At 41.6% G+C, this 72,089-nt stretch overlaps 2 protein-coding genes across 2 annotated transcripts; both read left to right on the top strand.

Annotated features, from left to right (window-relative positions):
• Positions 1-37,805: 37,805 nt before the first annotated feature.
• On the top strand, positions 37,806-38,750 carry OLIG2 (oligodendrocyte transcription factor 2; the record flags this gene model as incomplete). The annotated part of the gene is made up of 1 exon (XM_081328065.1): positions 37,806-38,750. One exon carries the CDS (start codon positions 37,806-37,808, stop codon positions 38,748-38,750), a length of 945 nt encoding a protein of 314 aa, XP_081184191.1.
• Positions 38,751-62,380: 23,630 nt separating this feature from the next.
• OLIG1 (oligodendrocyte transcription factor 1) lies at positions 62,381-63,948 on the top strand (the record flags this gene model as incomplete). The annotated part of the gene is made up of 1 exon (XM_081327765.1): positions 62,381-63,948. The coding sequence occupies exon 1, from the start codon at positions 63,244-63,246 to the stop codon at positions 63,946-63,948; it is 705 nt and encodes a 234-aa protein (XP_081183891.1). The 5' UTR covers positions 62,381-63,243.
• Between the last annotated feature and the right edge of the window lie 8,141 nt (positions 63,949-72,089).

Genomic DNA, 72,089 nt, shown 5'->3' on the forward strand with positions numbered 1-72,089 from the left:
TCCTCCGCAAGCTGCATTGGCTTCCGGTTGCCCTCCAGGTGAGATTCAAGGTGCTGGTGATGACCTATAAAGCCCTAAATGGCATGGGTCCGGGTTATTTTAGGGAGCACCTGCTGCCAGCATCAATCTCCCATCGTCCTGTGCGCTCCCACAGGGAGGCCCTCCTTAGGGTGCCGCCGGTCAGTGAGTGCCGGTGGGTTATCCCTAGGGGGAGGACGTTCTCTGTGGGCGCGCCTGCCCTGTGGAACGACCTGCCTGTGGAACTCCGGACCGCCCCCGACTTTTGTTCATTTCGCCGGGACCTAAAAACCTGGTTGTTTGATTTAGCTGGCCTGGACTGAGGGGTTTTAAATTTTTAAATTTTAAATTAAATTTTAAATTTGGGCTAACGTTATTTAATCCTATTTTAATTTTAACTGTATTTTAACTTTTGTACTGTTTTAACTGTTTTTAACTTTGCCCTGTAAACCGCCCTGAGTCCTTCGGGAATAGGGCGGTATAGAAATCTAATTAATAAATAAATAATAAATAAATAAATTATAAATGAGCATTAACTGTATGCAAGTACAGCTCACCCCAATTAAGTTCTGGTTTCCACCAGCACATTATTCCTGAATACCAGGTACAGCCGTCCTTTGCTCTAGCCAAGAACTTATACAACTCTCTGCCTTTTGATGGTCTTTATTTAGATACTGGTGTCCTCAAGACTGGGTGGAGGTAGAGTTCAGAGAACTGAGCTTCAAAAACCCACCAAATCATTAGATGGCAACGGTGCCATCTGTGTTGCCATTTGCATTCTGTGAATTTTTGCCCCCCAGAGGCAAGTAAAGTAGCCACAACAAGTTTAGATGCTTTGAGGAGGAAATTGTTCTCAACTCCCAGCAGCTCTCTCTCCTCCTGATAATTTACGGCAGGCTTCTAAAATATTTTGAAAGATAGTAACATTCTGGGATAATTAAAAAGCGTAAATCAGCCTGGAGAATTTAATTCAAATGATGAAGTATAACATGAACAGGGAACCTCTGAGGAATGTGCTAGGTTTGAATGAATTATGTGACAGTTTTAATATTTAGGACTTTAACTCAGCCAAAGTTTATCACGACTAAGTCTCATCCAAATCAGGGTGCATGGATTGCATGCAAAGAATCTCAGAATCTCAAACTCTGCCGTTTCCAGGTAGTTCTAGAAAATTCATTGTCTGATAATTTATTTACATATTGGACATGTTACATTGTCCACTGTAACACTGAAGTTACATTGATAATGATAACTTTATTGTCACTTTGAATGTACACCAATCGGCATACATCAAAATGAAATTTCGTTGCATACAGCTCTCAAAGGGTCACCACCTCCGATATATACTCCTTGTTCGTGGCCCGCTCAAATTTCACATTGTCCATTTTAGTCTCTAGGGAGTGAACGATGGCACACAGGACAGATGGAAATGGGGCTCCATGTGGATTAGCCCTCAAATTCGCTTGTATTCTGACAACCTCGCCTTCTTTCCTTTTTCTGATCCTGACTCTTCCACCTTTTCCTTAAAGAGGCCTTGCTTCTTTTCGCCCCTGGAGCACGCTGCCGCCGCCACCAACTCCTCCAAAAGCCTCTCTCTCTTCCTCTGGGCCTGCCGACAGCCTTATCCAGTTCCTTTGCTCCATAAGCTTCAGGTCCTCTCCTCCTCTGCCTCCTTTGGAAACAGCCCTGATTTGCAGTAGAATCCATCACTGGGCCAGCAGTCAGATCTTGCTGCTGGTAGAACAAATTCAAACAGTGCCAACGACTTTTAACAGTCTCACCATAATCAGGAGAGACAAACCGCAGTTTGATGGCCAGTGCTAGGGTTGATTGTGTAGCATCTGCATATGTTGCCAAATGCCTAACTCATTTGTTATAACTGACTTAAATCCCAATGCTTTAAGTGGGACTTAGGGAGATTTGGGATTAGCTGGATTAATGCTTAATAAGCATAAAAATTTTAATTTCTTTAATATTGTAAGTATTTTCACTTGGGTTGTTTGTATTTATTTATTGGATTTTATCTCGCCTTTATTACTTTATATGTAATTCAAGGCTGTGACCATATATAATACTCCTTCCTCTCCTATTTTTCACAACAACAATCCTGTGAGGTGAGTTGGGATGAGAGAGAGTGACTGGGCCAAGGTCACCCAACTGGCTTTCAAGCCTGAGATGGTACTAGAATTCACAGCCTCCTTGTTTCTAGGCCAGAACCACTGCAACAAATTGGCTTGACTATCTTGAAGGATATTTTGTATAGAACCCATCCATTCCTAAGAAATTCAGAATTCCAGTATCTAGCACTGCACCATTTGGGCTGATATTTTTAGTGACGTCTGTAAGTATTGCTGAAGAACATGAAATGTAATATTTTAAAACAATATATTCCAAGTGATAGCAATACAGCCTGTCTATAGCTTAAACTTTCTGCCAACCTAGTAGTTCGAAAGCACGTAAAAATGCAAGTAGAAAAATAGGGATCACTATGGTGGGAAGGTTACAGCATTCCGTGCGCCTTTGGCGTCTAGTCATGCCGGCCACATGACCACAGAGACGTCCTCGGACAAGCGCTGGCTCTTCGGCTTTGAAACGGAGATGAGCACCAGCCCCTAGAGTCGGAAATGACTAGCACGCATGTGCGGGGGAACCTTTACCTTTTTATAGCTTAAACTATACAGAGGAAAAATTACAATGCCTGTTTTTCCCTCACAAATGTTTATATTTTTATCATCTCATTTGACAGACTCCCTCCTGGTATTTTGATATGTGTAAGTATATGCATGTAAATATTCCTTTCATGATACTCTTGCAAGCTGATAAAGAAGCAGCTGAACACAGCTGACTACTTTCTGAATCTTTGTGTTTATGCTACTGAAATATCTCTACCTCTATTCTGATGCAAATGTTCATTTTTCAGTCCAAACTGAACTCTCTCTCTCTCTCTCTCTCTCTCTCTCTCTCTCTCTCTCTCTCTCTCTCTCTCTCTCTCTCTCTCTCTCTCTCTCTCTCTCTCTCTGGGGGGGGGGACTGGTCCCTGCAAAAATGGTTGTAGAAAGTAAATATGCTTCATTCTTTTTTTCTTACTAAAAGGTATTTTAATTTCTTTTCCTTGTTTTATATGCAGCAATGTATTAAGTTGAAGCAACTGAGTTTAGGATCTTAGATATTCTCTCTGCTTTAATAGCACATTTATATACCATTCCACAACATTTCTGAGCCTAACAAAATATCTAGAGGTATTTTGGTAACTATTCAAATTGAAGTCATTTTATAGCAACTTGGGGCATATCTAATATAAAGTAAATCTCACCGAACACCATAAGGCTTGTTTCCCATTCATTTACATAGGACTGAAACTTTAAATATCTATTTATGCTATTTGTTGTTTTATGTAATAGGAAAAAAGTCCACCACCTTTTACTTGAAGGGCAATGCAATATTGTAGTGCCTATTTCAGAACGGGTATTTTGTTTCATTGTACTTTTCAATTCTAAATTTTAGAATATATAACTGTATTTAATTTTAATAGTACAAACAAGTAAAAATTGAAAATATTACAGCATTTTTACTCTAACCCTCAGATTACTACCCTGAAGAAATGTCTCTCCTGCCAAAATACACACCGGGTCTAGGATTAAAAGGGCTCAAACCTACCACCAAGTTCTTAACGCCCTCCCACAATCATTAGACTAAATCCGCCATCATTCCAGATTCATTTTTCCCTTATTCATCTGTCCAACTAATTCCTGCTGCATTCACCAGGCTTACATCTTAATCTTTTCTGTTACATAGAGAATACATAATGAAAAGCTGCATTTTCTGGGTACATGCACACATTTGGAACGGATGAACCATATGTGAAGTGACATACAATACTGAATGGGGACTGAATGGTGTCCAGTGCTAAAAACAGCACAAGTCCAGGAACAAAAAGCAGTAGAACAAGGGCCTGTGCTGGGCCTGCCTCGCTTAAACACTAGGGGATTCACTCCTCAAACATGGGTATAATTTCACTGTTTTCACTCACACAAGCTGTGGGAAAGGAGTCACCATCTGATGTTTGATTGTGCTGGATATGTTTTTGGCAGTGGCCTTATATTCCATGTTGGAAAAAAAGTGGGGCCAGGAGGATGGAGAATACAGCTACATTTGCCATTTTGAGTGTGGCATCTGGCAAGGAGGCACAGTTGAAGAGGTCTTGAGGGTCTGTCAGCAGAAAATAGAGACATGGCCCATATTTCTGGATCCATCTAATTGGTACAGCCACATTCACTTCAGAGGAGAGTCTACCATGGAATTCATCTGGAAGAAAAACGTGCATTCAGGAGACACTTTGCCATTTGTTTACTTTGAGACCTGATTCCTTCTCTGGGAAAAATAATGAAGCTTAAGGAGAAAGAGAAGGGTTTTGAAGAAACAGAAGCATCCAATAGGAATGTATATATAATGTCAACTTAAAAATGGATGGACTTGCATAATTATAAAATACATCCCTCCCCCAGGGGGAGGGCCTTCTCTGTGGGAGCGCCAGCCCTTTGGAATCAACTCCCCCTTGAGCTTCGGATGGCCCCGGACCTCCGGTCCTTTCGCCGCGACCTCAAAACGTTCCTTTTCCATCAGGCTGACCTGGATTGATGATGGGTTTTTAAAAGTTTTAATTTTTAACTGTGTAATTAATATTTGGGGCTGTTATTTAATTTTTTCTTAACTTTTGTACTGTTGTTTTTTATTGCTGTTAGCCGCCCTGAGTCCTTTGGGAGATAGGGCGGCATATAAGTCCCATAATAAATAAAAAATAAATAAATCCCTATTGTATCAGACTTAACTTTGGGAAAAAGGTAATACTGTAGAAAAAGTATGTCCAGGCAGTTGCCAGGAGTCAACATTGGTTCAAAGATATGTGCACATGTGCGCACAAACACACCCACATCCACACATAAACACATAGAGATGTTGTTGGCTATTTAGTGACTGAATCTGAGAGACCAACTGTCTTTTACCATAGAATCATAAGTGACTTTCAAAAACTTGTTTTCTTCTCAGACATTGCCCATTTATAAAATGGGGATATTTGTGACTGACAGTGAAACACATTCTATTTTGCATGGTCTGAATTTTAAAAATTAAATGAATAGCAAAAAGAGCATCCCTGAAAACCATTATGACTTATGCTATTCTGTTTTGAGAGTTGGTTAATCAGCTTGGTACAAACTGAATTCATTTCTGAAAGTGTGGTCCAAAGACCCTGGGCATCCACCAAGACATTCTCAGGGGTCTGCAAAATCAAATGTTTAGCCAAATATTGAAGATAATTGCAAAAAAAATAAAATAAAACAATGTCTCTTTTCCTTATTATTTTTTACTTGTTAAAATGTTTTTTTATGAAAAACATTTTATTCGTGTTAATGTCGAATGGATAAAATTGTTTTACAAATGTGTCCATTTTAATTTTGAATATGGTAAATATTGATAAATATAACCTATGCAAACAAAACCTTTTGGAGTTCCTCTGTAATTTTTAAGAGTGGGGAGGGGTGTTGAGAGCAAAAAATTTAAGAAACAATGAACTAAATAAAAAAAATAGTCTCTTTGTTATAGAAATGTGTACATGCCTTAAGAATACTCATCAGCACAATAGAATTCCTGTCTGTTCACCAATAATTCCTACTGAGTTTGATCTTTTTTTCCTCCTATATAAGTATGAACATATTTAGAGTAAGCCCGACAGAATTCAATAAAGTGTAGTTATGAGTAGACATTTAGCTAAATGCATTGGGGAAGGATGAGACTTTCAAGCTAAAGGTGACTACAGAGGACTATGTGTCCCCAGTGATGCTTTAGGTATTTCTCTTTTGTCACACTGAATGAGTTATTAGCAATGCCAGGTTTTGAAATAACCACTAATGCTTATTTAAGAAAAGACAAGAGATTTCACTCAGAGTATGTGTGCCACTGCAGATGCATAGTTACTTAAGTGTATATTGCAGTGTAGAGGAGTTTATTATTTTTTTATAAATACATAAGATACAAATAACAGCAGTTTTGGAAATAGGGAGCCCCAAATCACCACAGAATTAAGGCTATGGTGGAAATAAAGGGATATGAACACAGCTGTGAGGTAAACGGCATATGTTCTAATTAAATAATTTGTCACTTGACTATTAAATAACAACATCACCTCTTTATGTTACAAGCTACCATCTCTAGAATGGCAGGATGAGGTATTAGCAAAATGGAAGGAACAGACTGCATTGCAATGCAGTCCTGATAGCAATTGTAAATGCTGAGTAAAAGGTGCCGTATTAAAGAAACTACCATTATTTTTTAATACATCTCTGATTCTAAGACCACAAGACTTTGGATTTCTCTGAGAATAATTATCTTAATTTATGTGAGTTTAGAATAAAATTAGGTTATCTAATCTTATTTATTTGTATGCAGGGAAAGGCCAAAACACATCCTTACCTATAGATCCACTGAGAGTGGGGGAAAGAAAGAAGTACCACAGTAATATTAGACTATCCCATTGCATAGAGGTGATAGAACAGAATTTTGCAGCTCTTTGAGAAATTGCAGTTGACCTAATTGTCTAAGAGAAGAATATTTTCTTCTCAGCTTCTATTATTTGTTTATCTCAAACCAAGCTGTATAAAAGGGACAGAAGAGTAACACGTGGGCAACTGATTTGACTTCTGCCAAGCATGAATAGAAATAAAAGGATATTGGTAACTCTCCCTTCCAGGAGGGTTGATGACAAAACAGAATCAAACAAACAAACAAAAACCTACGGCTCAGTTGTAACCTATTTTTCTTAAAAATATTCATCTTTCTGATACAAATAGATTCTGAAAAATATTGTTTAATTTGATTTACTGGTAAAGAAATACGTATGGAATCGATTTTATATATATATATATATATATATATATATATATATATATATATATATATATATATATATATATATATATATATATATATATATATATATATATATATGTATATACGTGTATGTGTATATGTGTATGTGTATGTGTGTATGTATGTGTGTGTGTGTGTGTATATATATATATATATATATGCCTTTAAATATTGCACAAGGCAAAATTACAAATTTGCACATGGAAAAGATACTATATTTGTCAATTTCATGTGGTAATTTATGTCAATTTCATGTGGTAATTTATGTTAAAGAAAAATATCTGCTTTGAAACCAGTGAATAACCTTGTTTTGTTAGGCCAATGCCACTGACTTTGATGAGTTATTATAGAGTAAATTAGTAATAGATTATAGCTGAAGAAAGGACAATCAATAACTGTGCTCATTATTTTGAACACCGTAAATATGTGTGTGTTTATTTATTTATTATCAAATTTTTAAAGCACCCATCATCCTTGCATGACTCTTGTAATGTTAGTTCTTGCAAAATTATAATTTACTGTTTGGCGTGGTACCTAAAATGCCATCTTTTCTTGCCACCTGCTTATAATATAATATATAGAACTAATTGCAGTGTTGCACCATAAAAATACTTGGGAGGTCAGGAATTTAGACTTTCTTAGTAATTCATTATGTACTCATTCTGTGTATTTCAGTCACAGAAAATTTTGTGATTTGCCTACAGACTTTCCGTTCATCCCTTGATATTTGATTATTCATATAATTCTCTAAAATTTAGAAAGTACAAGTATCATATTAAAACCAACCTAACATATATAGACCCTGATTTTGGGAGGAGGAAAGAAGAAGTCTAAACTGACTTGTGGTTCTCAAAAAAAGCAGGGGTCTTAGGAAGGGGAGAAAATGGCCAAGGAAAAACAAAATATTAAAAAGGTCTTTTGAACCTCATGTATGCCCGTCACTCTCTCAGCCCAACCCACCTCACAGAGTTGCTGTTACGGAGAAAATAGGAGGAGGAAGAAATATGATGTATGTTCACCACTCTGAGTTGATTATAAAGTAATAAAGGGATAAAAATCTAATTAATTAATAAATATTATAGTATACAATATTGAAATTTCAGAGAGGAGAAGAAATACTATCTGTGGGAGATTCTCCTCTTTCTTCCTCCCTCCCTCCCTCCCTCCCTCCCTCCCTTCCTCCCTTCCTCCCCCCCTCTCCCCCCCCCTCTCTCTCTCTCTCTCTCTCTCTCTCTCTCTCTCTCTCTCTCTCTCTCTCTCGTAGGTAGCACTAATATCACAGAAAAAAGAGAAGCTCCTTTGGGTTTATGCTTTTTCCATTTCCTTCCTTCTCCGACTTGGTTGTCTCTTTCTTCCAACCACTGTCAATGGATGAGACTGCAAGGAGCTGTCCAATGTAAGCAGCTGATATATGAGTTGTCCCTTTGAATCTATTCACTGGAATAAGTTGTTGAGGGACCGTGACTGCTGCAAAATCTTTCAGTTTTGTTGTTTCCTTCCCTCACCAGTTTTACAATAAATTTACGAGCTGTGGAAAATATTCAGATTTGGTAAGCTGGTGAAACACAAATATTTTCAAGGGTCAGGAGTATTCTTAATGAAGTAAAACAGTCAAAGGGTCATAATTACTTCTATGACTTGAACATTAGACTTAGGAGCAAGCTAAGAATATTGTTAAATTACATATGTACCCCCCCTAATGAAAAATCTTGTATACAAAGATCTCCTTCTTAGCAACCATTGTCTAGATTCAGATCCAAGCATTGCTTTCAGGAACCCTATGGAGTAAAGATGAGGAAGCTTCAGCTGTAAGTTTGTCCAGCCAACCAGTTTGTCCCTTTTGACTTCAAACACATCATGTCCTACACATCTGGGAGCACCAACAAGAAACATTCCTCCAAGGAATAGCTCTAAGGGATGTGATTTCTACTCCAAGTTCTCCTGTAGCACACAGCAAGGGACTAGGGAAGAACCTGGTCATTTGGACAGATCCTCTCTCCTATTTCTGCAATACTGGCAATTGTGTACTCTCAGGAATTCACAACCCTCCTGAAAGAAATGTAAACAAAAATAGAGTTCTGTGCACCCTGCCCAAGTAAAACATGGGACTACAATTGTCAAATGACTACACTACTACTGGTCCTGAAATCTCATGCTCTGATGCAACTTTGGAACCATTTTATTTGGACAATGAACTGTGACCAACTCTTGTTCTTGTAAGAAGTTGAACTTTTGCAAAAAAACCACCTCATTAGACATGTACATGTTTTTTGAACATTTTAATTCTGCATCTTTTCTCCTGGTTCTTTCTTCACAACAGGCAACCAAAGGCTGACTTTTCAAGAAACAAAACAAAACAAAAAATAATCCCTTTTATTTTGGAAGCTTTATGAATAGATGGTAGCTTGGAAAAAATGATTTAGCAGCTTCTCTTTTGGTCTCATACATGCACGAGCACACATTTTGATGCATTTTTCTACAATCTTAAAAATGTTCTTATTCTGTTCTCAAAAAAGGAAAACTTAGAAAGCTTTATGAACTTAAAGAAAAAATATTTTAGTACTTTCATATTAACTTGGGAAACCATATTGTAATTGCATGTTAAGAAAGAATTGGTAAACAAAATAGAATATAGAAAAAATCTTTGAAGAATAACAGCTTAATTTGGTAATGACCGAAGAAATAAAAGACACTCCAGACAAAAGAAAAATGGAATTTCAAATATTTCATTGCATGTAGAATTTATTTTACAGAATGATTGAACAGGTAAAACTTTACATAATGTACTCTTTCCTAATTTGCATTTATTGATTAAAAGTCAGAGCTGGAAACAATAGGCACTAAAATTCATTGTCTATCTTTTTATGAACTGAATAATATTTTAGGCTTAGTTCCCACCGTTAAAAATGTTTAAGTTGGCCTCAGATTTTAAGGCATCTTAAAGGGAGTAATTATTCTGCCTTCTATATTAGTCCTGTTGATTTCTTCTCTAACGACAGTTGGACTTCATTAACTTTTTGAAAAAAACTAACCATTAAAATATTCTCTGCTATAGGAGAACACATGGAACTGATCTTTCATAAGGCTGGTAGATGTTGAGGTCTACAACTGAAGTCTTCCTTTTGAACAATAAGCGTTTAACTGAAAAGCTGTGTGGGAATTGTGCAGTTTTATTTTTGTGAGAAATGTTGATAGTATTAGAAGTTATTTAAACTTATTTACTGTATCTTTTTAGGACAGGTTTCTCTACACTGATGCCTTCAGATTATGATGGATAACAATGGCAAAATTCCCATTCTCTCTTGGCTAAGAATTCAGAGTTTAGTTATACTCAAGAAGGCCTCAAATTGGTGAGATCATGGCTTGATTAGCAACATCAAGGCATCAGGAATGACCAAGAGTAGTCTTGTACTTCAGCTTTGGAAACCTTTTGAAAATAACATCCACTTATACAGAACACTGACTGGTGTCACAATTTCATTCTTTTGAGCACAGGAATATTTTGTTTTTTTACTTAGGCCTTTTAGGCCACTTGCATTTTTAATTTTCAATGTTTATTTTTGATTTTAGTGATCTACATTGATCCATGTTTCTTTAACTATTATGCAATAATTGTTTGTAAATACCTTTTGTCAAGACTATTTTTATCAGGGAACATCTATTTAAATATACACCAACCAACCAATGAATCAATTTGTTATAAGTCAACAGATCAGGGCTCTTGTAAGAAGTACCGGTATCTTCTTTTCAGAAATCTATAACAAAATATATAATCACAGTAAATATATTTAAAATTATTAAACAAATATCACCCCAAATCATATAACAGAGAAATAACAGTAATATGAGATTATCTAAGTTAATTCATTTGCTTCCAGGATGTTTTCTTTATGTTAAAACTCTTGAATAGAAATACACTGTGAATCTATCTCAGTATATCCTGTTAGTAATCTATACCATTTATACAGTAATCTATATCATTATAGTATAATAATCTATATCGTTTTGTATTTCTTCTTGCCCTTTTCTTCATAATTCACTGCATTCTGTTTTGGGATATTACTTAGTTCCATCATTTTCACAACACTTTCTTAAACAGCACATACACCTTCCTGCCATTTATCCCTAAACGTTGCATGAGAAAATTAACCATCAAAGTGAACCAATCTCAATAATTTTCAAATTATAAATTCAGCCGAGGAGAAGCTACTCCTTTTCAAAGCATTATTTTCAGTTGTTTTGCGAATGTGTGAATAATAATGGTAACAAATGAAGTACAACACCATTTAGCAAAAAATAAAAGTGTCATCACAAAACATTTGATGAGCAAAACACCTACATTGCTAGCAAGCTCTAGGAAACACATGGATTGTGTTTGGAAATGGATTAGATTGGAAATGTCTAAAAGCTTCAAGTTGTAGGTGCCATAAGTAGTGACAGTTCTCCTGTATTTCATTATATTATGTATTTTAGATATTGAAATTGCAGATGAATGTCCCAAGGTTTCACCCCCTCTTTACACAAAGGCGCTTGTCTTTATGCACAGTATTATATGAATAAACAAGTGATGTGTGAGTGAAACTCCTTTTGCGTGGACTTCTACATACAGTATGTGGACATTCCTTTTCATTGTTACATATGTTTCAAATGTAATATTTTCATTATATTTGCAATAGCAATGGATAATCTACTTTGCATCAAATACATAAGCTGTTTCCCAAATCACTGCATAAATTATTACTATTTCATTAGTTTCAGTCATGTTTGTCAGAATTCAGAGATAAGCCACCCAGAATTACATGACAGTAAGATGGGTGACCTATTCATTTAATAAATAATAATAAAAATAAATAAGAAACTTGGTGCCCTTTAGATTTTTGAGTTTCTATTAGCCAAAGCCAGCATGAACAAGGCCAAAGGATTATGGGAGCTATAACGCAAAAACAACTCCCTGTGTAGCAATGTCCTGTTTTTCACTAGTTTAACTTGAAATTGGGGGAAATGATTTTGCCATCTCTGTCATGCTACTTAGAAATATGGAGCAGCGGCCAAGAATGTGAGATCTTCAAGGCCATGATTGTACCCCAAGGATAGCTTAGGTTGGAGTGTAGAGAAAGTCCTGTTGTGTGAACAGCACAAAAGCAGTTCTAGTTCATTCTTAACATCACAAACAGCTGCCTAAGTATGACTGGCCAGAGCAACCTCAGAGTGATCCAATAGCTATTCATCTCAGCCAGACTTTAAAAAGAAGGCTTCATTATATTAGGAATGTGAATCTCTGTGGCATCTGCCAGAAAGAGCACATTTCTTCCTCCATCCCCATCCCTAACAAAATATCCCTCCTGGCTTCTATAGCTTCTTGTGGGCTCTCAATAGTTGTTTTTCTTCCTTGAAACAGGGCAGTTTCTCTGAACGACTTTTTAAAAAAGGCCTATTGGTCGAGTGCAGCTGCATCTCAAAGGTACATTGTGAGTGAATTATGAATTTACATGCCTTAACAAATGTGTGGAAACAGAAGGATCTTTTTGCTTTGCCTCCAGAATTGATGTTATTCCTCTGCCAGTGGCACCTAAGGAATGGTTTTGTTCCATTTCCTCTCCTTTATGCAGTCCTATTTATGTTTAGCTCTGGTCTGCTGCCATTGAGCATCATTGTCATTGCAACCAATGTCTCTGGGCTAGCCAAATCCAGCAGCTGTGTGTTTAATGCCTGCCCTCGCTAAGGTTTATTTCCTAGACAACACATACTTGGTGGAAGCAACTTCTCTCTCTCTCTCTCTCTCTCTCTCTCTCTCTCTCTCTCTCTCTCTCTCTCTGTGTGTGTGTGTGTGTGTGTGTGTGTGTGTGTGTGAACTCTGCTTGCAGTAGAGAGAAAAGCTGCCATTTGGGGCATCAATATTCCTATAAAAATATAGTATTGATTTTTTTTTTCAGCTTGGTGAATTCCAAACTACCCGCCTCCCTCAAGCTAGTGGTGCCTAAGCCAGCATTTCAAGCAGAATACCTAGGTGGCCCAAAAGGAACCTCTGACCCCTATATCCTGTTCCTTTCTCCGTGCTTTGCTGCCAGTTCCCTTGATAAAAGGAGAGAGTGAGAGATAATTAACAAAAAACATGGCCTCTAGACAATGGAACAACTGGCCTTGGCGAGCAAGAAATTTATCCTGGTTTTCTAGGTGAACTTTCTCCCATCAATCTTTCTTTTAACCTCCATGTTAGTGGAAGCAATAGGAACACCCCACTCCCCTCCCTTCAGCAAACGCGCTCTTTTGACTGAAAACAAAAAAAGGGATCAGAGAGCGCTGAGGTAAAATCTGGGTGGTATCGTGCTGCAGCACAATGCTGCCACTGTTCTGTTGGCAATGTCTTGTGTTTTACAACAGGGGAGGGGATTGCGTGAATAGGCTTATGATGTGAAACAATTCTTCCGATTCAGGCCTACAAACTCATCTTCTGTTCCACATGGTTTTTGAACCACAAAAAAATGGGGGAAAGCAAGAAAATGAAGAAACTTTTAAAACCTATTGGGAATCAAATAATTGCATGTTCACAACAGCACTAACAACTTCTTCGGAATGCTTCTGCCAGATGCCTAGCTGAAGGTAAAATCTCATCCTTTTGCTTCCGTAGATATTCAGAGCATTTGTTCTTGCAGAATCTTGGACTAAAAGATAAAAAACAATAGGCCCTAAGTGATAAAATTGCTTGGCTCGCTAGCTTTTTCCTCTGAGAACTGCAGCAGTGATTTTAAAAAACACACATCCTTGGCACTGCTGATTGGGGAGCATGTGACAATGCCTATCCACTTCAGGTCCCCTTAAGAGGGTATTATAGAAAGGGGAAATATTTGTGCTCTGAAGATGACACTCTCCATTTTCTTAATAGCTCTCATCTGGTGCTGATAATCATGCTTATGGCACTCCTGTCAGTGGTGTACTGTTTTCCAATTAATGGAGCCTTGGAGAAAGCATCCCTTTTTCTGAAACCAAGACAATTGCATTGTATTCACCTACTCGAGATGGGAGAAAGGTGACTACGAGGGCATTGAGCATTGTAAATTACTACTAATACGAAAACAGCAGCAAGCACCGCCCCCCCCCCCACACACACAATAAATCAGGCCCTTTGGCTTCCATTGGCTCGTAGCATTGAGAAGCTTTGAATGTAAAGGACCAGGAACATATTAGATCAGTGACATGTCAGTATTTGCCACCCCAAGTTATGACTATAAAAATTACATTGGAATTGTTGAAATATCAAAATGTATTTTAGAAAGTAGCATTCCACTCTAGTGACCATAGCTCTAAACCATAGCTTTAAAAGAATTTTAACAATTTGAAGTGGTGTTCCAATATATCAAACCACATTTTTTGTGTAAACGTTGATAAACTATGGAGAATAACACTAGGTTTCAAATATTTGAACTGGGTATTAATCCAATAATAAATCTTCACTTAGAGAGATGGTTGCATATCATAATATTTGATGTGTATACACTGTGTGTTCTCCTTGCCTCCTTCCATCTGTTATATTTATATTTAATACATGCTTTATGCAGGTTTTTAAAGATATGGTCCCTATTTATGGAAAAAAGTGACCTTTTTCAAAATGAGATTGACAATAAAATGTTGGAGAAATTCAGGGAAACGCTTTCAACTCTCATGGATTTCCTTGATTTTCCCCAACATGTGAATGTGTTTATTAGTATTCTTAAAAATAATTCAGTGTGCTACCATAACCAGGGAACTGTCCAACAATGTCTAGACAACAAGCTCAAAAGTTCAGCTTGAAGGCCTGCAATAGCTGGGAGCTGTCCAACATCTACTATGTTGCAGGAGTTGAGTTGTTAAAAAATCAAGTATGGAGGCTTCCCCATAAAATTGTTATGCCAGGAATCTTTTGCTTGTGAGGAAACAATTTTATAATAGACATGTATCTCAACAAGTTTTTCATGTATAAGGGTAAAGGTAAAGGTTCCCCCGCACATGCGTGCTAGTCGTTTCCAACTAGCACGCATGTATAGACATGTATAGACATGTATAGACAATATTATTAACAGAGTAGAAGAAAGGAGATTTCAGGCAATCAAGAATGTATTGTCTTTTCTGGGCTTCACTGGAGAATTGTTTTCTGTCATTGCTCCTGTGACTGTCATTTCTGTTGTTGACATTGCTCATTATGGAAGGTTGAGAATTAATGTGAGTTTCGTATTAGGTTTGATACTTTGATATCAAAACCTAGCATGCCATCTGAGGAATTAGTCTCCAGTGATCTCTAAGCATCATTACTTCTCCAGAGTCTTTAATTATTCTACCAGTAGTAGAAATATTTCTATTATATTTCAAAGTTGTTTTAACTGTATGGTTTTTAGACCCATAGTATTTCTCTATGAGGACATGTCCAACTTTAATCAATTTGTTGAAAATGTTATATCATTACTTTTGTCATTATGACAGTGCACAACATACTTCTTACAACCATTCTAGAATTAGTGACAAATTAGTGACTAAGTCCCTCAATAGAGGAAGGAGGTGATTGTTGGCGATATCATGCTCAAAATACTATATTGGCTTACATAATGTACCCTTGTGTTGTAGTGTCTCTCTTAAGAATAGGAGTTAATTTATTCACTTGACTATGGGTGACATGATAGCAGTGTTCCATTATCTTAGGGGTTGCCACAAAGAGGGAGTCAAGCTATTCTCCAAAGCACCGGAAGGCAGAAATTTCCTGACAGAACAATTAATCAGTGGAACAACCTGCCTCCAGAAGCTGTGAATGCACCAACACTGGAAGTTTTTAAGAAGAGACTGGACAGTCATTTGTCTGAAATGATATAGGGCTTCCTGTCTGATCAGGGGGTTGAACTAGATGACCTACAAGGTGCCTTCCAACTGTATTATTATTATTATTATTATTATTATTATTATTATTATTATTATTATTATTATTGTTGTTGTTGTTGTTGTTGTTGTTATTGTTATTGTTGTTATTGTTATTATTGTTATTATTGTTATTATTGTTATTATTGTTATAATAAAACTTTTATTCATAAAACATGAAACTCAGTCAACTGAACACTCAAATTGACTGGCACTAATGGTTGACATGGGCTGCTGCCAGCATCCTAGGTATCAACCAGGTATCTCCTTAAAATGTAAGATGTTCCGAGTAGCACAGCTTTTTGTAGCTTTGCTGGAGTTATTGCAGGAAGTTGCAATTTCTTCATGTGTTTTGTAAAGTTTTTGGACATAGTTCCCAGTGCCCCGATGACAATGGGTATCACTGTTACGCTTTTCATCCATAATCATGCAGTTTTAATGTCCAGGTTGTGGTATTTCATAATTTTTTCCAGTTCTTTTTCTTTGACTCTGGCATCTCCTGGTACAGCAATATCAAGCAGCTGTATGCTTCGGTTCTCTACAACTGTGATATCTGGCGTGTTGTGTTCCAAATGGTGATCTGTATTCGGAAGTCCCACAAGATCTTCACCCTCTCATTCTGAACAACTTTTTCCACCCTATGTTCCCACGACTTTTCAGACACAGGCAAGTCATATTTTTTACACAATGCCCAGTGGATTAGTTTAGCAACTCGGTCATGTCTAGCTTTGTAATCAGTTTGTGCGATTTTGCTGCATTCACATATTAAATGTGAAACAGTTTCAGCTTTGTTATTGCAAAGTCGGCAATTTGGATTGTCAGTAGATTTTTGTATCTTCGCTTTCATGGCATTAGTTTGTAGTGCTTGTTCTTGAGCAGCCAGTATTAAGCCTTCTGTTTCTTTCTTGATGGTTCCCATCTTAAGCCATGCCCATGTCAAGTTGTTATCACATTTTCCTTCGGTGTTTTTCAAATGTTGTCCATGCAAAGCTTTGGTTTTCCATCTATTTAATCTATCATCCAGCCATTTTTCCTTATATTCTGCCTTTGTTTCTGTTATTTTGATAATGCTCTCTGTTTTCACAGCCTGCAGCAATTTTTCTGTACTTTGATTCACATAGTCATTCAAACCGTTTTTCTTCTTCTACAGTTTGGTGGATTTGCATTAGCCCTCTGCCCCCTACTCTTCTTGGCAGGTACAATCTGTCGATGTCACTTCGTGGATGTAGAGCATGGTGCATGTTCAAAAGTTTACGCGTTTTCCGGTCTAGGTGTTCCAATTTGGCCAATGTCCAGTTGATAATTCCAGATGGGTAGTGTATCACTGGGACTGCCCATGTATTAATGACTTTAATTATATTTCCACCATTCAGCTTTGATTTTAGTATTTTGCGGACTCTTCTGATGTATTCCTTTTGTGTTGACTCTTTGACTTTTCCATTCAAGATGTTATCTGCTTCCAATATGCCTAGGTATTTGTAACCATCATCCTTTGCTAGTGCTTTAATAATACTTCCATTTCCCAGGTCTATTCCTTCTATTTTTCCCACTTTTCCTCGTTGCATGGATAATATAGCACATTTTCCAAGTCCAAAGTCCATTCTGATGTCACTGCTAAACAGTTGAACAGTTGAACTGCGTTGAGTATTGATTCAAGTTCACATACAGTTTTAAGTCATCCATGTATCCATGGTTTATCTTGCCATCCTGGCTTGAGATGTGGTATCCCAGTTTTGTGTTTCATAATATTATTGTCAATGGAATTAATGCGATGTTGAACAGTAGTGGTGAAAGTGAGTCCCCTTGGAAGATTCCTTGTCTGATGTTGATTTCACCAATGTTCTCCCCATTTGCTGTAGAACTGTTTTCCATTTTTGCATATTTGCTTTCAAAAATGTACAGATGTTTTTGCTGATTCCAAAGTTTTCCAGACATGCATTAATCCAACTGTGGGGTAATGAGTCAAATGCTTTCCTGTAATCAATCCATGCCATATTTAAATTTGTTTTTCATCGTTTTGCATTTTTAAGTACCATTTTGTCAATGAGCAGCTGATCTTTTGTTCCTCTTGATTTTTTATAATTTCCTTTTTGTTCTGCTGGATATGAATTGTTTTCCGTCAGATGATTGAATACTGAATTTGCCAGTATTCTTGTAAAAAGTTTGAATGTTGTTGGCAGACAAGTAATTGGGCAGTAGTTGCTTGGTTCTGTGCTCTTTTCAGGGTATTTCATTATCAAGTATGTTCGACCAGCTGTTAACCATTCTTCACTTGTGGCATTTTGAAGCATTATTATTATTATTATTATTATTATTATTATTATTATTATTATTATTATTATTATTATTATTATTATTATTATTATTATTCAGTTTTTTATAGAGATTTATGTTCTTTTTACTAGTATACCTATAATTTAAAAGCTAAAGGAACACAACACATATGGGTATTCTGTGCTTTTATGGCACACATTCTCTGTCATTTATACCATGGTCTGAAGAATTCATCTCAATTTCTGTAACTGAACAAGCATTTTGCTAGTGGGAGTCCCAATCTGAGTACTATTTGAATGTATACTGCATATTCTATTTTATTTTGATTTGCTTGTAATCAAGCCTTAATGTATACAAGGATCATCAATATTACATTATAAAAGCTTTCCACAATTGTGTGTTATCCAAAAATTTTAGACTACAATTTGTAGAATTCCAGAACAGCATGCCTTGGAATTCTGAGAATTCTAGTCCAACACACCTGGAGGGCACCACGATGGGGAAGTCCACCTTATAAAAAACATTGATATAATTTATTAGCACAATTTAGACCATCACTCATAAACTGCTATATTCTAGTTATTTGCTCCTGCTCCCTGGAACAATGGCAATCAGTTCTGAAATATATTTGGAAACATCAATTTGACCAAAGTATTCTAAAAACATGGGCCTACCTGTGAGAAAAATTTTTGAGTGTTTCAGAAGAAAGTGTGAGAGTAACTTATTTTGCATTATAGTCACAGCAGCCAGATTGCATTTATTGTCAAACTATATTCAGAGGTTTTAGGTGTCTTTGGAAGTAATGCGATAGAGTTCTAGAGGGAGAAAATGCAAAATATTATTCTCCAAACTGTTGTGTCAAAGAAGCTTTGAAAGCCATATAAAATGAGTTTCCAATACAAAAAGATTTAAAGATTTATGTCTGGAAGTCAAGGCAAAAGGTTCACAAGAGGTCAAGCACTGCTCAAAGGGCTACCCACAATGTGAAAAAAGCTGAGAGTCCAGAAGTGCTCCAATAAGTGAATACTGAAGTAGAATAAACTGATTCACTGAGACCAAAGATTCTGCCTGTGCCAGCAAATTACATGTCTAAAAAGCCATTCTCGCACTGATTTCAGAAGAAGCAGTCCATCCTAAGGTATTAAATCTAACATGGGAAAACTCTGACCGATCAAGAAAGAGCGTTTTGTATTTTCTATCATAATTTTATACATGTTAGTCAGAAATACCCTTTTTATTCCACAAAAGTTACCCTCAGATAACTTTGAGTAAAAATTAGACACTTAGCTTAAAGCATGATAGTCGTTTAGTTTGGTTCTGAAGTTTTTAAAGTTATTTCAAATATTAACTTTGTCAAGAGTACGAGGTATTCTCATGATTATCATAGAGCAGGGGTAGGCAACCTTGGCTCTTTTATGACTCGTGGACTTCAACTCCCAGGATTCCTGAGCCAGCTGGCTCAGGAATTCTGGGAGTTGAAGTCCACGAGTCATAAAAGAGCCAAGGTTGCCTACCCCTGTCGTAGAGATTTATCAAGATTAATTCTTCATGTTTTGCGTACAGATAAAAGTAATCTGTAAAAGAATGGGGGAAAAATTGAAAAATTGAAAAAAAAAAGAGCACTATGCAGCTCACAATGATCCAATAAGCTGAGATCAGATTTGGGCAGAGTAGATCCACTGAAATGCAAAGAACCTGGATTAATCAGGAATAATGTATGCCTTCAGGAATAATGTGGCTTCACTAAAATATATTCTGAGTATGTTTAAGTCTACTTCCCATTCAATATGTTTCAAGATACAAATTGTTTTTCATCAAAGAGATTCTGCTTTTTAAGAAATACAAAACTTTTTCAGGAAAGTTTGGTTTTGTTTACTAAAGTCATATTCTGAAACACACTGATCTTTTAAAGCTTATGCCTCCTTCTTTTTGTAACTTCAAATAAAATCTGTTTCTATTTTCTTTTAAGAAAAGTTGTTTTGCCGTGCTAATCTAAGGATTCTCTTGCTGGTTGTTTTAAGTATGCATAAATGAATACTTAGGCCTCATTTGCTATATACAATTGAAATGCTACCCCATCCCCCAGAAGTGTGTATCAATCATTACAATGAAATGGTTAAAGTTGTGCACCCCCCGATTGTAATGAACATTCACAACATGCATTTTTATCCTGAGCAGATTTAGTTAGTTCTTAACACATGTCCAACTTGTTAATAGTAAAGAGAACGCCAGGTCATAAGATAATGTGCAGATTCCAAATTATTTTTCTGTTTCCATTTTGATGGCCAATCTTTAGTCAAAACTGTCTAATCCAGGGAGTAGCTCTGGGGTTGAATCTACTAGCTTTTCTGTTTCCTTTGCATGTGGTACTTACCACATCCGTGTATTGTCAAACTCATCCTATCATCAGCATTCTGGCTGGTGGAAATGAATGCCTTTATACATCAGCTACAGGCAGGGCAATCTTCCCACAAGGGGCTTTGGAGGCAGAGAAGTGGACTGGGAGAGAGTTTAAATCTTTACTCTCTCTAATGTCACCTTTTTTGTAATCAAGACTGCTGAAAAACTGGAAACTGGAGTGATTTCACACCATGGGACCAAGTTTAGTCACATCTGTGCCATTTTTCTAATCAATTTCAAAGGACGTGTTATCATTGTCTGGCTGGTAATTCTGTGTCACAACTAATTACTGCCTAATAACTGTTGAAGGGACAAAATCTCCTATTTGGAAAAAAAAAGAAGTCTACTTTATCTGGCATTCAGACCTAATCTGACCCTGAATGGTGGAGATTACATGAGGTAATACGGTGGTTATTTCTACCTGCTGTAGTTCATAAGCTCCATCTCCAGCTGAAGCAGCAGACCATTGCCCCCCCCCTTTACAAAGATTATTTGTCATTAAAATGCTCGGTAATTTTCCTGCCTTCAAATCTGGTTGTTGCCTATACTTTCAGAAAGGTTTTTGAAGCAAGATTAGCAGGATTAGGAAAGGTTCACATATGTTCAACTTCACTATTGGTATTCAAGACATCAAAACTGCCCCACCACCCAGGCAGCTCAAGAAAAATGAGGAAAGAAAGAAAGAAAGAAAGAAAGAAAGAAAGAAAGAAAGAAAGAAAGAAAGAAAGAAAGAAAGAAAGAAAAAGAAAGAAAGAAAGAAAGAAAGATCAAAGTACACTGTCTTACAATTTTGTAGCAACATAACCATTCTGTTTGACAACAGATTGCCAATTTTAGGTATATGCATGTATGTACATGAGTCTCATTATTGTGTGTATAAGAAAATCTATACATTTGACATTGCTGGATGTTAAACTTTATTTTTTGTTTAGCTTAGTTGACATTTGCAAGGAACACCCATCAGTCTGGCAGATGTTTTTAAAAGGTATATACAGTATATGAAAATGTTCTCTTGCTGAGAATATTGGTGCTCCCTCCCCCCCCCCAGCATTTCTGGCAGTCAAAACTGACTGAAGTGAATTCCCCCCACCCCAAAATTTAACATAACAGTAAATTCATGAGATTCTAAGAATTAGAATGGACTTCTGTTCATGGCATTAATTTTTTACTAAACACTTTTATCATCTATCATAAACATTTGAGGAGATAAAAGGTTTTTGTATATTTTGAATTGGAACCAGATTAATTATGACCCATTAAAAACAATGGAATATACTTTAATCAAGACTAACCTCAATTGCAATAGTTTAAATAGTTACACTCTAAGCATGATTGAACTTGGATCTATTCCATTGTATTAGAAATAAACAAACTAATATTTGAATAAAGACATAATATGTTGAATATTTCTTAGAAGCTATTTAGTAGAAATGCTTTTTGCAATATTCACTTATATTTTAATGTATTCAAAGTACATCAACTGAATTTTCTTAACACAAGTGCACATTTCTGCAAATACATTATCAACTTTTCTGGTCTGTTTCAAATTTCTCACTAGCTTTACTCTGAGCAAACTCCCTATGGGAATATCATACTACTCTAAAATCATTTCCTTGATCTGTCATTCCATCCTTAAAATTCCTGCTAGGCACTTCTGATTTCTTTTCTCTCTCTGCTTTCCAACACTTGTTTTATCCATTTAACAGGATAATAACAGAGCTGCAAGGGACATTGGAGGTCTTCTAGTCCAACCCCCTGCTCAGGCAGGAAACCCTATATCATTTCAGACAAATGGTTGTCCAATCTTTTCTTTAAAATTCCCAGTCTTGGAGTATTCACAACTTCTGGAGGCAGTTTGTTCCACTAATTAATTGTTCTAACCAGGGCTTTTTTTCTCATAGAACGCTCAGAACGGAGTTCCGGCACCTTTTTTGGATAGAACCTTGTAGGATAGGCAAGGCGGGTTGTATGACATGTGAGAGTTCCAGCACCTTTTTCTTTTACAAAAAAAGCACTGGTTCTAACTGTCAGGAAATTTCTCCTTAGTTCTAGGTTGCTTCTCTCTTTGGTTAGTTTCCATCCATTGCTTCTTGTCCTGCCTTCAGGTGCTCTGGAGAATAGCTTGACTCCCTCTTCTTTGTGGCAGCCCCTGAGATATTGGAACACTGCTATCATCTCACCCTTAGTCCTTCTCTTCATTAAACTAGATGTACCCAATTCCAGCAACTGTTCCTTATATGTTTTAGCCTACAGTCCCCTAATCATCTTTGTTGCTCTTCTCTGTATTCTTTCTACAGTCTCAACATCCTTTTTTACATTGTGGTGACCAAAACTGGATGCAGTATTCCAAGTGTTGTCTTACCAAGACAAAAGACTGGATGCGTTCTTTTGGGTAAAATAGCTATCAGTTTTTTATTGAGAAAATGATGGAATTAGATGCATCTATACTCTCAATTGTTTATTATATCCCTTTATGTGACTGTTTTATATAATCTTTCATGAATTACCCAAGCTCCTCCCCTTCCCTCTATTGTTCACGATTGGAAAATCTGTTCTAACTTTGGAATCAGTAGCTGAGAAGACACTATTTGGCAGACCTCAAGGGTTGGGGTTTCTCTCTTCTCAGTATGTCCTGATTTTTTTTTTGTGCATTCTTTTCACTGATATAAACAGGAGAGAAAATCAAATCGTAGCTCCAATGCTGGCATAGCTTGTTCTGCCTTGTAGGGAGAAAATTCTTTATTCATCATCATCATCATCATCATCGTAATAATAATAATAATAATAATAATAATAATAATAATAATTATTATTATTATTATTATTATTATTATTATTATTATTATTATTATTATTATTATTATTATTATTATTATTATTATTATTTATATACCGCCCTTCTCCCGGAGGACTCAGGGCGGTGAACAGGGCAACCATATAAAAATACAAAAAATACAAAAGTTAAAAAAGAATTAAACATATGCCCAAGCTAAAAAACAGTAAATACATATATTAAAATGACAATAAAAACCCAACCCATCCCCCATCAGGCCAAGCCGGCTTGTTCAAATAAATGCGTCTTCAGATCGCGCCGGAAGGAGCGAAGGTCGGGCGCCATCCAGAGCTCCACCGGCAACCGATTCCATAAATCCGGGGCGCCCACAAAGAAGGACCTTTCACTTAGAAAAGAAGTCATTTCACTTAGGACAATTAAGCTGAACTAGTAGGCTTTTTCAAGGGACGCGGTGGCTTAGCGGGTTAGGATGCTGAGCTTGTCGATCAGAAGGTCGGCAGTTTGGCGGGTCAAGTCCCGAGTGCTGCGTAGCAGAGTGAGCGCCTGTTACTCGTCCCAGCTTCTGCCAACCTAGCAGTTCGAAAGCACGTAAAAATGCAAGTAGAAAAATAGGGACCACCACGGTGGGAAGGTAACAGCGTTCTGTGCACCTATGGCATCTAGTCATGCCGGCCACATGACCACGGAGACGTCCTCGGACAAGCGCTGGCTCTTCGGCTTTGAAACAGAGATGAGCACCGACCCCTAGAGTTGGAAACGACCAGCACGCATGTGCGGGGGAACCTTTACCTTTACCTTTTATAGTAGGCTTTTTCAGCAATGGGCTCTAGTGGAGTACTGTAGGGAAGAGCGCCTGTAGCCTGCCAAAGGCCAGAACAGGCAAGTTGTAGGACTGCAGCTTCCCTGGGTTTTCTGTCTCCCTAAATTAAATGTGCTCAAATACTTAAACTGTTCTCTTAGACTCCTGACAGAACATTGCTTTTTTCAACTTTTGTTTGTTTTTTGTTTGTTTCATAGTCTTCTTGAAATAGAATAGCCAAGACATTTTCCAAATGTGGCTATTTAGTAATTTGAGTGGAGCACTGAATAGTTCTCCTACGTGTTCATTTGACTGGATGAAAGAGAAATTGTTTTGAAAATTGCTTTTAAAAAGGCATGTAACTATACTGAAATCTGCATGGGTGGAACATGGTCTTCTTGTACTGTCTTCATTGTGAGGTGACCAAGACATGTGTAAGAATGTCCTCGTTTCATTGTATAATTGAACAGCATCGTCCTTGGCTTACTATTCTTCAATGAAGTCCCAAGAGAAGATTCATCAGTGATTTAAAGTTATACAAAAGAAACTAGTAATAGTAACAGCACCCTGAATATTACCAACTGTAAAATAAATCCGAAAGCTTCACCAAGAGAAACTCAAAACAGTTAACTCAAAAAGATAATAATCAAGCTTGATAATTAATGTAGAAAATACAAGGTATTTTTACAGCTGAAAGGAAAAATGAAAACCAAATATCATCGTAGCATTAATAATTTCTAGAAAACATAATTAAAATACTGATCCATTCCCTTTCCTAAACATCCAAATACACACCTCAATCGCACCCACAAAAGATCAGCTGACTTTGCCTTCCGGTTATTTGGAAGAAAATACATATTGTGAAATTCTAATTGTATAGTGGTGGACGAAGGGGAACTATTACGTTCTAATATAACAAATAGCAAATCATTTGTGAACTAGGGGGAAAATATATGTGATGTCCATACTGGGCACGATTCTGTTGTGGTTAAATGCAAGTGGACATACTACCTAAATTGGAATTTTGCAAACAGATAAATTCTAAAAGATTCAATAGTTCAACAAACTTGTAAAGAATATATTGGAAGCATATGGTTGTAGTTCATCATACAAAATATAATTAGATTTTTCAGGTACTTGTAATGCTCACTGTCTATTATAAATAAGGGACAGAAATATCAATCTTATACAACCCTCCTCCCAAAAGGCATGCCAAATCTAATCAGGATTATCTCTGAATACACATGCACAAGTTTGTACTGTTTAAGTCTTAAACTATTTGTGTGACATTTTGATAAACAAATGCATAGATCTGATATCATTTCCATATTCCTCCTTTAAAGTCTGAATGTCTCTGACTTAATCCAAGTTCCTTGGCATTTATTATTGTTTGTTACACTAATAAGTGAGATTACGAGAATTCTAATGAAGGCTTCCAGTGGGGGGAAAAACTCTGTGATTAAATGCCATAATAACAGTTGCATGCATTTATGTGGCTGATTATCATAATCTATTTAGCCCAAGTAAACATACAAACAGAAGGAGAAAAGCAAGCACGTTGACACTTCAGCTAAAGGAGAATTTGAAATGAGGCAACAGAAACAATGTAAATATGTAAATGTCTTTGGGTATTCTTTTTCTCTTCCCTCATCTCATCCTCTACTTGCTAATGAGGCATCTCTCCTCCAGCATATGTGGTCCCCTTTGCTGGGCCGAGGTGTGCTGAGGACCATCTGCTGAAACCAATATCTAAAATGATGCCACCCAGAAAGCCAGAGAGATATTTGCAGCAACCTTTGACATTATGGGACATAGGCAAAGACAACAAGGATGGCCTTTGATACGTTCCTTCTCAACTCTTAGTTCAGTTGCTACTCCCTTAATGCATTCAGTGTCATCTTGGCCCACATTCAAGTTCCAAATACCACTACTTTCCCCCTTAAACCATTAACAGGTTTTTAAAAATATGATTAAGGTTGCACTATAGAACTTTTGCATGTTTCTTTGTTTTAGGATATATGAATAGGATGAGTTAAATTGTTCCTCTATATAAGTGGTAAGCCACTTACTTGCAGCCTGAGGCTCAGCTCTCCACAAACCTGACCTACATACAGCAGATTGTGATAGCTGAAACTGTGGTTGGGCAGCTGATGGTAACCAGGTTAAGAAAATGGTGGTAGGTAGAGAGATTGACTTCTGTTCATGTCTTTCCATGACTGGTGATTGCTATAACAAGGCAAATCTGTTTGGACTAGTAAACATCTAGCAAATTTAGGGGGGAAAAATAATAGGATAAAGCAAATACAGAAGAAAAATTCCTGTAGGATGGAGGGCTCCCACATTCTACAAAATAAAAATAGATTTGGAATTAACTTTAGCAAACCTAAAGTTTAGCTACCTAGGTTAGATTAATTTTTGTATTTCATACCTTGTAAAGAGATCATGACTTCCACCAGCAAAAGGCTGGCTAAAGAGCACAAAACAGGCCACTATGCGGTCCATCCTCACCATTTAGTAGAAGGGAGGAATATGATATTTTGCCAATGGAAAGCACTCTTGCAGATGCTTAGGGCAATGTGCAGTCACCTGAAGGATTTTCTTCTGTTTCTCTATTCACTCAACTTGGCTGAGTGAGCAGATAACTCGGTTGCTGCTTTGAAAGTTGTCAGTTTTAATCTTGTGGCAACTGATTATTTCCGCAAAGTCCTACGAAATATTTAACCATCTGATCAAATGCCTTCGGAATCATCATAAGAACTAAAGTTCAGCATCAGTTTTGGCTGAATTGCAACCTAACTTTGAGATATTAAAATAACAACTGTATTGGAATCAGATAAATCCAGAGCAATTTTAATCTGAATCTGATAGCTACAGGGTTGGAAGTTGAAGTCCTCCAAGGTTCCTTCCAATTCAAGAGCCAAGGTTGCCTACCCCTGTTCTATTCTGTTATTCTGAATGGCTTCTCCAGAGAGGAATTCCCAATTATTCCGGTGATGGAGCTAATATGTATGGATACATTTCATGACTCTAGCCTTGAATACTGTTTGCTTGTTCTGTCTCTCAGAAGCAGAAATATTAAAATGAAGAGCTCTACTGAACAAGAATTCCATAGAATTCAGTTCCTGCTTGGAAAATGCCAGATGTTCATGCCCTCCTTCCTTATATGTTCCATACAACTGTCGTCCACTTTTATTTCAGTTTTTGTGATGCTGATGCCAATTGAGGGGAAAACCAACAGCCTTAAACTTGTATTTGTTTGCATTTATCAAAACAAAAGGAAATTTGTATTACACACTTATAAATAACTCTCCATAGAAAACACACACGCTCAGATCTTTTTTGCAAGATATCTGAAATTTATTCAGCTCAAACTCAGCAGACTTAATTCCTTAATCACAAAATATTTCCATGGACACAATAAAAAAAACTTTTAAAACAGTCATGTTAGAAATTATAATTTAATCGTAATTTTAATCATAACGGCCAACCAGATATGTCTACAAGCAAGACATGTGTGCAATGCAATGGCCCTGTGCCCATTTGTAGTTTAGCACAATAGTATCATACAATGATTTGTTAATCTTACTCTATGGTTATGCAATTAGTCTCATCTCATCCTCCTCCCATGAATGAAATAACCTTAAATTGTTATTAAGGATAGGCCTTTCCTCCTTAAGCCAACGCTATTGAGTACCCAACTTCATGGTGTGTAAAACCCATAGTGCTTTGTCACCCATGATCTTTGTGGGGTGAATGATTATGTGGTTTGAAATTACAATACTTGATCTGGAGAAAAATAGAGGGAATATTTGTGACATTCTGTTTTAACACTGAAATATTTCCAATGGAAATCTTTAACTTTAGCAATAGCAAAAAAAAATGACCTTCTGGGAAATAACCAATGATGTAGTACTAGACTTCTGTTATTTCTTTGCTAGCTTTCCTATGTTTGTCAGTTTCAGTCACACAACTACAGTACAGTCCTTTGCAATGAAGTAGAAATAGTAATTGCCCAGGAATTTTTCATCTTTCCTGGACCCAGATAGTTGCTTGATATAATCTGAGGGAACATCTATATACAATTCTATGTGATCTGATGTGGATGATACCAACAGCAGTCCTGTATTAATTAATTTACATGTTTGACACTGTCCTAAGCATAAAAGAAGCATGGGGAAAGGAAATAAGGTCTTTCTGGGAACACTATAAATTCCTCCTCTTCTTCTCCAGCTGGCACTGGTGCTTTGTCCGTAAGAAAAGAATTGCATATATGTGCATTGCTATCTACAGTGTACTATTACAAGTTCATGTTTCTGACTGGAAATAATGAATAGGAAGGTAACATTTCTGTATACCTCCTATAAAGGTTGTCTCTTTAGGGGAAAAAAAAGAGCAAGCAAAGAATTTATTTTTTAAAGATTCTAGCAAGGCAAAGATGTGATGTAAATAATTTTAGGTAATCTCCCAGATGCGGTGGCTCAGTGGGTTAGGACGCTGAGCTTGTCGATCAGAAGGTCGGCAGTTTGGCGGGTCGAATCCCGAGTGCCGCGTAGCAGAGTGAGCACCTGTTACTCGTCCCAGCTTCTGCCAACCTAGCAGTTCGAAAGCACGTAAAAATGCAAGTAGAAAAATAGGGACCACTACGGTGGGAAGGTAACAGTGTTCCGTGCGCCTTTGGCGTCTAGTCATGCCGGCCACATGACCACGGAGACGTCCTCGGACAAGCGCTGGCTCTTCGGCTTTGAAACGGAGATGAGCACCGGCCCCTAGAGTCGGAAACGACTAGCACACGTGTGCGGGGGAACCTTTACCTTACCTTTACCTTTAATCTCCCAGAAGTGTGGTCCCTATGACATGGGATTGTCCAATATTTTTCTCTGGGATGCACACTTCCCTTTTCTTTTTTATGTAACTGTCATTTTCCAGGATCAAAACAGATCAATGAGCATTTAGGCCTAACTGAAGAAATTGCTGAACAGGTTTGTTGTGACTCTCAAATGAAAGCCATAGAAGATAGGTAAGGTTTGTCTACTTCAGGGGTAGGCAACCTCGGCTCTTCTATGACTCATGGACTTCAACTCCCCGAATTCCTGAGTCAGCTATGCTGAAGTCATGCTGAGTTGAAGTCCACGAGTCATAGAAGAGCCGAGGTTGCCTACCCCTGGTCTACTTGAATAAAGGGAATGAGGCTGTGAAGATCTAGCTGCTCCTCAATTCCCATGCGTGGCTGATAGGCCCTGTAATGTTGTGGGTGTTCAGAGGAACTAATTTTAATGCACACAGGAGGTGCTCAGGATTTTGCTGTTCCGTCAGCTGTGCTTGCTCCTGCTTCTGAGCACAGAAGACATGCAATTTCTGGAAGGCTGGGAAGAGATAGAGATGCCAGCCACCTTCTTTATTGCTTCCCCCCAAAATGGGAATAGAACAGCCAGAGAAACCACCAGACTCTTTGGAGGTGAAAAGTTCAGCTACAGAGTGCAATGAGGGCAACGAGGAATTTGACAGCTTAACGGAGCCCCTTTAATAAGGTGAGGGTCTTTATTTGGAATTGCCGGGCAGGCACCAACAACACTGGCTTCTCTCTAGCTCTGGATGGCCTGGCCTCTTCTGCTATTTCTTTTGATGTCCTATATCTGTGGTGGCAAACCTACGGCACAGGTGGCACGCAGAGCCCTCTCTGTGGGCACACGCGCCGTTGTCCCAGTTTTATAAAACCTTTTCACTTTAGGCCTCCGCCCGCTGTGTGCAAAAAAAAAAAGGCTCAATCAATCATTTTCAACTTCTAGGGGGGGGAGAGATCTTGCAAAGTTGGAATTGATTGATTGAACTTTTTAGTCCCACCCAGTCTGCCGTTACCATCACGGCCACGCCCACCCAATGGGCCACGCCCACCCGGCAGCTGACGAACATAAGTGGATTTGGGGTTGCAGTTTGGGCACTCAGCGCCTAAAACCATCACTGTCCTATATGGTTTCTATTGCGTTCCTGCCGTTTGGGGGCACATCTCTCTTTTTTTTCCAAGGAGTGGGCTAGCAACTGAACAAGAAGGAATGCCTTTAAACTGGCAAGAAGATGTCAATCATACCCTTCCCTCAGCTTTGTCTTCAGGGGCATCATCTTATCCAGCGGGTTCCCAGCGATCAAATCCCAGTGAACCAGCTGATGAGTATAAAACTAAACAAAAAAAAAAGTGAAATCTAAACCCTGGGAAACACTGACCGGCGAGGAGACGCTCTCCTTTGCTGAGCCAGTGAACAATGAAGCGGCACCTCTTCCTCCCTCCCTCCCGCCCCCCCCCCCAGGGGGGGCTTTCCAGATTCACGGGGCTCATTTCTCTGGCTACCAGGCAACGGGGCAGCGAGGAAGAGGAGGTCGCTGGAGAGCCGCCTTTGGCAAAGGCCCAGCCCAAGTGGGGCGATTGAGCCCAGAGTCCTCAGGTCTCGCCAAGCAAAGGAGAGCTCCACTCGGGAGACAGCCATTCCACCCCTCCCCCCCCATTGTCGCCCTCCAGGCTACTGCATTGCAACTGCTGTGGCCACCGTTCCCCCTTCCCTGCACCGTGGATGGACGGGGAAGGCTGCGGGAATTCCCACCCACCCACCCACCCCCCAAAAAAAGACCCCGTCTGGAAGAAGCGCGCTGGAGCCTCTGCCGGTCGGTAGCCAGCAGCCAACGCCTTCTCCAGCCGTTAGCCCCTTCCTTAATTCATCCCCCTTGAAGCCCGGATACGCCTATCGCTATTCAGACGACCATTCTGTTGCCCCCCTCTCCCCCCCCCGGTGACACGGGCGAAAAGGGGCGGCCGGGTCTCCGTCTCGACACCTTTCTCGCGACGACGCCCTCCTCCCCAGGGCCTCCTTCATTCAGGACCCCCGCCGCGTTTGAACCCCCACGGGGGATGCTGATCCTCAACAGATGCCGGAAGGGAAGGGCGAGAGGCCAGGATCAAGCATTTCCCGCGGGAAAGAGATGGTCCTTAAGGAGAGGAGGAGGAGGAGGGGAGGAGGAGGAGGAGGAGGAGGAGGAGGAGGAGGAGGAGGAGGAGGAGGAGGAGGAGGAGGAAGATGGGGCGACGGAAAACAGCCGGCATGCATTGGGCTCTAACTTCAACTCCAAACGGAGTTGGGCATATTAAAGACGCGTCCCTCTCCTCCCTTTGGGGAAGTGCCGCAGCCTTCCTCCACTGCACCATCCACATCGGCGTTTCTGCGTAAAAGGACCTACCCGAACAGAGATTTCTGCGAACCGATCTGGGCCCTCCTAGCCAGGGATCCCAGAGTGACAAACACATCACTTAGATCTGGGGTCCGAATTCACCATAAACTGGCCGCTGATCGACAGTTTTCTTTTAAAAGGAAAAAAAAAGAAAGAAAAAGCACTAAATTCATTGAAATGAAGAAGAATCCAAGCACCGTGAAAAATTATTTTGCTTAACTAGGATTGATTAAACAATTGTAATTATAAAAGGGGACTAGTTCGTGGGCATTTTAATGATGGGCCAGTTAGCTTCGCACAATCTCAAATCTTCCCTTCCTTTTTGACAGGGATTTGGAGCCTGGGGCGGGGTCTATGGTAGGCAGCAATGTAGCCAGGCCCTCTTTTAGCACCTAGATTTGGGGTCTAAATTAATTTTTTCAGTCGTGATGCAGTTATAAAGAGCACAGGATATTGGTCCCCCCTTTCCCCCTCCCCCCTGCGCTTAATTTCATTCATGAAAAATTAAGACTTCATCTGTGAGACCAGCATTGCACGTCTACCCAGAAGCAAGTACTATAGTTGATCATCGACTCTCATATCCCTATTAAAGAGTGCTTTCCTCTTAGATCAACAGGATTTGTAAAGTCACAAACTTTGGAATATTTAAGGAATCTTCAGCAGGCAAGCTGGCTGAAAATGTATGTAATTCAGTTTCAGGCAGAATAAAAAAGATACTCTAGGCGTGATAAGTGGATTGTTTATTAATTACATTTGTATGCCACCCGGGTTGCTGGGAATCCAGCAGGAGATAAATTAAATGCTGCAAATAAATTTCTTTTTTGAATGTGTAGAAATAATGTTAAATTACACTACAGCTTCTCCCCAGACTTGGGCAGAAGTAGGGAAAAATAGTTGATAGGCCATTTTTAAGGTAACAATAACCCTTTTACACTAACGAAGGAGAGTTTTATAAGACCTCTTATAAGGGTATTTTCTCTAATTTGGCTACAGTACAAACTGCATTTCTTCATCTAAAAACTGCCCAACTTATCTACCCTCTATTTTTTAAAAAAAAATCTACGAGGAGAACTGTATATCTCATAAAGCATGGCTTTTGATTTTTAACAACTGAATGCCTGTCACATAAGAGGAATGGGGACTAAAATGGAATATATACTTCAGTGTATGCACAAAGAAGGTGTTGCTCATAACATATATGCCGGTGTGATCTGAGATGGAAATCTCTGTGAAATCTTAATTTCTGTTTTAGATTGATCAGGAGCACGTTTGGTGTAATCGCTAAGCTAGCAGGCTGAGTTCTATTCCCACCTTAGACCTTGGGACAGATCCTCTCTTCCAGCCCTTGGAAGCAGACAATGGCAAACCTCTTCCAAAATACCTTGCCAAGAAAATGTGATCAGGAAACAGATATTAGATTGGCTATGAGACAATTCGGTGAAAACCTTGGCTTTATAACTGTGCTGTAGCTACTTGTTTACACTGTATAGATCTGACCACCATATCTCAAGAAGGATATTGTAGAAGTAGGAATCAGTCAGAAAAGGAACAAATTGATTAAGAGGGCAAGTGAGGAACAGTTACAAAGGGTGGGGGGGAAGGCTGGTGGGAAGGGATTTACTGGATGTATGACTGTAGTATTACTGTAATGTAGCCTAGAGCTGTATTTATTTATGTTTTTATGAGTGGCACAGGTTGTGGTGAAAAGGATGAGAGAGAATTGTTCTCTGCTTCTCACAATTAAGAAATGAACATTTGTTGTTGTTAGCTGCGAAGTGTCGAAGTGTCGTGTCCGACCCTATGGACAACATTCCTCCAGGCCTTCCTGTCCTCTACCATCTTCTGGAGTCCATTTAAGCTCACGCCTCCTGCTTCAGTGACTCCATCCAGCCACCTGATTCTCTGTCGTCCCCTTCTTCTCTTGCCCTCAATCTTTCCCAGCATTAGGCTCTTCTCCAGTGAGTCCTTCCTTCTCATTAGGTGGCCAAAGTATTTGAGTTTCAACTTCAGGATCTGGCCTTCTAAAGAGCAGTCAGGGTTGATCTCCTCTAGGACTGACCAGTTTGATCGCCTTGCAGTCCAAGGGACTCGCAGGAGTCTTCTCCAGCACCATAGTTCAAAGGTCTCAATTCTTTGGCGCTCAGCCTTTTTTATGGTCCAACGTTCACTGCCACTGAACATTTAGCGATTTGCAATTTATGGGATATGCTAGCACAAGAGGTCAGATATTTGGGCAATTTTACCAGGAAGTAGGACAGACTCAGGAAAATCAGGCTATTGATGGCCATATATTAATTATTAATTCCAGGGTTTGCAGCAACAAGCCTCTCCGTTCAGTTGTCAACGAACATGAGAATGGTGTTATTTTCTTTGTGGATTTCCCATAGTGAATGGCTGGCCATTGAGAGGAAAAGACTGATGGATCTTTACGTAGCCTTGTATTTTTACAAACCGGATTCCTCTAGTGATCATCTGGTGCCTATTAATGCTTCAGCCCTATCAGCGTGTAGGTCCAAATATGTGTCTGTAGAATTTAGTGAGGAAGAATGTGTGAGAGAAAGGATCGGGTAAAACGCTTCATAATCCAGTTAAACAAAGACTAGGATCTAAAGCCATGTAATCTCAATTCTTCTGTGTAATGGGTTTTTACGGTGTCCTGAGGACAGCCTGATTCAGATGCAAAATTAAGCCCGGGAGAGCCTCTGGGCTCCGACCTTTTTAAGCAAGGCAAGAAAAGCTGGCTTTTAAGCAGCTCCTTGCAAGCGAAGGTGTAAGAGGAAGTAGGCTGAACTGCAAGACTCCCTTTACCTGACCTAAATCTCATTGCCGATGGACTTAATAGAAATTTAAAATGTTTATCTGAAGAGTCACGCGAGGCAGCCTCAGTTTCCCACCCACCCACCCCGCCCCGCCCGTCCCGACCATGTGGCTAAAGTGCTCCACGCTAGCAGGGTCGTGCCCATTGACTGAACAGTGTCCTCAAGGATCTCCGTAGAACCGTTTTGGGATTCAGGGGACAAATGCTTGTCCACCGTCAGAGTTTAAGCCCCTTTTCTCCAACTACTTTGGCTCAAAGTTCTTGGCGAGAACTGGTAAAAGGCGGGGGGGGGGGAATCCCCTCCCTTTCTCCGCTTGCCAACGGGAGCCCAGAATACGCCTGTTACATCCGGATTGTAGTCTAATTGTTCCGTCATGGATCATCATAAGAACCGTTAAAAAATAAACATTCTTCACGCCTCACTTCAAACGGTGGAAAAAAAAGATATTGAAGCAAATTGGTGGGACTTCGCGAGCCAGCTGGAAAAAAGCCGGTAGAGTGCTGTAACAAAAAAAGAAAAAAGAAAAAAAGGAGGCAGGCTTTGAGCGAGCCGAGGACCACAATTTGTTCAAAAGAGTGTGAACGCTCAGCCCAGTAACTGTCTCTGCTCTTCTCCCAAGGCCGCCCACCACGGAAGGAATTTATTTCGCCTAGGAAGCAAGTTGCAGAAAGCCAATTTTCCAGGCGCAAAGGCGTCGGGAGAAATGGACCACCGTGCCTGGATTCCGACTGAGCGCGCCGAAGGGTCTCTCTCTTCTCTCTCTCTGCCCGCTGCCTAAATCTGAAAAAGGGCAAAAGGGCAAAAGCGCTTCGTAGCTCAGCGCATTTTTTATTTATTTATTTATTTATTTTAATCAGAAGAAGTTCCAGCTTAAGGCAACGTTCTCAAGTTTCTGCTCTCTGAAATGGAATTAAATCGTTTCAAAAAGCTCGCGAGGACACATTCCTCCTAAGGAGAAATTGCCCTGAGTGGAAATCTTAACCGGCTCATTAGATAGATAGATAGATAGATAGATAGATAGATAGATAGATAGATAGATAGATAGATAGATAGATAGATAGATAGATAGATAGATAGATAGATAGATAGATAGATAGATAGATAGATAGATAGATAGATAGATACATAGATACATAGATACATAGATATAGATGATATAGATATAGATATATAGAGAGATAGAGATATAGAGATTATATATATATATATATATATATATATATATATATATATATATATATATATATATATATATATATATATATATATATATATATAGAGAGAGAGAGAGAGAGAGAGAGAGAGAGAGAGAGAGAGAGAGCGCCAGGCAACGGGCAACTTTTCGCAATTAGGGGATCCTTTCAAAAAGCATCCAAGCTGGAAGGACTTTTCGATTCCTGATGGTGGAAGCGTCGCAGCTTTCGACGCTTCTTCTCTCTCTCTCTATATTTAAATACGGTAGTTAGTCTCCTTGGGGTTTTCTTTAACGCTTTCCTTTTTTTTCCTTTTTCCTCTCTCAGTTTGGCCAGAGCAGCAGAGGAAAGCGGGACCGCCTGTTCTCAGGCAACTCCTATTCACTGCCGACTGGGCGGGGTGGGGGGTGGGCAGGGTCTCCTTTGAGCGTGGAAGTTACACCTCGCTGTCTGCGAGAGATATGGATGGGGCCTCCAGGGCAAAAGGGGGCTCACCCGGGCCGGAGATAAGTGCCTCGGTAAGTGCGGGACAGCGTCGCATTGTGGCCCGTGAGTGTTTACATTGGGCGGGGAGAGGGGCGGCCTTCCCAAGGGGCCGTGAAACCTATTCAACTTCTCCAAGCCGAAGCGGAGAGCCGGGCTCCGTCCCGCTCCCCAAATGTTATTGTTTCGTCGGCTCCGAAGCGGTGTTTGGACTCCTCTTCTCCACCGCCGCCCCCCCACCCCCGCCAGCTGTTGCGGGCGCTGTCATTGCAGCGTTTTCTTCGAGAAGCGACAAAAACTCACTCCCTTCTGTCTCCAGGCTCCCATCTTTCTCCCTATTGGCTGGGAGGCGAGGAAGGCGTGTGTCCGAACCCGTTTCATTGAGCGGAATTCGGCGGCGTGACGTCACTCTGCCGTTTCCCCCCCCCTCCTTTTCTCCTCCTCCTCCTCCTCCTCCTCCTCTCCCCCCCAGCTCCGCAGCAGTTCGCTCATTGGTGCAGCCGCCCGTCCAGGACAATATTCATTGTCCTTTAGCGGCTCGGCCAAGCGACGTGGCTATAAAAACGGGCGCCGGAGGAGGAAAGGTGCTTCTTATTAACTGTATCTGGGGGCAGCCCGCAGCTCAGCTGGAGCGGATCCGGCTGGCCAGGGAGATCCGCTCCGAACTGTAAGTCTTCCGTCCCCGTTCCCTTGCCGGCAGGCCGTTCACTTTCGTACAGCCCACTGGAAACTCATCCCCGGGCTGCACGGATCGGCCCGTCCCAGTAGCATGCGGGAGCGGTGGGTGGTGGTTTGTTCTTGTTGTTGTTTTTTTTCCCCCCAAACTTCCTTTTAGCGCTACTCACTCCTCCAGGAAATATTACGGGCAGGCACTCTAGCGATTTGATTCAGGGGATTGAGGAAAAACAGGAATTCAAAGTCGATCTAATGTAGCGAGGAAATATTTAGCTTGTTCTAGTGAATTTTTTTGGAGAAGAAATCTTGTTTGGTCGCTATATTAAGGAGAAGGGGTAGGGTTTGGGGTTTTTTTGTTTGTTTTTTTGCAGCCGCCTGGCACAGAGTCATCTTGGAGTAGAGAGGAGTAGAGAGGGAGCCGGGGTAGTTGGCTGAGGAGAGCTGGCCAGTTATAAAACTCCTCTATCATCCGAACAAAGATTAATCCTAAACCGCCCTGCGGTTTATTTGGGTAGGCTTCCCCCCCCAAAAGAAAGTACTTTGGTGCGATGTGTGAAAGTGGGTGAGCCTAAATCAATGCAAACCATAGAGAGCAAATTTAAAGGGGACATAAATGTAGTTCAAATAGTAAAAGTCCAGCACGCTTTGGCCAAACACGTAAAAAAAAAGTTGTCAAAAGTTTGTTTTCAGGCTGTCCCTTGCGCATCTAATTTCGGGTAGGGGTGGCGCTCGGGTGTTCGGCGGGAGAAAGGCAAGGCAAGGTCGGGATTTTCAGTTTCTGCTGGAGGGAAGAGAGAAAACGAGAAGGCGGACTGAGATTTGGAATAGGACACTGTTGTGTGATCCTCAAAACAGTTGAGCCGTTTTTCCCCCCATAATGCTGGAAATGAGATGGAGAAAAGCAGGTTATTTTGGATATTACTGGTTAACGATTTAGACACACAGATCTGAGGCTAGAGGTCGTTCTTTCAGGCTTACAAGTAAATCATGGTGATTTTTTTTAAACTTTTTTTTAAAAAAATGTTTTATTCAACGTATTGGCCGGAAGCCAACTAAATGAACAAATATGAACTCTAAATCCTCTTGGAATCCCCGGGCTTTCTGAACGTGCTGCACATTTTCAGTAGCGGCGCCAGGCTTTTTCCCGCGTTTGCCGGCGTGCGCGAGAGAAACTTTGGGTTCTGGTTCGGGCCTTCGCCGACCCCCGACCCTAGACTGGAAGCCCCGACCGCGATCCTTCGCAAGCTTTGCCGCCAGCCGGCGGAGCTGCTCCGTTGCCTAACGCCGCTTGTCTCTCTTTCCTCCGCAGGCGGCCGGGGCGGCGGGCCAGCATGGACTCGGACGCGAGCCTGGTGTCGAGCCGCCCTTCGTCTCCGGAGCCCGATGAGCTCTTCGTGTCGGCCAGGAGCAAGAGCGGCGGGGGCTTCTCGGCGGGCGGCGGCGGCGGCGGCGCCGTGTCCAGTTCGACGCCCAGCGATTCCCCCGCGGAGCTCAGCGCCGAGCTGCGCAGCGCCATGAGCGCCGCCGGGGTGGTGGTGGTGGACAAGCTGGCCTTCAAGTCGCCCTCGTCCTCCTCTTCCTCCTCCTCGTCCTCGTCCTCTTCCTCGACGTCCAAGAAGGACAAGAAGCAAATGTCGGAGCCGGAGCTGCAGCAGCTGCGCCTGAAGATCAACAGCCGGGAGCGCAAGCGGATGCACGACCTCAACATCGCCATGGACGGGCTGCGGGAGGTGATGCCCTACGCGCACGGCCCCTCGGTGCGCAAGCTCTCCAAGATCGCCACCCTCCTGCTGGCGCGCAACTACATCCTGATGCTCACCAACTCGCTGGAGGAGATGAAGCGTTTGCTCAGCGAGATCTACGGCGGCCACCACGCCACCGGCTTTCACCCCGCCGCCGCCGCCGCCTGCTCGGGGGGTCTGGTGGGCCACGCCGCGCCTCTGCCCGCTCACCCGGCTTCCCACGCCGTGCACCACCCCATCCTGCCCCCCGCCGCCGTCTCCAGCGCTTCCCTGCCCGGCTCCGCGGGGCTGTCGGCCGTCAGCTCCATCCGACCCTCGCACGGCCTGCTCAAGTCTCCGCCGAGCGCTGCGGCCGCCGCCGCTGCAGCCGCCGCCGCTGCAGCCGCCGCCGCGGCTCCGCTAAGCAGCGGCTTCCAGCACTGGGGCGGGATGCCGTGTCCCTGCAGCATGTGCCAGGTGCCGGCCCCCTCGCACCACCACGTCTCCGGGCTGAACGCGCCCAACCTGCCCAGACTAACTGGCGACGCCAAATAAAGGGCGGCGCGGCGGGAAGGAGGGTGGGGAGGGCAAGCAACCGGGAGCGGGGATGACACCCCCCCACCCCCCGCCCCCCGCTTTGGGAAGAGGAAATCGCCCGCCCGGACTCGCTTGCGCCCACCGGCCCAAGGTAAGGAGGTTTCCTCCGGGACTTTCCGAGAAAGCGAATTCCCAAAGCCCCGGACGCTCAAGGAGGCCCACGGAAAAAGGGAGCCCCGTCCTTCGCGGGAACTGCGCTCGCCGCCTTCGCTCCGATGCCAGCCCAGCTCCGGGTGGAAACGCAGCAGGCGCGGCTTGTTGGACGTTGAGAATCGCCTTTCTTTTCTTTCTCTTTGTAAAGACGGGAAGGACGCCGGCCCGGGTTTAGACACTCGCCTTCAAAGATAGGGACCCAAACGCCCAGCGTTTTTTTCCCACCTTGAGGGGTTTCCCCCCCCTTTTAAAAAGTAGAAGAGGGGGGGGGCTTAGGATTTGCAGGTCGACTTAACTACTTGATCTACAGTTTCGTTGAAACTGGGGAAGCTTCAGGGCCAGAGTTCGCGGAGGGGGGTCGCCTAAGCTCCTCTCTGGACGTCCCCGAGCGAGTGGTACTGGTTAACAATATAAACGTTAGCACTGGTTATGTGGAAGGAAATACGCCCCACTGATTTCAGAGTAAATTGGCTTTCAGCCTAAACACCATATAGGACTTCCAAGGACCAAATGATCCCGTTGCCCTACTCAAGAAGAAAGCGGCTGGTCTTGGGCGCGATCCAGCCGAGGTTAAGCAGTTTTAAGTGCCACCGATCCTTAAAATCCCGACTTTCGAAACTTTCTCCCAAAGTTGAGTCCAGACGCCGGGTGGATGGTCGCGGCCGTCGCCTAAGAAGCTCTGGCTGGATCGAGCCCCGGGCCTTCAGGGTCGCAGTGTTGTATTTGGAGCAGCAAATACGAGGAGACCAAAATAAAGCTTGAAGTCCCCGCATCTGCTCTTGCCTCCGGCGGGGTGGGTGGGTGGAAGGTTTAAGGGTGGCGTTCCTCGACGCGTTTCTCCGGAGAGCAGCGAAGGGGGTCCTTTAGAGTCTCCTGAATGTGTGGGCCTACGGATTAAGGTCTTTCCTTTCCCCCCCCCGCCCCTTTTAGAAGCCACAACACTTCCTTTTCTTGCTCGAGCATAAAGGTTAAAAGAAAAAAAAGGGGGGAGGGGGAGGGAGACATTAAGATTGGCTTGCGCTGCAATATTTAAACCTTCCCCCTCCCACCCTTGGGGGGCTTGTTTCCGAAGGAGGTCTTCCCCCCCCTCCCCTTTCGTCTTAGCTCGGTCACCTTCGAGAGATTTTTTTTAATCACCTGTTTATTTTTATATATATCTATAAAATAAAGAAATGGAAAAGTTCCTAAATAATATTTATTATTTGGTTGCAAAAAAAAGAAAAGAAAAGAAAAGAAAAAAGAAAAGCGACCCACTGTTCACGTTTTTTTTTAAATAATGAGAATAATTAAAAGAGAGATAGAAGAATGGACGTCTGGTGTGTTGTCCCTTCATTTCCATCGAAGTGCTCTCTCTCTTCAGAAATATGGGCCCAGGCTCCTCGTTGCACAGCGCACGCAGCCCACTAACTCCTTAAGTTCAGCAGTTGGGTGTGCTTGATTGATGCTACAACAACTGACAGTCTAGCCGCCTTTTCTAACTCCCTCCAAAAGATCACTACATTCCTCAGTATAAAGACACAGACACACACACACACACACACACACAGCGCTGCCAAATAAACACCTGGCTAACTCCAGGTGCAAGAACTAACAGGCCACGGACACCTGAATTCAAAGGGACACAGCCTGAGTTTAAGGTTGGGACCATCACCATTTGTGATTTAATTTTTGTGGCTAGACTTAATTTAATTTATTTTAATTTATTTTAATTTTATATTGGATTGTTTTTAAATTTTGCCTTGTAAACCGCCCTGAGTCCTTTGGGAATAGGGCGGTATATAAACCGAATAAATAAATAAATAAATAAATAAATATCAGTACTCTTCCATGCTCGCAACCAGCCTGTTATGGCTACTCGGTGACTCTAAAGCTTGCATGGGTAACATTTTACTTCGCCAGGAGTGGACGCTCAACAAGCCTCTCTCTCTCTCTCTCTCTCTCTCTCTCTCTCACACACACACACACAATGATACTTGGGTTACCTGTGTTACAGATGAGTTGATAATATCCAGTCAGTCGAATAATTGTTCTAGGGAAGAGATTGAGAAATGAGGGGGGGGGGAAGGGGCAGCAGATTGAAGTTCTAATTTCATACCACCTGTTTTCTAACCAAACGAGCTCTTCCATTGAGTGAGGGCATTTATTTACCTTGATCAAAATGTAACGGGAACACACTTTCTACCTGCGCATCTTCTTCCGTCAAGGAGTTTCCAGCAATGCTGCACTCAAACCCGCCAACCCACCCCCAGAGTTCAGCAGGACTTTTGCCCAACCCATCAACAGGATGCAGCTGATGGACAATTGCCACACTTTCCAAGGGTTGGGCGGAGGGCAGCCAGCGAGGGGATGGGGCAGGGGGGGGGTTCTGCCGTCACCATAGTCTTGCTCAGCCTAGATCCTTTCCTCAGGATGCTCCGACCAGGCAGGAGGCAAAGGATTTTATTTTATATTATTGTATTTTTTTTCTTTATTAAGAGGGTTTTTTTGGGGGGTGTGGAAAATCAAACTTAACAAGAACAAAGAAAGAAAGACAGAAAGAATGAAAAAAAGTATTTTTTGCAGTGAATATAAGTACAACTACAAAATTACCTTTTCCTCTATGGTTACCTATTTTCCCTTTTCCCCTATCATGAATTTTTCTAATCATCAAAGCTGTAAATTATATGATCCTTTTTTTCTGTTCCATAAAAAACTCTATAAGGGATTTCCAGTTCAGCCAATAAACATATATGTTGTCTTTTTTCTAATCATGGGAGCCCATTTGGCTATCTCTGCATCTTCTACCATCTTCTCCAACCATTCCACTATCAGCAGGTAGTACTAAGTATTTCCACTTTTGAGTATATAATAATAATATTACTGCAGTTATCATATATAAAAACGAAGTTCTGTGACCTTTATTCCAACTCTCTATCCATCAATCCCAAAAGAAAAGTCTCCACTTTCAATTGCATATTACCTTTTAAGATTTTCTGTAGTAGTGACTATATCTGCATCCAAAACTTTCTGGCTTTTTTTTACAAGCCCACCAAACATAATAAAATGCACCTATTGTTTCCAACATAATTTAGAAGTACCTTTATACATGCTAGACAACTTATCTAGTGACATGTACCAAAAGGAACATCTTTTTACAAAAAAGGGAAAGGTTTTTAAATTCACTTCCTGGAATGATTTTGCTTTGTTTTTCTTCTGCCTGGACTAGTCTCTGCAGTTTTCTTAGCAAAATTTTAGACTGGTTTGCCACTGGCTGCTTCCTAGGGCTGTGAGAGAGGGGCTGGCCCAAGGTCATCGTTTGTGCCTAAGGCAGGACTAGAACTAGAACAGTCTCTAAACCAAACTGGCTGTCTCCTGGAACATGCCCCTTCTCAAAGTAAGTAGGTTTACAGCTAGAATGGCATCTGGACAAATTTTAGGTAAATGTATTCCAGCCCAGCCAAGACCACCCAAAGTCTGGAGACTTCCCACTCAGTCACAAAATTCACCAGAGGCCTGTCACTCTCTCCCTCTTTCAACCTCCGATGATTGTTATGAAATAAAAGGAAAAGAGATAGAGTCTGTCTTGCATTCCCGGGAGATGAAAAAATCTAAGGGAAGAAAAATGGAGCTGAAAGAGGCTTAGATGTACAGGATGTACAGATGTATAGTTAGGGCTGGGGAGAAAGTGATGGAGAGAATGTGCAACCCAGCCCATAAACTACAGATCTAGTTCAACAATTAAAATATAAGTATAAATTGAGTGAAATAAATAAGTATAAATTAAAATACCAACTACTCTATTTAACTTCCAAAGAGGTTCGCATTTGATTGACCACCTGTTCACCATTATTCACTGCTTCAGCCATGGAGCTAATAATGCCTTCAAATTTTTGTTTTGAGAGAGGAAAATAAGGGAATATAACCTCTCGGGTATGGAAAGAAGGCCAACCTCTTCAAGCTCTCCCTAATTTTCAAGAGACAAGGAAAGTTTGTAGGAAAGAGGCAGAGAGAAGGAAGGAAAGGGGATTTTATCAGGGTCTCTTATTATTTGAAATAAAATGATTATCTGATTTCTGGGATCTCTAAGCACGTAAGTCGAAAGCAGGTAGGGCAGGCAGGCAGGCTCGAACACCTGTCATTGCCGAAATCAGATCCCGCAGATCAAGTATCCGGGGTGCTCAACTGTCGGAGCTCTAATCCCGAGAGGTGGACTCATGGGGCCCGCTGCCTCCAACCTGCTTAAGGGAAGGACTCGTTAGATCTACCTCCGTAGACCGCTGCCAGGGTCCCACCAGCTTGGGTCGGGGAGGGAAGCGGCGCCCTCTTCTTTCAGCTCGCCCAGGAGACCAACTCCAGATTCCCTGCATGTAGGCAACCCAGGATAGAAAACACGCGTGCATCCCTTCCCTCGGAGAAAATGTTCTGTACCGGAAGTTAGCAGATAGACCACGGTTTCTAGGGATTGGAGATTTTAACCTTCAGCCCATTCTTAGCTGAAGTTAACGGGGATCGTTTTGCACGCAGTTCCAATCCCGTTTTCCCAAAGGAATTCTCTCTTCTCGGGATTATTCCATCTTGCCATCCTCCCCCTTTCCCCCCCCCCCCGAAAAGTAGGGATCCTCACCTCCGCGGGACGATCACCCGGCGGCTAAAGCGCAGCCCGGGCCGTTATTCATCCCGGGCGGACCGGGGGCTGGGTGTCTCACCGAGCGGATTGCAGCGAAAAGCGCCCCTCTGAAGTTTGTTCTCGGCCTTTCTTTCTATCCCGGGGTGCGTGGGGAGCACCTGTCACTCGGAACATATAAGTGTATGCTCTCTAGCCACTTGGGAGTAGGATTTATTTTAGCGTAGGCGCGCAAACCTAGATGCCTATGTCTTAAAGGAGCGTGGGGAGGGTCATTGAAAAAGGCACCCCGCCCAAACTCGCCAAAAGACTAGTCCGGGGTAGGCAACCTCGACTCTTTTATGACTCGTGGACTTCAACTCCCAGAATTCCTGAGCTATGCTGGCTCAGGAATTCTGGGAGTTGAAGTCCACGAGTCATAAAATAGCCAAGGTTGCTTACCCCTGGACTAGGCAGAAGTTGGGAGGCTCTTGATCCTACAGAGGATGGGAGGAAAAGACGGAGAAGCTGCTCAAGTCTCGAATAGCCCATGATGGGAACGGGAGGGAAAATAAGGAGATTCTCTCTCCCGAGTGAGATTTCTCGTTGTTCTGGGGGAAAAGAAGGAACGGCCTCTTTCCTCTTAAGTCCGGAATAACCACGAAATAATACAATTGCATTGTAAGTCGGGCCTCTGGCTTGTGACCTCTTTCTCACGTCGAGTTAACCAAACCCGTGATTTGGCACCATTTAAAGAGCGAACCAGACCTATTTGGGTTTCGACCGAATGTGCTAAGCCGGGATCAAGGCATAGCTGCCTCGGACCCCCGGTTACAAGGTTGGGTATGGGACGCTTCCTGGACCTCTTGGAGGAAAAGCAGCCTCGGGGGTGTCCGAAGGGAGAGGCCAAAAGTCAAGACAGCGACCGTCGTGCTGCGGTCGAAACTTCTGATTTTTACGGGCGTCGCGACGGCCATCTTAACTCTGCTGACTCCTTCCTGCTGAGTCAGGAGCTAGATTAAAAAAAAAATAAAAACCCCTCAAGGCTTTTTGTAGATCACGGGGTGGGGAACCATTTTATGTCTTGTGGACTTGAACTTCCAGAATTCCTGAGCCAGCCAGGAATTCTGGGAGTTGCAAGTCTAAAAGTCATAAAAGGGCCATAGTTCCCGGCCCCCTGATCTTCAGCTTTGAGTTTTGGGTTTTTTTGTTTTTGTTTTATTAAAAAAAACCCTCTGTTAGTGCTGCGACTATGGCAGCGAGCAGCTCAACAGGAAAGTTTTCTGCCTTGCCTAGACATCTAATGGAAGCGATGATCAGGGACGGGATATCTTGCAAGGCCCTTGGCCTCTGGGCTTCTTCACTTCTGCAAACTTCGCCTCTCCATCTTGGGGAGCTAACGGGGAGAGGCGCAGAGGCCATTTTAGCCTCGAGTGTCTTGGATCGCACAGTACGATGAATCTTAAAACTAATCGAACGACCTGACTTCACACAAGGTAGCCTGCCCAAGCGCAAAATAGAGGAAAATCATCGCTGAACAACAAATCGCACCCATCAACCAACGTAGCAGCTAAATCTAGCCGCCAAGTTAATCACGCTTTGGGAAGACGGTCCGAGAATCGCGCGCTCTGTGTGATTTCCAAGGAGGGCTACAACCCCTTCGCTCAACGCTGCCGGCTACAGGTGTCGGGAGTACGTGTCCCATCGTCCCCAGCTCCAAATGTTGGGAGCTGTCGGAGGAGGCAGCATTAGGGAACGCTGGCGTACTCTTAAGAGTAAACTTCCACGGAGTAGACTTGGGCAGTTTTCGCCTCTGACGCTGGTAAACCGTTCTCTCCATTCTTACTCCAAGGAAAACCATCCCGCGGAATTCATTGCTCCTTACGTCCAAGGAAACGGGATCGAGTGAGACTGGATTCCCCGCTCAATTATTTGGCAGGAAATCTCATCAGCATTAAGCACCTGACACCCATTTCCTCCCAAGGGCGGGTATATTCCGACAGCAACCCCCCCCCCAACTACAGACGTTTCTGGGGGCGCGGTCGTTTTGACCCTTTCTCCGGGTCAAAATTGCAGAAAGAAATGTTTTTCGATAGTAATAGGTTGGGTCTTTCCCTCTTCCCCAGGCCTAAATTGGTAAGTAAACCCAAGGAGAACGGACCGAGGTCGATGATTCCCGGTTTAAGTTCGGATTCCCGGTTCAAAAAGCTTGCCTATCTGCAGGTTTTTGAACCTGCTTTGGGCCAGCTACGAAGCAGCAAACGCTGGTGTGGATAGAACAGCGCTGCTGCTTTCAGAGAGAGAAAAGACAACACAGCCAACCACCAGGCCTTAAGATAACTGTAGCGGTGTGGAGTAGATACAGAGTAAGTATTCACTTTGGCCACACACTAGGCCAAGGGGTAGGCAAACTTGGCTCTTTTATGACTCGTGGAATTCTGGGAGTTGAAGTCCACGAGTTATAAAAGAGCCAAGCTGACTCAGGAATTCTGGGAGTTGAAGTCCACGAGTTATAAAAGAGCCAAGGTTGCCTACCCCTGTGCTAGGCCAAAACAACAAACCATGTGATAGCGGAACCCAGAAAGACACAGGCAAGGCTGGCGGTATTCCTAGGCAACAAAGGCTGGTGGCCCCTAAAGCTTCCCTCAAAGCTCTCTTTTGAGGTGATTTTTTTTAATCTATTTACCCGTTATTCTAAACATTCTGATCGTAGCCCAGCCGCGTAGATTTCACCTGCCGGAGGTATTTTGCTATGCTCCTCTTAATTCTGTTTTAAAAGGCATTGATTGAGTTCAAAAGCCCTTGTTCCCATGCACTGGCCTGAACATTTGCCTGCCCCCACCCCATATTTTGACAAACGAGAGAGATGGAATGAGAATTCTCGACTGAAAGTTTATTTTCCAAAAGGAGCCTCCAGAGGACCTCCTTCCTTCCTGTCTCTCCCTCTTATAAACTGAGGCCACGCAATGCACAGCCTTCTAATCTGATTTATCTGGTTTTGACCAAGATGCCTGTGCCTCAGCCTGATGGTCCCAGTTTGTCAAAAGTGACTGGATTTTGGATGGGGAGGACTTCCTACAATGCTTCGGATGAGGGAACCAAAGGATTTCTGTTTATTCAGCTTGAAAATGCAAAGAGGAAGTTTTTCATCAGTGGGGTTGCAAGAAATGGAACTCTGAGTCCCATAAGGCACCTAAAGGACTAGAACCGATCCTGAGAGTTACCAGGCTTTTGCAGTACCCACCCAAAACCCAGATTTAATGCCAAAATATTCTTTTTCTGAAGATACCGGTAAGATCTGTCTGCAACTACTTAAAGCATCTGTCTCTCCTTGGGACAACCTTGTGATGCTGTGTGCATGGCACGCTTGCTCTGAAGCCCTGCACATCCCTATGTAAGGTGCAGCAGACAGATGCTATAATTTTCCTCTAGTGCACTTGAAAACATTTACTGTGTGCGCACACACAGAGAGACAAGGCGACGTGTGTATTGTACAGTTGCCTAAATCACGAGTCCAAAAAGGGCAGAGAGAAGGTGGAAAAGGCAGCTTTTTATTTCAAGCAACATTTGAATTCAGTGGAGTTGGTACTTTTCTTAGACAATGCGTAGCGGGAAGAAAATATCATTAAAATGCTTCTTAGTTGAGTGAGGTTTTGTGTTTGTGTGTGCACATGTGCGTGTGCACATCTTAGTTTTTATTTCATTTCTGTAACCTCAGCAATTGTAGCTTTATTCCAAAATATGTGCATATATACAGTATCTGTCCTGAGATCAGTCTTGTATGCATCTGAAGAAGGGAAGCCCACAACATCAGTGTCATAATGAACAGGATCATTTTTTTAAAAAAAATCTGCAAAATTCTACTTTTGCTACAACAGATGAATATGATGGCCTTTTGGGAAGTATCATTTACCCATATTATCATCACTGTGCTGTCCCCATATGTTTGTCATTTGGCTTTGCCCAAGAAGGTCCACAGAGGATCCTGTTTATTATATTTTTGGTAGCTGTTCATCTGAAATTACAGAATGTGAAGTAATGGAGATTTTCTGTATGCTTCACATTTCACTAAGTCACTTTCATTTCAGATTTTTTTGGATGTGATTAGGAGGCCTAGACAAGCTTTTTTGAGAATGCACTTGATTATTCATAAACATCTCCTATAAACATATATAGCAGGATGCTGTTAACTTGTAATAATTACGCTCTTAGCACCTTTAGCCCTAAATAACAATAATGCTTCCATTTAAGACCTAGTAAATGCGAGATTTCAGTGATAGACTTGTTTTGAAAAATGAACTCTCTTCAAGGGTGGTGTGCATGACTTCTTTAGCCAAAGTGAAATGTGAGACTTTCTGTGTGTGAGAGTTAACTGAGCAGAATGTCTGAAGAGTGATGAGTTTCACTTTACTTGATGTACATAAGCAGAGAGGGGACAGCCCTGCAAAAGTTCTGCTTCTCGTGTAAAGGTCAAAAGTTCCAGAAAACTAGAATAATTATGGGCTCTTGTCAAAAGTCAGTCGGCTTCACTTAAAGTAGATATCTTTCTCAGACCCCTTAATTATTTGATTTGTGGGATCTGTTAAAAAGGTCCTGTTTTTCTAAGCTATCTAATTGGCTAACCATTTAAAGAGAGATCCATGATGCAAGTGAATGGGGCAGAAGAAAGAAAAACTAACCTACCTGAACTACAAAATGGACTACAAAATGGAACTGGGCAGGTAGATTCAGCAAGTTCTGCAGGAAACTTAATTGGCACCAAAATGACATGGTGTAGGTCTTATTTAAATTAGATTCAATCAATTCAGAAGTATCTAAATAGTGGCTGTTGCAGTCCTTACACCGTATGTTGTAGATGACTCCTGTTTTTTCTTCTGGGGTTGTTGGGACTTTTAGTCTGCTTAGGATGTTTTGAAGTTGGCTTGTGTGCTATGCTGATTCCGTGTGGTTTTTAAGTAGCCTGTTTGCAGTTTCTGAGATATTCTTGATGTATGGCAGCGTAATTCTTTTTAGGGTTTGTGTTGGTTGTACTGTATTGGGTTGAATGGGCAGGGACTTTTTTTGTTAAAATTGCATGGATATCCATTTTGTTGGAATACGTTGTATAGATGCTTTGTTTCCTTTTTTCTGCTGTTCTGGGTTGCTGCAGCGTGTTTGGGCTCATCTAAATAAAAGTCCTTACGCAGCTTCTCTTGCAGGATGTTGGGCTGTTGCTTTGGTAGTGGAGCACCTGGTTAGTACGGGTGGTTTTTCTGTAGACTTGCGTTTCTCGTTTGCCGTTGTGGTCTCTGCTGATCAGGATGCCCAGGGAGGGTAACAAGTTGTTATTTCCTTTTCTAGTAAACTGGATTCCTTTCACAATGTTATTGATGGTTCTGTGCATGTTCTATAATTGGTCCTTTTTTATTATGGTAAAAGTGTCATCTATATATCTGATCCATATTTTCAGTTATATTTGTGGAAGTGCTGTGGCTTCTAGATGTTGCATGATGACCTCTCCTATATGTCCTGAAAGCTGTGATGTCATAGGTGTCCCTTTAATTTGTTGGTAAACTTGTCCATCAGAGGTTTATGAGATCCATAACCCTGAGTGTTTCGGTCTTCATTCGGTTAAGTCAGGTGTGCTGTGAAGCAATGCAGTCGTGGACTCTTTGGCTAATTCTGGGTCTATAGATGTGAAAAGGGCTGTGACATCAAATGAGACCGTGATTTCGTTCTCGTCTATAGTCACATCCCTGATGGTTTGAAGACACTGTAGTAGAGAGTTAATGGAGTGTGATTATTTAATCATAGTCTCCCAAAGAAAGAGTAGAAATCTTGATGGGATATCAGATCTCATTGGCAAGAATTTGGATGAGCGTTCTTTGCTGCCATCTATTTGTTGTTCAGATTTATGCACCCTAGTTCAGGTGTCCTTACTTTACGTGAAGAACTTTAGTACAGTATGCATAGAAAAGAGTGCTCAGAAAGAAGTTGATCCTTGAGATGCTTCACAATGATCCAGCATATTACACTGTTACATGCTGTCCTGGTTTTGGCTTATGATCATTCACTCACACGCTCACAGTCCTGGTCAACAGGTTGGAAGTACCGTATTTTCCGGCGTATAAGACGACTGGGCGTATAAGACGACCCCCTACATTTCCTGTTAAATTATAGGGTTTGGGCTATACTCGCCGTATAATACTACCCCTCTTCCAACGCACACTAATTAAAAATTAAAAAACATCAGATTTGATTTTAATATGGTAATTTTAATTCAAATGCTTATGACATGCAGGTGCTTAGTAGGAAAACTGTCACTTATAAACGTAAGGCTGTTTGTCATCAAACATGTAAACATAAAACAGTGCAAGTGGATTAAATAATAATAATAATAATAATAATAATAATAATAATAATAATAATAATAATAATAATAATAATAGAAGAAGAAGAAGAAGAAGAAGAAGAAGAAGAAGAAGAAGAAGAAGAAGAAGAAGAAGAAGAAGAAGAAGTTGGAGGGGACCTTGGAGGTCATCTAGTCCAACCCCCTGCTAAGGCAGGAAACCCTATAAACCCTGTAAAAAATCACAGACTGCAGCTTCTTCTCCAATTGGTCCTGCTTTCCCTCCGCAGACTAAATGGGAGATCCGCTCCAGGTTTTCCAGCCAGCCCTGTCCCTAAATTTTCAGCACCTGGCGTATAAGATGACCCCTGACTTTTGAGAAGATTTTCATGGGTTAAAAAGTAGTCTTATACGCCAGAAAATACAGTAATTAGGGACAGTTTCAAATCACTGAGGCACAACAGGGTTTGTTTGTTTTTTTGAATACATGGAGATCTAGTGAATTTAAAGTGACAACAAAAGTTTACTGGTTACAGTGTACACTTGCTCTTTCCCACATGCACACACTTTCACTCATCCATGCTTACTTATGTTCTTCTCATTTAAGTTGACAGGCACTAGCCAGAGAGATGGAAGCCACCAGGTCTGGATCCAAAGACAACTCAAAGAGTGGGTGGACTTCAGGATCCTTTTACTTCATTGATTCACAAGACTGACAGCTACTCTTGCTTTGCTGATATTCAAGTCTGGTAGCTGCTGATGGGACTTGGGGGGGGGGAATGGGTTCCATGTGCTGAGGCCCACCTTCTTTTGTCTCGTTCAGGTGACATTTTTTTTCTTTGTATCCTTAACAGCTTGGCTCTTTCTTAACACCCCAAAGGATCTTGTAGACAGGTTTCCTGGTTTTTATCCACCTGCTTATATCCCTGCTTCATCTTAGGTATGGCAGCTTCAGTCAAGTCACACAACAGCTTACATGGGCCTGCAAGTCATGAAGTGTGCTCCACAACTGAAGACATTTTATCTGCCTATCTGTGGTTAACAGAATCTTGTATTACCTGCGGTTTGAATGGCATCATGCTATTTTTTTTTAATCCCATTTATATCCCGCCCTTCTCCGAAGACTCAGGGCGGCTTACAATTTAAAGCACAAATCAATGTGCTTAGCAATAGCCTTCATTCTATGTATATGCCTGCTTATTAGGGCTTTCGGGGGGCCCCAAGCAGCATTATTACAAAGTCAGCTTATTGCCCTCAACAATCTGGGTCCTCATTTTACCTACCTCGGAAGGATGGAAGGCTGAGTCAACCTTGAGCCTGGTGGGACGCGAACCTGCACTAATTGCAGGTGTTACTTAAGGAGGCATTAGCCCACTGCTCCACCAAGGCTCTTAAATGTTCTTGAATCTTCCCAAAGAGTGCTGATTGCATGTACAGTACTTCATTTATAACACTTCTCCAAAGAAGAAATGACATTGAAAACAAGCAAAAGAGATGTTTCCAGCTTCTCATTCTCAGTCACCTCTTTCTTTTTGTCTGGATTAAGCCTCGATTCCTAAATTGACGAAAGCTGATCCTTTTGAGGATCCTTATGGAGCAGCATTGTCCAATAAGGGTCAATTTAATGTCAGTTAACTTCCATCCGATCTCCAGACAATATAATGAGATGGCAGAAACTGTGTGTCAATCTATAGACGTATAGATTCTATACGTCTATAGATCTAAAGACGTATCTTTTTGAACAAGCTGGCCTGGCCTGATGGGAGGGGGTTGGGTTTTTATTACTTTTAAATGCGTTTTAATCTATCTAAGAGTTCTGGGCACTTGTTTAATCTTTTTTTAATTTTTGTATTCTGTTTTTTAACATGTATTGCCCTGTTCACCGCCCTGAGTCCTTCGGGAGAAGGGCGGTATACAAATAAAATTAATTAATTAATTAATTAATTAATTAATTAATTATCTCAAGTTAACAGAAACTGATTAAAACGCATTAGAATTTACACTCAGCAGGGAACTAAATGTTGAACAATGTTCTCTTTTTATTTTGTTTTAGTTAAAATTCAGGAAGAGTTAACAATTTTATGTTAAGGTAAAGGTAAAGGTTCCCCCGCACATGCGTGCTAGTCGTTTCCGACTCTAGGGGCCGGTGCTCATCTCCGTTTCAAAGCCGAAGAGCCAGTGCTTGTCCGAGGACGTCTCCGTGGTCATGTGGCCGGCATGACTAGACGCCAAAGGCGCACGGAACGCTGTTACCTTCCCACCGTAGTGGTCCCTATTTTTCTACTTGCATTTTTACATGCTTTCGAACTGCTAGGTGGGCAGAAGCTGGGACGAGTAACAGGCGCTCACTCTGCTACGCGGCACTCGGGATTCGACCCGCCAAACTGCCGACCTTCCGATCGACAAGCTCAGCGTCCTAACCCACTGAGCCACCGCGTCCCTTAATTTTATGTTAGGCTTAACATAAAATTGTAACTCATCCTGAATTTTAACTAAAACAATTACATAAAACACTCTAGGTAGAGTCTTTCCTCCTTATGTTAGTAAGGAAGGAAAGACTATACCTAGAGAGTTTTATATAATTATAAACTGATTACAATAGGAATTACTATGCAATTAAAATACTTTTCTACTTCTAAGTGCCCTCATTTTTTTTATTAAAAAGTTTTACAGATACATTGTAAACATAAGACCCATCCCTCCCCCTCCCCCACCCAATTTCCCCTCCCTCCCCCTCCCCCACCCCCGACTTCCCAGAGCGTAATACAGGGTATTGACCCTAACAGTCTTAAACTATAATATGCTAACTAACTATAATAACACTTTAAATCCTATCGCACTTTAACTCTCCTTAAAAGTAACTAAATAATATTAAATCTTATAAATCTAATACCTATTTAAATGCTAAATGAAACTTTTCGGTCCCATATTTATTCTGAATGTAATCAATCCATCTTCTCCATTCCAAGATATATCTTTGTTGCGAATGGTCTTTCAAATATGCTGAAATTTTTGCCATTTCTGCCAGGTCCGAAACTTTTAAAGTCGAAGTGCCCTCATTTTTAATCTACCTGTTGTGTTGTAGTGCTGATCAATAACCTTTCCTCTTCATTTTTGGTGTTAGTCCATGGCCAGAATTCTCCAGCTGGCCAAACGTGACACCTGCCCAAGAAGTCTCATTCAAAGTCTCTAGAGCAACCTTCTCCAAGCTGAGTCCCTCCGGTTGCTTTAAAATGCAATTCTATTCAACCCAAGCCAGCCAAATCAATCATTATGGATGCAGGGAACTGTCTTTTAGATAACTTTCCCAGATTTGGGGAAAACTGGTCTTTTTCTGTTCCAGTTCTTTGCTCTGCTGCCTGTAGCATCAGGAAGATTAGTAGGCAATGATAGTATAATGATGGGGGTGTCAAAATGCCGGCCCGTGGGCTGGTTGCATCATACGGAGGATGTACCCACCCCAGCTCCGTCAATGTTTAAAAAAAGTCATGATTTGTCGTGACACGTCACGTGACACGGCGAGTTTGACACCCGTGGTATAGAATATATGTGGCAGTTAATTTACAGCTCTCTGCCTGAAGGGCAAGGAAACCTCCTAATTAAGGCTTATCCTAGCTTATACTTCTCTCTCCTTCATTGTTCTTTCTACTGATTAGCTCCTATTCTGTCCTTTGGGAGAGAAATATGTTTAACATGTTTTCTGTGTTTTTGGTTAGAGAATGTGGAAGCAGATCACTTATGACATGACAGCATTTTATTTAGAGGATTCTTAGGTTTGGAATTTCAGCGCTAGCTCACTTCATGGATGTGGAATCTACAGTTTTTTAATTGCAATTAATTACAGTTCCTAGCACCATTGACCATGCTTGCTGGAGTTGCTGATGGTTGTGGCATTTAGATTACCATGGAATTAGAGGCTCTACTGCTTCTGCCTCTCACCAGATCCCAGTTCAGGTTAATTGCTCATAAGTCATCTTCCTTCCAAATTAATTCATTGTAGCTAGTTAACCAGTCTTTGTTAGTAGTCTGAAGCTCCTGCCTGGAAACCATACACTTTGCTTCTGTTAGTAGGGATAATGGAGATGCTTCTCTGAGAGCAAACAAGGAATTACTTTGGAAGATTTACAGGGCAAGACTTTTTTTATAGATATTTTACTAAGTTTTTATAGTTACAAATCTTTAGTGCTTAATAAAGTGTTATCTGGGTTCACATATTTAACATTAATAGTAGTACAACTTCTATTTCTACTCTCTACTCCATTTTCCCAGCCATTTATAGAAATTATAAATTATGTTGGGAAATATTCTGTATCTTCTTTCCCTTTCATTTTCAATGAAAGCCTATCCATTTCTGCACAATCTAAAATTTTCCTGATTATATCTTCTTCCGATGGTGTTTCTTCGTGTTTCCCATACTGTGCAAATGCAATTCTCATTGCCGTTAATACATGTAATACTAAATATATACCCTTTTGTCATAGTTCTCTGTAATTATACCTAAAAGAAATAAGTCTGGCTTAAAATCTACATGTTTTTTAAGCATTTTTCTATAACCACGTGTGTATTTTTGACCTTTTTTTTTTGCTTTAGGGCTTGTCCACCAAAGGCGATAGTACGCACCTGGCTTTTGCCTACATTTCCAGCAATTACTAGACATGTTTTTAAACATTTTTGCTAATCTTTCAGGTGGTAAATGCCATTTATAAAACATTTTATATAGATTTTCTTTATAATTAGCTGCCCTTGTTATTTTATAGTTTCTTTCCCACAGGTTTTGCCATTTTTCTAATTCTGCATTGTGCCCCAATTTTTTTGTACAGGGCAAGACTTTTGAGTGGGTACCTTTCTTCTACAGCAAGATTATTTTTGGGCACAGGATGAACCTTAAAGGCATCTAACTTGGCATCTCCGCCCAAATAGAAAAAAACAGTAAGCCATTCATCCATTTTACAAATGCTCAGTTTCCTTAATATATATATATAAGCTTTTCACAGGATTGTAATCTGAAGACGTGTTACAAAATTATGTTTGTGACAGAAATATTTATAATGAACATTGAAACAATAAGTTTCCCTAGAGTAGGCATGTCAAACTCGCGACATCACGTGACGTCGCGTGACGTATCACGACTTTTTCCCCATTGCCGGCAATGGGGAGGGCGCGGTTTCGTCGTGATGCATCTGGCCCGCGGGCCGGCAGTTTCACACCCCTGCCCTAGAGGGAAATAGTAACAAATTTGTGGAGTGTAAGTTTAGATACACTTTTAGATACAATAAATAATGATGGCAAACTATATAGACAACAAAGCATCTCACTCCAAACCTTTAAAAGCAAAACCTTTCCTATTTTGTCAATAAAGATATTGAAGCTGATTAATCAAATAACTATTTTTAATAGCTATAGATCAACAGATCTTGAGCCACATTATTTTATATTCTTTATCAGTACTGGTATTTACTGGAAACAAAGTTATTTCCATAATTTTTTTTTCTGTCCATGACTTGTTCTTCAAAAAGACTCTTCTGCTCTCCTCTTCCCTGTCTTTGTCTCTGTATTTGGGTTTATCTTTAGAAGTTTTGTCCTGCCGCTGATTTTCCCTTTTGGAAATGCCTCAACAAACGTAATTTCCCATCGGCCTTTTTCTTTTTCTTTTTCTTTTTGAGTTGGTAGGTCAGAAATGGCCATATGCATTTGAAGGGCTTTCTAGATGGGCCACCGGTCCCATTGTTCCTTCTCGTGTATGTTCTTATGCCAGCAGGGAGCCATTGGGGAGAGCTCTAAGGCAAGAGACTCAGACTGTGTTCCTAGCATATCTCCGCTGCCCAGCCATCATCAATCATGGTATTCCCCTGCCAGACCAATACAATTGGATCAGGCCCAGTGCACAAGAGGGCTTCTTGAAAGTAAGAAGTGTGCCTTTGGGTTTTAATATATTCCCCGAGTTGATCCTCTGAGATGAGAAGGCCATCCATCAATGTCACCAGATTGGAGATTGATTGTAGTGCTGGATTGTATAGGATTTGACAAATAAAACAGCAATTGTTACATTCCTGTGTTCAGTAAAATGTGCATCTTTAACTGAAAGTAACGACAGCCAATCTCTTGATTTGGTTACAAGAGGAAACTTAGTAATCTGGAAAGCAGTATACTCAAACTTCAATTTTCCAGAGTACAATTCAATTAATAGAATTAATAGGAAAAAAAGTTTTACTTCACAGTCCAAACAACAATCCCAAAGCAGTCTGGAAAGTTGTTATGATTTGATTATTTGCATTGAGTTATGCAAATTATATCAGTGACCTGCATTCAGACTTAACAAATGACTCATTCCTCTCAAATGTTTCATTAAATCAAGTGTATATGGACAGTTTTGGACACGTGATTCTTTCTTTGCATAGCTCCCCAAATATTTGCATCATTTATTATTTTTAAAGCGATCTATACCAAACATAAGGTACTTTATAACAGCTGCACATTCCAGTTTATGAAGCAATAAATGAGTTAATATTTAGAGTGCCCTAAGATATTGTGGAAGGGATGCGGTGGCTCAGTCGATGAGCTTGTCGATCAGAAGATCGGCAGTTTGGCGGGTCGAATCCCGAGTGCCGTGTAGCAGAGTGAGCGCCTGTTACTTGTCCCAGCTTCTGCCAACCTAGCAGTTTGAAAGCACGTAAAAATGCAAGTAGAAAAATAGGGACCACTACAATAGAAAGGTAACAGCGTTCCATGCGCCTTTGGCGTCTAGTCATGCTGGCCACATGACCACGGAGATGTCCTCAGACAAGCGCTGGCTCTTCGGCTTTGAAACGGAGATGAGCACTGGCTCCTAGAGTTGGAAACGACTAGCACGCATGTGTGGGGGAACCTTTACCTTTAAGATATTGTGATGTTCTTGCCATTTCCTTTTTCTTCTGCAGAGAAGGCTAAGCCATCCCCTCAGAACCATTGGTGGCTGTTAGCCTGATATCACCAGGTGTTTGATTTAGTTTTGAAAAGCCATTTGAAGGAATCTTAATTGAGGAACCAGAAAGAGAGGAAAAGTGATGTCAGAAATGTTAGGCATATGGTGTTAGCCTAAAATGTTGGGTTGAAAATATATTAACCATGATGTTATGTCTTTAAGAAATTAATTGGCCAATGGGTGTGTAAGTGTTCTCATGGCCATAAGAGGGAGCTAGTAATGTAGCTTCTTTCTCTCTGAATTCACTGCTCTCTACTATTACTGTTTTTGCTCTGTTACCTGAACTGTGTATTGACCTCTGGACCGGTAAGAAGCCTTTGTATTTTGGATTACTTCTTGGACTGTTGCTATTGTGTATGACCTGGACTGTTTATTTTTGACTGTGCATTTTTGTTCTTACACCACCTTAAAGTAAACTACTTTTTGCTTTTACAACTCAGTGTACTCTTGTGTTTACTGTGTGACTCTTACTGCCGTCAGTACCCTTCCTTGTCTGTGCAACTCTTTGGTAGCACAAGGAGACCTCTGCACAAAATTACTTAACAAGAAAGATGGGTAGAGAGAAGGGAGAACAATGAAGAATTTTGAGAGATAGTAAACGTGGCAGCTTTATTTTTAGAAAGACTAACATGGTTGTCCCACTGGAAAGAGAAAGGGAAAAATAGATGGCCCTGCCATTTTTGACTCTGGATGTGCTCAGTCCTTTCCCAAAACCCTCCCGCCACATGGTTCTTTACAGTTTACTCCAGTAGGAATGCAACAGTGAGCAAGCACTGGCCCTACAGCCTTCGGCACCATCTCTCCAATGTGCCCGAAGTTATGGCCAGGGAAGAAAACTGAATCTGCAGAGAATCCGTAGAGAAAGAAGCGAGTGGAAATCCTCTTTCAGATCAGAAACACTCAAGAGTGAAGAGGTCTTCTGTCTGCAGAAAGCAGATCTGGAGTCAGTTGCATATATTTATGCCATTAATCTGATTCTCATGTCACAAAGAATAAAGAAATGAGTGAGTATAGTTTCTTAACCCTAATAATCAAAAGCAGTACAGACAATAACTCAGCACAGCTGAGGGATCTTTTTACACTTATGTGTGCATTTATTCATGAGTGTTTTGAGAATATATTGTTCGAGGTCCATAGAGAGCCCATTTCATTTGGTGGTGCTGGTGGTTTTTTTGACTAAAGAATGACAATGTCTTATTTGAAACCTATTATTGTGTGATTTCATTGAATATGCTGCATGGCAGGGCGAGGGACATGTGTCTCTGCAGACTAACAGACACTGAGGTCTGCCACATTGCAGGCCTGAAATAAAACAGGGAATGCATGTTCTTTCTCCCAAGAATGGATGGCCCCAAGCAGCTTGAGTACAATCCAGCAGCATTCATTGATTAGTTACAGTTTATTAACAGCCCATACATTTCTCATCTGCTCCTGGGAATTTGTTAAGAGCGTCATCTGCAACTGTGAGAAATAATTTTCAAGAACACTGCTGGGGTCAAGAAAAAACCGTTTGGTTTTCTTGAATTCAGCAAGAGCACGTGATGCTAGAGTGCTATGCAGAGTAATTCTTTAAGCTGTGTTTTCTCTCTTCTGATTAAAAAAAAACAAAAGTTCACCACGAAGAATTTTGAGCAACTTTGCTAACAGGAAAATGCAAGCACACACGGATATCAAGCTAGCACAGGAAATTCTCCGGGAAAATCTTGGCTTTTACCTCCCAAAAATCTGGGTTTTTTTGTTTTTGTTTTTTAAATCTCTCTGCTCAGTGACTAACTCAAGCAGTGGACAAACAAGTGCAGCCATTTAACAGAAAGGAATGGGAAGCAGATATGCCTCCTCGAAGCTTGTTGAGGTACGGAGTAATAAATGCGGTTATTCCTCGACTTACAGCAATTCATTTAGTGACTGTTTGAAGTTACAGTGACCCTGAAAAAAGTGACTCATGACTGTTTTTCCACACTTACGACCATTGCATCATCCCCAGGGTCACATGATCAAAATTCAGATGCTTGGCAACTAACTCACGTTATGATGACCGTTGCAGTGTCCTGGAGACAGGTGATCATTTTTTTTTTGGTGACCTGACAAGCAGAATCGATGGCAAAGCCAGATTCACTTAAGAACCGTGTTACTAACTTTGCTGTCGTAATTCACTTAACGGCTGTGGCAAGAAAGGTCATAAAACGGGGCAAAACTCACTTAAGAAATGTCTTGCTTAGCAACAGAGGTTTGGGGCTCGTACGTCGAGGACTATCTGTCTATAACCATTACAGAAGTGCTGAAATGCAAAGGAAGAGAAAAGGGGAGTTTTCTTAGAAGGCATTTCCTAGCTGGAAATTGGATCCGCTCCCCTCACGTTCACACATTGAACTAGGCCAGCATCATTGGCTGATCAAATCGTAATAACTGTTCACACAGACTAAGCCAGGAGCCAGAGACGCACATAACGGTGACCGGACCTGCACAACAAAGACACTGTCCTCTCTTGCATCCCAGGATGGCACAATCGTCCATTGGCTATTTTCTGCCTCTGCGATGTTCTTTCTACAATTTTTCAGAATGCTTTGTGCCACTGCAGGCTCTAACGCAGGGGTCTTCAAACTTGGCCCTTTTATGACTTGTGGACTTCAACTCCCAGAATTCCTCAGCCAGCATGGCTGGCTGAGGAATTCTGGGAGTTGAAGTCCACTAGTCATAAAAGGGCCAAGTTTGAAGACCCCTGCTCTAACGTCATTAAGGGATCAGAAATGACAGGCCTGCATCCCAAGGTGGGGATCTCAAGCTAGGCCTCAGTTCACGTTTTTTCTAATAATGGGGTACACTAACCCTTAAACTACTGGCGGAAAACTTGGGCACTCTCTTCCCCCGAGCAGATTTTATTACAATCTGAGCCTCCTTTTTTTTAATTAGCTTTGTTGGCAGGGCAGCTTGGGGTTATAGTCCGGGAACATCTGGAATGCTGCAGGTCCCCTATTCCTGTCTTCAACAGACTGATCCTGGGGCAGCCAGGGAGAAATGCAGATTTGGCATTAAGTTTTCTGCAGCCAATTGTGCACTCCCTCCCCGCCCAGCTCCCTCAATGGTGCTTTATGCAGAAGGGCAGCAGGCATGGCTGCTGCATAAATAGATAAGAAGACTGAGCCAGCAGCAGTGAAGGAATGAGGCGAATGACAAACAGTACGCTGTCTATCCCCTACCTCCCGTCCGTTTCCAATAAAGAGATTGCTGCTCGGATCTATAAAGCTTCTCCTGTCTTTGCAGGTGTCATAGGAACTTGGCCCTGGCTCTGCAGCGAGACACATTTATTACCTCGGGGACTTGAACGTTGATCATTCATTCCCTTCCAAGGGCAAAGAATGGTCATTTTGCACCAAGCTGCCTCTGCCGTCCGTTGCCGTTCCCTTTGCCAGTACATTTGGCCGGTTGTTCTCTTTCAGCCGTGCTCTTCCTGTTGCATTCTGACTGTTCAATGAAGAAAGAGTAAAACCGGATGGCTGGATTCAGTGCAGGGAAATTACTTCAGAGCAATCTTTGTTTTTCCTTTCATTCCTCGGAACACACTTGGCCCTGCGTCCCAGCTGAACGGGTTTGTTTGAACCGTTTGGAACATCTCAGAAGCGAGCAGAATCGCTCACATCTTTTGACGACTCCCGAGACTTTTGCCAGGGTGTTGTTGCAACAAAAGCAAAATATAAAAGGATACAACCCCCCCCGCCCCCAGAAAAACAGCCCTGACTCTGCCATTGGTCATTGTGCTGTAAATCAGTTAGCGCCTTCTAAGCAAACTGTCTCTTTTATTGCATCAGAGAAAGCTTGCACAGGAATTGGCTTAAACTGCTCGCTACAGAATGGCTTAAGAGTTTGAGTTGGGGTTTTGTCTTTTTTTTTAATTTCTAAAGAAATTCGCTCTTTGAAATCAGCTTTATAGATCTGTGGATGCAATTTCACAGCACACTGAATCACATTGTTTTAAGACTGTTTAGCTGTCCTATACACAGGGATACTTTTAAACCTATTCCAAAATTTAAAATCAGTGTTAATGGCCTATTTAAAACTCATTTACAAAGGAAAAGGAAAGAGACTTCTCGCTTTCTACACACACACACACTGAGGCATTTTTTTCTGTGTCAACACAGACTGTAATTTTCTTCTCATTGGAAAAAAAATAGGCTTGGCCACAAGATTCAGAAATTAAGGCATTTAATTTCAAAACTAGAAAATATGCCATGATTCATTATATTGTTCCTTTTCTTAACTCCAATAAGCAGTTATCCACATTTTTGATAAACTTAGAACATTTATAAAATGATCTTTTTAGTATGTTTTAATGTTTTTGTTTAAAGTCACTGAGTAAACTTTTGCAGTTTTTTCCCCCTTACGTGTATTGCAGCTAGATTATTGTGCTTTCCTATATACCTAATAGTTGGTCATTTCACTTGACTATGGAATTCAGTTAAAACAGCAACAGAATTATTTGGACTGATTATCTGCTATTGAACGTATACCTTCCTGATTAAAATTTAGGTACAAACTAGCAGAAAAAAACAGATGTACTAGTGATCTGGAGGGCTGATAGTGAAGAGGCCATATTGGCAGTTTATATTAAAATCTTTAGAGTGATCATGTTAAAAGGGACTGTAATAGGTCCTTTCCCAAATGAAGGAACAGGTTTTACATGGCAAATGTACTTTAGCATCAAGTGATATTGCTGACACAAAACGTCTGGATTATTTAATGAGATCAATTAATTAATAGATTTGAGTTAGTATGGACTTACCACAGATTTGAAGTCATGTGAGTAGCTCAATAAAAATGTCAACCAAGCCTGTGACTGCTTTAAAAAAAGGCGAATTCCATGCTTAAAATCATTAGGAAGAAAATTGAAAACTGAACTGCCAAAATAACATTGTCCATACATCACGCAGAGTGTTAGGCCCATTATATTGTTAAAGATTATGCAACTATTACAACTAAAATGATTAGGGAGCTACAACAGTTCCTGTAAAAAACAGTATTCTTTAATTTGGAATGGAAGTTATATAAGAGGAGATACAATAAAGGCACATAAAATCATACACGGTGTATATTTATTTATCAGTCATTTATTTGCCACCCATCTTATGGTTTCTGTGATATGTGAGGTGAGACACAGAAAAGTCTTCCTCCCTCCCTCAGTGTTAGAGCTCAAGGTCATCAAAAAGATGATTAATGGTGGACAGAAGGAAAGTTTCCACACAGCATATAGTTAAACTGATAGCAGGTGTGCAAATAGTTGATATGGGTGATTTTAAAAGGAGACTGAACACTTATAAAAGATCAGGCTATGAGTAGCTACTTCTTTGATGGCTGTTAGGGGGCTACTGCTCCCTGGTCCACATCTGAGATATTCCCAGGTGCATCCAATTGCTACCGTTTGACAAAGATCGTTGAGTTAGATGGCCTAACACAGGGGTAGGCAACCTTGGCTCTTTTATGACTCCTGGACTTCAACTCCCAGAATTCCTGAGCCAGCTGGCTCAGGAATTCTGGGAGTTGAAGTCCACGAGTCATAAAAGAGCCAAGGTTGCCTACCCATGGCCTAACATCTGATCCAGGAGGGTTCTACCAATTATTCCTAGTTCTGACTGTATTCAGCTATGAAGGACTGGGACTCGAGAAGCAGGGACATAAACATGGGAGTTTTATTCACCACTGTCTTCTCTACGAGAAGAGATTCTGAATGCAAAAAAAAAAACCAAAAACCACGGGGCAGAAGAAAGCAAAAACTGGCAGACGTTCAATCCAGAGAAGTACACAAGAGTACGTGTGAACCTATCTTTGAAGTGCACCAGATCTCGGTCCTATTTTATTTTAAAATCGTCATCCGAAATGCCCGTTTATAACTTCTGGAGCTGCAAAAAAAAGGGGGGGGCATTAATAATATCAGCAATAATTAGAAAACACAGGTGAGGGGGCGGGTTTTCTCTGGAAGTTTGGACTGAGCTACCAGGTGACTCAAAAGCTGAAAAAATGGAGCACCAAACTTCACAACAAAGGTCTTGTCTACTGCAAGGCTTTCCCCCCCCCCCAACCGAGCATCTTGTGGCAGCCAATGAGCGCCTCTTTTCCTCCAGATCTGCACTCCCATTGGCTGCAGCCTGTCCTTCCTTCGCTCCGTCTAATTACAAGGTTGGAGTTTAGAGGATCCGCGTTCAATAACCTCGCATCTCGGCGCTAAATCGCAGCAAGGAGATTAAAACAGTAATCGATCGGTCGATCCTTACCTTCCCCCCCCTTTTTTTTTCTTCTTCTTCAAATATTTCTCCTTATCCAGCTGACCGCAAATCCGAGCGGCTCCCAAATTCCCTGCCGCCTTTATCTTCTCCCGGGCTTTTTAAGGCAATGACAGCCCGTCGTCCGATCTGAAAAGCCCGCAGGGGCCAGCGTCATGTTGAGGCAACACTTTTCCTACGAGCTGGTTCGCTACACGCAGGCCCCTTCCGCCTCGCTTCCCAAACAAGCCGAGGAGAGCAGGCCGGACCTGGCGGCGGAGCAGTTCCAGACGCGACCCGGGAGCGGGACCGGCCGGCCGGGCTGCGGCGGCGTCTGCAAGAGCGAGCAGCAGCTGCTGCGGAGAAAGATCAACAGCCGCGAGCGGAAACGGATGCAGGACCTGAACTTGGCCATGGACGCGCTGCGAGAGGTGATTCTGCCTTACTCGACGGCTCACTGCCAGAGCTCGCCCGGGCGGAAGCTTTCCAAGATCGCCACGCTGCTCTTAGCTCGGAATTACATTCTTTTGTTGGGAAGCTCGTTGCAAGAGCTCCGGAGAATCATAGGGGAGATTAGCGGCTCCTCGGCTCCCAGGCTGCTGCTGGCTGGACTGCCTCTCTTCGCCGCCGCCGCCGCCGCCTCGGTCGGCCCGGGGACGGTGCTGCTAACGCCGGGCACCGGCAGCCACCCCCACCTGCCCCACCCTCACCCCCACCCGGCCAGCAAATACCTCTCGGCGGCGACCCTGGAAGAGCAGCAGTGCGGCCACGTGCCCGTCCCCGACAGGGCTACCCTTTGCTCCTGCGCCGCTTGCAAGTTCCCTCACTTGTTTCCTTCCGGCTTCGGGCTGGCCGCTGTGCAGACGCCGTTCTCCAAATGAGCCTGGCCCTCCTGAGCTGAAGGGGGGGGGGGGCGGACGAAGGTGGAGGGGGCCCAGCAGGCGGCGGATGGAAATTGGGGAGAGGATGGGGGCCCGGAGGACTCAAGGAGCCTGGCGGCTCTCTCTCTCTCTCTCTCTCTCTCTCTCTCTCTCTCTCTCTCTCATTATTATTATTACACGGTCTGCATGGAGCGACAGCTGGGGGGGGGGCAATTGAAAGGGACGGTTTTGCACGTTTCCCCCTCGAACCGGGTGCGCGATCCCTGGGACAAAAAGTCTGCTTTGGGCCCTCGGGTACAATTTGAAGGAGAGGGTGAGAATTGGGGCAATTGTAATTAAAAGAGGTTAAATAGTCCAACTCTAACCCAAGCTGACCGTGTGTGATGATGTGGCATTGCACAGGACCTGAACATCCATACCAAGCCTGTTGAGATTTGTCAAAGGGGAACCATGGAACCCCAGAACTGGAAGAAGCTTTCCTCTGCTTGGTGCAAAATCCAAATGCAAAAGCATTCCAGGCAAATGGCCAGTCCAGCCTCTCACTGAGCACATCCAGCAGAGGAGAGTCACAGCCCTTGGCAATCGGTTCCCTTGTCAAACTGCTTTGTGAGTTGGAATATCTTCCTGTAATTGGACATCTTAATCTGTGTCCCGCACTCTGGGATGCAGAGAACAAGCCGTTCTTCTGTAAGAACCATCTTTGGGCACTTGAAAACTATGAGTCTTACCATCCTCGGTTATTTCTGAAGGCTTCAACATGCCCAACTCTTTCAGGCTCTTCTTGTAAGGCGAGCGGGATTCACACTACAGCCGTGATTTTTGGCATTAATACAGCAAGGAGAAAAGTTTTCAAATGCTTCAGTGATGGCTTAGTGACATTCAGAAATGCCATAAGATTTTAGTTGAGATCCTGACTAAATATTCAGTGTTTGATAAGGCTTTATACGGGGCACTTGTTCCAATATTTCAGAGTCTCTCTCTTAAGTCCCCAGAAACTGTGATACTAAGAATGTAATATAACTCTCTATTTCTGGGATTTGGAAAATACACTAAGCTGTCTTTGCCTTTTCAGCAGCTTTGCCAACTGATTCATATTTAGCAACTGATTCCCCTATTCAGTATCTTGTATTTGATTTTCTACATGAAGAACTTTCTATTAAATGTCATTCTTTTTATCAGTCAATCTATCTAGACTGTCTTGAATTTTTTTCTGTATATTAATATATTAGCTGTCCTACTCAGTTCTGTCTAATTTGCAAATCTGTTAAGCACTGCTTCCACCTACTTATCCATGTTAATGAAAATAATGATGAGTCAAGTCTAGGACTAAATCCCTGTGGCACACCCCTTGAAACTTAACTGCAATTCAATGAGTATTCTTTGAGCAATGTTTTCAACATATATGCCAGCCAGTCAATACTTAGCTAATCAAAATATCATGTAATATTCTTTTTGAAATTGAGTTGCTCCTAGTGCAGTGGAATTTCCTTTCAGTAAAAATGTATAAGATCGCATCCTAATTTCCGAGGTGTACTCAGGCTTTTTCCCCATGAAATCAGTGAAACTTAACTATGCTTAAGTCCTACTGTTCCATTGTCCAGTACAATGACTAGTCTCTCTTGTATTGGTGAAAGTCTTAGCAACTTTGAAACTGACATTTGTATATTTATTGCCTACTTATATTAGTTGTAGATTGTTTAATCAGTGACAATCCACAGTTATTGCATTGTTTGAAAATAATGCAATTTGGTTTTCAAAAATTACTTAAAGCAACCTATCTCTGCTTGTGGAGAAATTAAATCTTATAGATTAGTTAGTTCCTTTAATGAGCTAATATCCCAATGTTATGGGTTCTTCACTGATTTTGTTTAAACTAGTTTAAACACTGTGTTATTCACATACTTTTGTTCATATGCTAGCAACTGAAATATCTATATAGCAATAACATTTTTAATATTAGAGTTTCAATCCTAAGCACACCCTTTAGGAAATAAAATCCATTGAATTAGTGAGCCTTACTTTTAGGGAACCAGGAACAGAATTTATCAGAACACTTCTAAACTGCACTCAGAAAGAGAAAGAAGTGAATGTACTGACTTCACAACTTTGAGTGGAGTGATTGTAGGCTTCTTACCAATATTGTGCTCTTCAATTTTCATGCACAGTACTCTGATGTATTATTATTGTCTTAATGTAAAGGATTAATGTAAATGATTTTAATATTTTTTCTGTAACAGCAAAAAATGAATATACTTCTAGAGCAGGGGTGTCAAAGTGCCAGCCTGCGGGCTGGATGCATCATAGCGAAACCGCACCCACCCCATTGCCAGCAATGGCAAAAAAGTCAGGATACGTCGTGACACGTTATGTGGCGTTGCGAGTTTGACACCCCTGCTCTATAGCAATCCCAATAATAATACCAACTTAAGCTTCTCAATAAGATAAGAATATTGCACCATATCTAAAAACTGCATAGTCAGAAAATCACACTGGATATACGGTATGAAGAATTGCTGATGCTTAGGTTAAAAGGTAATACAGAGCAAAATTAATCAAATCATTTTTAGAACGCTGTGGGCGCTGTGTAGTTAGTGCTGTAGACTACCTCCCATTCAGTTCAATGTAGCTTCTCTAAAGCAGGGCTTTTCAACCAGTGGTACGGGTACCACCTGTGGTACATTGGCACCTAGCAGGTGGTACACAATCATCCTAGAAAAGTGGTAGCGGGGGAGGAGAATGAGCTGAACCGGTGGTAGCACCGCACAAGCCTGAGCGAGAGATGGCTGGAGCTGCAGGGCTGTCACGGTTAAGCGGAAGCCCCAGGATCAGGGCTGTCAGGGTTCAGGGTAAGCGCCAGGATCAGTGCCAAGCTCCAGCTGGAGCTCGGCACTGATCCTGGCGCTTCTGAGCCCAGAAGAAGCGCCGATCAGCTGGAATGTTGTAGCATCTCCAGGATCTTGTGATTTACATTCAGATGCTTGGCAAGTAATTCATATTTATGATGGTCACAGTGTCCCAGGGTCATGTGAAGTGACCAAAACCTGCTGCAATCACCCAGCAGAGGGGGGGGGAATAAAAACCAAACACCCCACCCCCAATCTTCAACAGAAATGCTCACAAGAATGAAAACCTCGGGTGGGCAGGCAGGTGTCTTGCTCAGCTGTGGCTTGGGGGGCACTTTTTTCAGTGCCATTGTAACTTCGAACAGTCGCTAAGTGAACTGTTGTAAGTCGAGGACTACCTGTACTTCATCACTTTTTTCCTTTTTTTGTCATCAAGTTTTTGACACCTTGCTAAGCAACTGGTGGTACTCGGATGTTGCCATATCCTCAAAATGGTAGAATGGGTGAAAAAGTTGAAAAGCCCTGCTCTAAACCATTCATTAGGTTCACAATGAATGAGATAAATTACATTGAAGATTTTTGACACATCTCTATTATGAAAGGCAGGATTAGTTACTTTATCTGTTTTTTTTCTGGGAGAACAATCTAGTGTTCCACCAGAACTACAGAATACTCTTATTTCAGCAGAAATGAAATATGAATATGCTGAGCAAGAAACCTTAATTGGTACCAGTTTTAAGCACCCCATATGCAGTTTTGTAATGGAGATTTGAGATTTATTGTGTCATTCAGATTACAAAGCTCAAGTCCAGCATAGCACCCATGTAGAGTTTCAAATAATGGTCTGAAACTTCATATAAAGAACCATACACAATGAGTTAAAAAATCCTGCAGTATTTAAACTCTCTTGCTCAACATATTGTATGAACATGGTCAGTGTAACAGCATGATGAACTGAGAACATTTTACAAGGATTATGTTCATTTTGATGAGATGATTTCATTTGGATAGGAAAGCAAAGCAGGAAAGCCTATGTCAGATAGGAAGAATAAATTCAGTTTGTTGTCTCGTCCACTATCCAAACCCCTTCGTCAGACTGACTGATTTGGAAAAGTTAGAAAATCTTGGCTGGCCTAGCCTGATATCTGAAAAAAGACGCTGTTATTTACAAATCTTGGTTAAAAGAAAGCATAGTTTAACAGGATGCATGTACTCAGTATGTACTGAGAAATTGGTGAAGGTTTCAGATCGTATGCCAAGGTAGGTGAGCTTAAGATTGCAGCTGTAGCTTTCTCCGGTCATCAAAGGTTGATTTACAACCATTCATTCAGCAATTATTTGAAGTTACAGCAGCACTGAATGAAGGGACTTTATGACTTGGTCCCTGAAGTTACAACTTGTAGTGGCCTCAGGGTTGTGTGATCAAAATTTGGGTGCTTGTCACCCCACCCATGTTTATGATAGTAGGCACACTTCGACTCTCCCCACCTCCCTATTTCCCTCATTTATGCCCTTTGACCCCCCCCTGCCCTCCATAGCCCCTGCTGCCCTAGCTGACCTTCACCGTTTTCTTCCTCCTCCTCCTGACCATGCCATGCCTGTCCTGACCCCTCACAAAGCAGCTGCTGGCCACATGAGGCCTCTGTTCTGTTCCAGCCTACTACCGGCCCTGCAGAAAAGGCAGGGACAACCCCTTTACAAAAGGCAAAAGGCTGGAAGTAAGCCCCCCAAATTTATTTACACAAAACAGATCCAAAACAGAGCAAACTGAGCCAAACAAAATACGGACCACTAAAACAGGAGCTATTCAAATGGTTGCCTTCAGCAAACCAGCCCTCCCACACATTCCCCTTTTAAACAGTTCAAGGCGTGGCTTCTCTCTGCCTCCTTCCTAGGTGCCCCATTGCCTTCCTCTGTTTACTCCTGATTGACTGCCTCCTGCGTCGGGCGTCCTTGAACAGGGCCAGATGTGGGTCATCTTCATCCACGCTGTCAGGCTCACACAGCTGGGTCTGTGTAGTAACCAGATGGGAGGGGCCTGGCTGAGAGCTCTGCGAAGCCTCAGAACTGTCCTCTGCAGGCTCTCCAAACCCCTCCTCCTCCTCCTCCTCCGAATCGTCCGACCCAACTGCCGAACCCACAGGCTGACCTTGAATCACAACAGCCTCCTTCCCTATGTCGTGGACCATGTTTTTTTTCATGAGATCTGGGGAAGATGGGAAGGGTCAGGGCAGACACACCTCAGTGAAGAGAAGCAAGAAGACAGTGAAATTCAGCTGAGGCAGCTGGAGTCTCAGAGTTGAGGGTGGCTAGGGCCCTTGTGGCTGGGTTTGGGCTGGGGCAGCTGAGGTTTGATGGCTTAAATTGGGGTGGGTCTCAACTAATGACCAATGGAATTTGATTAATAACAGTGGTGAGTGCTTGGCTCATCACTGCTAAGAGATGCGGTTATGTGACATCGTACTTTGCGAAGGCTTCACTTAGTGATGGAAATTCTGATCCCAATTGTGGTTGGAAGTCAAGGATTGCCCTTCTGATAGTTCCCATCTGTGAATTCCCCAATTATTTTCAGAAAAACAAAAAAAAAGTACTCACGATCAGATGAAATAATAAAAAACTCTGGAATGCTCATGTATGGGACATATTTATTTATCTTATTTATGAAAGCGACTGGGTGGTGTGCAACACAGCTAAAACAGTGAATAAATAAACATACTGTAAAAATATAAAAAAAATATTAAAAAACAGAACAAAGGAGATAACAGATGAAAGGATGTCAATAATAATCACGTTCACCCGTTTAAAATATTTAACATTTAAAAACATGGTTTGAAGAAACTTTTTGGAATCTTGTGGATTTTTTAAAAAAGTTGATTTCCTCTGTGCAATAGCTTTTACAGTATAAAAACTAGCAATACATTAGCTGTTTTATTCAGAGCTCATGCAAGACAGACCAGAGGTGCAGGAAAGTCCTAATGATACAATCTAGGATCGATCAATCAATGAATGACCAAGAGAAGTCCAGGGGCGATGATTAGATGATTAGATGTAGATGATTAGCTACACATAGAGAATAACAAAATGCATAGTTCTTCAAATTGAAAGAATATTCAATATTCATGGGAAGAAAGGGGGAATATATTGGTCTAATGGGTGTAATCTTTCACTTCATGGCCACTAAATTTAAAAATCCTCTGGTATTCAGCTATGCCTGAATGTAACCTAATTCAAAGAGATGCCAAAGGTCCTGGTAATTTATTAGAAGGTGTGATCACCAGGAATCAGAAGATTTCTAGAGTAGCTGAAGCTCACAACTTGAGTGACGGCTTCTCTCCATCTGAAAGGATTTTAAAGAATATAGAAATAACTAAAATGTTGATCATAAACTGATTTTAAGGGCAAGTTTTATAGATGCTGTCCGTGATCTGGATTACAGGGGGAACTACCTTTGTATGAATGGAGCTCTCATCCTTAGTGCCATATTGCTTATTCTACTCTGTAATAATTTTTCCTGATCCCAAGAGTTGATGCAGGGACTGATGAGGCAGAAGAACATTTGAATGCAAAGATCCATTTACTTCCTGGGCAGAGATTAAGGAAAAGCTTCTGCAGCCTTAAGAAGTTACAGGCACTTCTTTACAATATGAGTAATCAGGGTAGATACCTGCGTAAGGAATTGTTCCACGCGTGCCATTTGGTCACATTATATCAGGAGTTTTAATTAGACCTTGTCATACCCACCATTTCTCCAACAAATCCACATAAACAAATATAGAAGACAGAACCCAGAGTCATGTTAGCAGACTTCCATTAGTATATCATGGAATCCTCTTTTCCCTTTTTGCAACCCACCAAGCTGTAGAACAGACATGTCAAACACAAGGCCCGGGGGCCGGATCCAGCCCGCAAAGTGGTTTCATATGGCCCGCGAAGCCATCCTGGAAACAGTGAGGGAACGGCCCCCACTGCCTTGGCCCTGGCCCAGAGACCCTCCTTCTGCCAGAGACCCTCAGATCTGTCCCACTCCTGCCCAGGCCCCCACAGGCATCCTTCATGCGAACGTTGTAGAGCTGGCCATGCCCACCCAGTAGGCCATACGCACTCTAGCCACGCCCACCCAGTAGGCCACGCCCACCCTGGCCATACCCACCCGGCCCCTTGAGGGCAACCGCAATGCTGATGCGGCCCTCAATGAAATTGAGTTTGACACCCCTGCTGTAGAATCTTCTAAAGGAGAAAGAGGACACGGTACAAAGGGGAATATATCTGTTTCTCCTCATAAAAGAATCAGCAAAACGGCTTCTATTGACATATACACAATTAGAATTAAATTCTAAGGCCAGGAATTTGGTGTGTTGTTTACTAAAATAATTCCTTTCAGTCAAGCTCAACTTCCGATGACCACTGCAGCACTCCCCACCTTCCATGTAATTGTATTGACAATCATATGAAGGTAGTTTGCCACTGCTTTCTTTTGGGAATTGATTTTTAATTCCCAGTTCATCTTTCAGCTCTGAAATTTCCAAATATGACTAGTGGCCAACCATACTTAGTTTTTTCAATATCAGCCCCAGTTAAGTAATTGTTACCTACCAGGTTTGCTGTTTTAGTGTTGGATCTAATTAGAGTCTAGTTTTGTTCCAGGCAAATATTCACTCATAGTTACACCTTCTCTTAATTTTAGATAGTATAATTTGCAAAGTGGAAGATTATTACTGAACAAGTCAAAATCAGAAAAGCTTTGCTCATCTATCACAGATAATTCTGAGTTCTCCCAGTAGATTGCAATCTACTTTCAGCTTACTTTAATTATTTTATGTGTGTGTCCCATTTTAATCATATTCTATGCAACAGAATAGACACACATGTGACTAAGGCTCTGAAAGAAATCAAACAAATTAATCATGATTAACTGAAAATTTCACACACACCTGCAAATATTTCTACACCGGCTAAAAACTACTACATGTAGTTCCAACCAAGTTTTTTTTTAATTTGATTTGAAATTTCATATGTATCGCCCAACTCTGTAAGTACAAACATAGTTACATCAGCATAAATCGGTTTTATAATACAATCAATCTCACTTTGATTCATATTTCAAATACTTTTGACGTACAGAAAACAGAATTTGAAATGATCCAACCCAAAATCAGATGGGTAAATATATTCCCCGCACCTGAGAATATTTTTTCCACATAATATTTTGCAGAGCTGCCTTCTGAATTCAGAGAGATCCTCCTCCTCCTCCTTTGTGAAATGGAAGCTAAATAGCTGCAAAAGAAACAATTATTTAAC

The sequence above is a fragment of the Vipera berus genome, assembly GCF_964194415.1.
Source record: "Vipera berus genome assembly, chromosome: 4".
Classification (NCBI taxonomy): domain Eukaryota; kingdom Metazoa; phylum Chordata; class Lepidosauria; order Squamata; family Viperidae; genus Vipera; species Vipera berus.